This window comes from Hylobates moloch, unplaced genomic scaffold (assembly GCF_009828535.3).
Source record: "Hylobates moloch isolate HMO894 unplaced genomic scaffold, HMol_V3 SCAFFOLD_21, whole genome shotgun sequence".
NCBI lineage: Eukaryota > Metazoa > Chordata > Mammalia > Primates > Hylobatidae > Hylobates > Hylobates moloch.
In genome coordinates, this window is record NW_026652296.1 from 38,700,858 (window position 1) to 38,772,559 (window position 71,702).

The window sequence follows — 71,702 nt, forward strand, 5'->3', positions numbered from 1 at the left end:
ATCAACACTGTCAGGATGACCTCTTTGTGTTTAACCTTAATCCTTTGAGAAATGATTTGTCAATTCCTTATTGTTTTGTCTTTAGTGGAAATAAAGAAAAACCTAATACTTTGTGCTTGTATTGAAATTCAGATAGACCGACAGACACGCACACACGCACACACACACACACACACACACACACACACGTACGTTAATTCACCAACCTGGCGCTTTAAAAATTGATTTTGTCCTTAATTCAAGATAAACTCTAGCTCTTCACTGTGCCCTTATCTTTTTCTCATCTCTCTTGTGCTCCTACTACCTAGATGCTATGTTTAACTCAAGCCAGAACTTGGCATTTGTTGCAAAAAACTAACAGGTAAAAAATTACATATGTCAAAGAACTAATGCCTTAGATGCTTCACTTGGGTTTCTTTTCCCTTTTTTGCTTGGGAGGTGGGACAGGCCTGTTGAAGGTGCAGACATGAAAGATAATTCTCCCGTGAGCCCAGTGATAGGATTATTTGCTGAGTGAGTAATGGCTCCAGGTCTCAGGCATGTGTCACCTTTGCTGACTGTAGCTCTCTACGGAACCCAGGAAAACCATTAAACAGTGAAAAGAAGTTAGCCAATTATTTTATATGACTGAGGAACCTAATATTTTTGGCTGAATTTTTAAAAAATTGTTTTATCAGAATAGTTGAATTGAATAAAAATGCACCCATACATCAATGATTTTCCACTAATTGATATGTAGTTATACTTATCCAATCTGTCTCATGCATTTGTGATGTATTATATGAGCACCAGAATTAATCAGCTGGCATTATCTCTTGAAATGCCTTAAAAATGAAAACTGGAAAGAAAAGTGGAACACTTGGTCAACAGACAACAATTGTGATGATGTAAAGAGACTTAGGCAAAACTGAATCTGCTCCTTCTTGATCTTCTAATTTTTACTCTTTGGGAATGGCATCTTGGAAGAAGCTTATCTTGAGGTATGTGAACAAGACTACTAAATTATAGGAAGCTAATTTCGTTTGTATGGTGGACACATTTGGGATTACATCAAGGAAAGAGCAATTTTTTTGAATGTAGTGATTTATAGCTCTGAGCCGTTGACGTGTGTAGGTGACAGAAAAGAAGACCGTTGTCTTCTCCCAACCCGAGGTGCCACCGAGCAAAAGTTCTGTGGCAGGTTTTAATGACTAGGTTACAGGAATAAAAACAAAAGCATCAAGGACAATGCAATGGCTTCCCTTACTGGCAAAAGACTTCCACAGACTGTCAAAAGTGATCGTTGATGTGTTGTTTTGCTGAGTTGTCCTGCTAAGCCTTTCTGGAATGTTTCTATTAGTATCCCGTTTTCTGTGTTTTTAATAGTCTTTTCAGAGAAAGGATTTAAAATGTTTCTTCTACAGCCCTTGAAACAATCTGGCTTATATATTCAGGTTATTTATTAAAATGTGTCTTTTCAAACAGTCTAGTTGGTACATTCAGGTTCTTTATCCAAAGGTATCATCTCGATTATCTTCTGAGGTTTGAGAGCTATAAATCTCAGATCTTGTAGTAGCTCCGTGGACATCAGGAATTCATCATCACAGTGCTAGGACCAGAGAGTCAGCAAGCAGGGGATTCATGGTCTCTACAAAAGTTAAAAGCAACTATAACTCAAAGTATCATCATGCATTGAAAATTCCAGATCTTATTTGTGATAAAATATGCCTACCTGGGGGGAAGGAATTGCTGATCTAAAACAAATTCTAAACAATTACTGTGATTACTGTTGAGTTTTCATAGCATAATACTTAGGTAAACGTCAAATTAGCACATTTCTATTACCCATCCTTTAGTAAACATTTTATTGACATGAGTTGGTCAATTATACAGTCAGCCATGGGCATAACATACATGGACTTAGCTATGTGCACTGATGTCTAGAGTAAGATCATTAGGGTTCAGAATTTTTGAGCTACTTTGGGTGCAGTTGGAGTCTCTGACTTTTGCATTTGAACAGTGTGGTTTGGAGCCAGGAGAAATGATTGCAAACTGATTATAAAGCTGAAAAACAAGAATTTAAATTACTTCAATTTTGTCATTTATGCATAAATCATTCTCTGAAACTTGCAGAATCCATTCTTCTCTATTTTTTCCAAAATATACATTAATTCTATTTAAAATAATCTATTTCTTGTTTGCTTTTATGCACTTTGTTATTATTACTTGTTGGCATGATTAAATATGCAAAGTTCATTAAAAAGTGTTCCATGATCATGTTTCTTTTCTAACCACTATTATTACTTGATTTATTTCATGATTGGTACTGAAAATAATTGTATCATAAGGGGTGTGGTTAAGAAACAACCAGCTTGAGATGTCAAATCTGCCAAGCATTACCCTACCTGGGACAGATAAAGCCCCCTATTCAGTGGTAGCTATGATGATGATGATGAATATTGTTAGTGTGTGGTGCTGCATAACTACATCCAGGAAAGACTTTTGCTCATAGGCGCCCACAGTAGGTATCAGAAATATGTCGCCATCCTTTTCCATATCAATGCCTCACCTCTGGCTCACCCTCCCCCAGCAGATATGATTCAGCACGCCATGTTTGTCAAGTCCTTTATCACTGGCTAGGAGCTGTGCCAAGAAGCAGCCCTGCAGAGGAAGGCCAACTCATGGCTGCCCAGTGCAGAGATAAGGAAACAGAACTCCATAGAGGAGGTCAGCATCCTGGTCAGGTATCAGCTGAGTGGCCTGGGAGCAGACTTTAGCTTCCTGGTACAGCTTATTTGTGCACACTTGACAAGTGATATCTACAGAAGACGTCATCATCTTAAGTTTACAACTGGAGAAACAAGGGAACAGAAGAATTAAGAATTGTAACCTGAAGGAAAAGAAACCATAGAACAACTAAGAACCAGTCAGTGGCATTAATTTGCGGGCTGAAAATTTCCCTTAAGATATCAATAATAGCTAGTGGTTATGTATTGCAGACTTGGAGTAATTTCCTCTTGGCATGTAAGTCATCTTCTGCCACAAGCATTCCGTAACTCCAAGTGTTTATATTTATTGCTGTTTCTATTCAAACTCGTCTCTGCATCACCTTTCCCACTCAGTGATGTTCTCCTGCCTTTTGATAACCCAGGGTTTATCATTTTTGAATCTTATAACACGCATGAAGCATTGTGATGGGCATGAAGATTGCAAAGAGACAAGCTGGCCCCTGCCCTGGATGAGTCATAGACAGATTCTGCCTCAACCACACAGACAGTTAATAGGATGAAATGTCACAGTGATCTTTGCCTAAACTAGGTCTTGAAAGAAGGGAGGCTAAACAAAGAGGAGAGTGAGACAGGATGAGAAGAGAAGCAATAAGAAGGCATTGCAAGCAGGAACAGGAGGAACAATCACTATTTTGAATGCTAGTTTTATTCACGCTGAAACATGCAACACACAGCAATGTTATTGATCCCATCTCAATCTATATAAGTTATGTTGTTTTTTAAATCATCTGTTCTTTTACCTTTTTAAAATAATGAAACACATGCTCCCTTGAAAATTTCTGAATTTTTAAAATTCAGAGCAGTATAAAGAAAGCAAGAGAAATCGCCCAAAATCATGTAAACTGAAACAACCAGTGTTAGAGGTTGGTAAATACTATCTAAATCATCCATCTTTGCATATAGACAGACAGAAAGATAGATAAATAGACAGGCAGACAAACAGAAAGACAGCTAGATAGAGATACACAGATGACCTCAGAAAATTGCATCACCGTATTTATACTGTTTCAGTTGAATTGACTAAAGTATTTTTACTTTAACAAAAGAAAAAGATGTTGAAGTAAAATATGATAAATCGCTAGAAATCAGATAATATTTTCCTGCTGCAGGAAGTAATCATTTCTAAACAATTCTTTAAAGTTAAAATAAAATGAGTATCAAAACCTTTATGAGGCTAGGTGCGGTGACTTACCTAGCACTTGGCTTCCCAGCACTTTGGGAAGCCAAGGTGGGTGGATCACTTGAGCTCAAGAGTTCAAGACAAGCCTGGGCAACATGGCAAAACCTTGTCTCTACAAAAAATACAAAAAATTAGCCAGGCGTGGTGGTGCTAGCTTGTAGTCCCAGCTACCTGGGAGTCTGAGGTGGTCACTTGATCCCAGGAGGCAAAGGTCACACTGAGTGGAGATCATGACACTGTACCCTAGCCTGTGTGACAGAGCAAGATTCTGTCTCAAAAGGAAAAAAACAAAACAACAAAAAAAAACCTTTATGAAAGTTTTGCGTGGTGCAGTGCACCTGCAGTTTCTACTACTCAGGAGGTTGAGGCAGGAGGATTGCTTGAGGCCAGGAGTTTGAGACTGCAGTGTGCTGTGATCATGTCGGAGAATAGCTCTGCACTCTAGCCTGGGCAACATAGCAAGACCCCATCTCTGAAAAAAGAAAGAGAAAGAAACAAACAAAGAATGAAAAGAAAGGAAAAAAACCTTTATAAGATTGTAGTCATTATTACTGAGGATACATTTCAACTTTTGACAATATCTGACTCTGGCTGTGAAAAATGAGGACATAAGAAAACAAACTGTTTAAACATAAGTTATTTGTCTTCTATACCTATGATGTTTCCATTGTCTAATTATAGTTAATTGTCATTATCTCAGGCTTTTTCTGGGTCACTTACACAGCTTTTAGCCCTGTTAGGTATATTCTTGGTAATTCCTGTTATATGTGTAAGTTATGGATAGAAGTACTTTCTCAATTTACGCTCTTGGCTTAAAAAAAAAACTTATTTCATACAAGTTTTTCAATTTCGTGTTTTTGAGATATTTTTATTTTTCAATTTTCACTTTGAAATAATTTCAGACTTATCAAAAAGTTACAAAAATAGTAAAAAGAACTTTCTTTCATATGTCTTTCACCCAGCTTCCTCAAAAGTTAATATCTTACATAATCACAGTGCAAGTATCAAAACCAGAAAATTAATAGTAACGCAGCCCTGTGAACCAGCCTTTGGATCTACTCCAATCTTACCAATTGCCTCACCAACGTCCTTTTTCCGTCCAGGAGCCAGTCTAGAATCACACATTGCATTAAGTTATTGAGTGACTCCTTCTTCCTTAGTTCATGTTCTTCATTAATGCCTTGATAACACGAAATGAAGCCTTCGCTGTTGGGAACTTTCTTCTGCTTCCTGCATTATGCCTTTTCCAGTCTGGCTTCTTCCTCTCCCTTTTCTGCACATGGTGCAGCCATTGTGGTTGCCCACTTATTTGGGCAATATTCCCCCCTTTTTTACTTACAGAATCCCAACCTTATTCATGCCTTGAGAGGAGATCCTTGATCTCAGATAAGATGTGCCAGACCACTGGGCTGTAGTGATTTGTGACACAGTCCTGGCCAAAGTGACTTAAGGCAAATTCTGAGCTCTGCTGGGAAGATTCTGGGAAGGATTCATTCTCTGCAATGAGAGAACAGGAAGTGAGCAGAGGAGAACAGCCCCGCATTGCCCCTACCCTTCCAGTGACTGTGCCGTGGGAATGAGATGCACTGAGCTACTGCAGTCATTTAGTGATCAGGAGGCCAGTTCTGAGACAACCGCACAGCTGCTGACCCAGAGCACTGAGGTCAATCAGCTCCCCACCTCCAGACTTGTTATATGAGGGAAAAAATCCCTGTTTGTCTAAGAAATTGCTTGCCAGATGTTCTGATAGTTGCAGCTGGAATCATCCTAATGGACAGAGCACACTATGTCTCTTCTTTTTTGCTGAAGTTTATTTGCATAGTTGCTTTTCCACTTTTCAGCATGCTTATGAGTGAGTGGTTCTGTCTGGACTTTCTACCTCTGGCCTACGGTGACTACACTGTCACTGACTTCCTTCCCATTTTATCTGAATCCTAAGCGTCCTCCCCTCTGCAGTATAATTTAGGGGCTGAGGATTGTAGTCAATCTATGTTTCTCCAGAGGTTTACTTCTGCAGCGATTTCATTTTGTTCAATGGGAAGCTATTGGAAAGCTTTAAGGATGGATGTGATATGATCAGATTTACATTTTTAAAGATTCCTGTCCGCCATGGGTTAGGGGCAAGCATAGAAGAAGAATGTTTACTTAGCAGCTCCAATGGTCCCAAGAACTACAAAGAGACAATAGATGGTTTGGACCATTAGGGCATCAGTGGAGGGGATGAGAGGTGTTTGAGGTTTGCGTCAACAACTCTTGCTAGTGGATTTGACACGGACTATGTGGGAAAGTAACAAAGTAAGAATAAAACTTGGGTTTGGGGTCTAAGCCCCTGAATGAGTGGAGATGACATTCAGTAAAAATGAACATTGGGAAAAAAGGAAGATTGGGCAGCGGGTGGGTGGAACGAAAAACAGGAGTTCTCTCAAGCACAAGCGAGGAAGAAGCAGCCAGGAAGGCTCACTATGGGGATTTTCTTCAGTTCCATGGATGAGGTTTCTCTCCACATGGGTTCTTCTTCTCTCTTCTGGTGTTGCATATTGTGGCAGACATGGTGGTTTTCTACACACTGAGCAATGTCCCCATGCCTCTTCCTTGCTATCAGATTCCCAACTTTGTACGAGTCCTAGGGAGACACTGGTCTACCTTAGAAATCGGTGGGATATCCTGAGGGTGAGGCTGGAAGTACTACAACTTGACTTCTTACCTCCTGTCCAAGAGGGTACTATGTAAGAATTTGTTCATTAAATAGTAATCCTCCAAAGACCTTGGGAACTTATCACTTCCCTTTACCCTCAATTCATAGATAAGGAAATTGGAGTTCAAAGAAGTGAAGAAAGTAGCCCAAAGTGACACGACCCAGAAGTAGGACAACGAGATGCAAGTCTGTGTCGTCTCTCACTGCGGGTTGTTCTAGCACACAGCACATGCTGTCTCCAAGACCCCACCAAGCCCATGGGAGTGCTTCGTTCACCAAAAACAGCACCTAATTATCCCCTCTACATAACCATTTGGCACATACCAGTACAGTGGAAAAAATATTCCTGCTGTGAACTTGCCATCCCTGTCTCCCAGCACTATGGGACAATCTGTGTGGCAATGGCGCTGGGCAGTGATGTCCTCCCCTTCCTTAGAAGGGCTTCTAGCAGACTGTCACCCCTACTCCTACCCTCACTCCCTACCCACAAACAGTGAAGAGGAGATAGCAGGGACACGCTACTGAAAGAAAGCATTGGTTTTCAGAAATAGACTCTAAAAAGAAGAAGGTCAATGAAAATGTATGCTATTTTTTAAAGACTTAAAATTTGACGGAAAATGTCCAATCTTATCAATGTGAGAGAAGATATCTGTGACTAAGTGCAAGAAACACTGGCCAGCTCAAAGAAGGCCTGTGAGGTGTGGACCTTCAGAAAGGCCCAAGCACTCTGAAGTGCCTTTGTTTGAATGTGTCTTCTTGTTACAGTAATGAGAAAGGTGTTGCCTTAATGAGCCATATAATGCAAATTTTAATGGTAAAATTAAATTTTGAATAAACACTAAGAAAAATCAAATATTAGAAATCCATTTCTTAAAAGCTTACAATGGTGACTTGTCAATGTGCTAGGTGAGCTTAAGTAAGATCATTTCAGATTATGTATGCAGTGCTGAACTATTTCAATCTAATTATGTTAAAATTGTGTTTTCATTAAGGCTTCTTCCTAATGCAAGAATGCTATTAAAATTATTTTCACTGACATTCGCCTAATAAGCTGGCTTAGAAATTGCATTTACATTTGACCAGGTAGTTGTTTTTAGAATTAGTGATGCCTCAGTGGGAACCACCCCCACCTCCCATCCAGGAAGCGCTGGTGTGAGGATTAAGGGAGACACTGCCACAGACGAAGCACAGTGTTCACAGCCTGACACACCCTGAGCACCTTATGAGGCTGATGCATTATTGCTGCCATTCTCAATCTCCATCTATAATTATGCCCTCTGTGGCAACAAATATGCAAGTAAACAGGGGCAGTTGTCAGGCTCCAAATTTTGTAGTTATTTCTTAGTTACAGCCAGACATTTCTAGCCACTGACCAATGCAGAGACAGAAGATGGGAAGCCACTTCCAGGGTCCCATCTCACCCCGTGGGCTGATTTCCTGGAGTATGTCTTAGTCTAGCCATTGCAATCCTCAATGATTAGTGAGAAGAGAGGGAGGGATAAGGAATGCTTAGATATTAGCAAGACAAAAGTCAGTAACACTAGGATTGCAAGGGGTTTAGGTTCATAGCTATACAGCTACCTAAGAAATAGTTGTGAGAAATGACCCTTAGGACCATGGCAGCAATGGTGCTTCCTCCACCTACTGGATTCACAGGACATATTGAGTACTCAATGACTAATCCAATTACTTACTTCACACATACTTATTAGATGTTTACCATGTGCTAGGAGCCCTTCCAGGTCCTGGAAATATTGCAGTGGGCAAGGAAAAACAAGACCCCTTCATCCTAACCCTCTAGAGGGAAAGCAGATAAAAACGAGAAAATAAACTTCAGAGGGTGATGGTCTTCCCTGTCATAGCAAAAGCATTCAGTAACGTTCTGTGGAACACCCGCTGGGTTCCAGACCCACCTTCCCAGAGAAGTTCACCAGGGAACTTAAGAGGGTGATGACTCTTTTTTTTTTTTTTTTTTTTTTTTTTGAGACGGAGTTTCACTCTGTCGCCCAGGCTGGAGTGCAGTGGCACAATCTCGGCTCACTGCAAGCTCCGCCTCCCGGGTTCACGCCATTCTCCTGCCTCAGCCTCTCCGAGTAGCTGGGACTACAGGTGCCCGCCACCACGCCCGGCTAATTTTTTGTATTTTTAGTAGAGACGGGGTTTCACCGTGGTCTCGATCTCCTGACCTCGTGATCCGCCCGCCTTGGCCTCCCAAAGTGCTGGGATTACAAGCGTGAGCCACCGCGCCCAGCCGATGACTCTTATAAGAAAAGAAAAGAGGATACATAACATAGAGTGAGTAGCAGTGCAGGGGTGCAGCAGGCGAGCTGAGCCTGGGTGGCAGGAAGGTAACACTTGGGCCGGGAACCGGAGCCAGAAGGAGCCAACTGGTTGCCATGTAATCCCACCTCTCCTTGCTCCCAAGCCACTTCCCGTAACCCTCAGGATACAGGCGAAGGACGCAAGGAGGAAAGGCTGGAATTAATCTTTCAACACAGGTTGGCATCATCAGATGAAGCCCAGAAGAAAAGGAGATAGAAGAATGAGCACAGGGTGGGTGAAAGGTGGTCTGGAAAGACCCCAGGGAAGTTCTAAATAAGTGACGAGATGAGGAGACCCTTAGGGAAAATCATTGATGATTATTAGACTTTCCTAATGGCATTCCTTTTAGGCTACCTGAATGTCGTACAACTTCATGACTATGGCTGATTCTAAGGTGACCCCCCAGTTATCCCACCTCCTGGTATTTATGCCCTTACATAATCCTCTCCCCTTGAGTGTGGGTGGGACTCGTGACTTGCTTCTAACTGGTAGATGAGTCACATAAGATTACATACAATTGGAACATCGGTCTTGCTGGTCAACTCTCTGCTTTGCTGGTGTTGGTAAATTAGCAAGGGATATGTTGGGGGCCATGTTGGGAGGCCCATGTGGAAAGGAACTGAGATGGCCTCGCCCAGCTAGAACCCAGCTAGAGACTGAGGCCCTCAATTCAACAGGAGGCAAGGAACTGAATTCTGCTAACAGCCTCATGAGCTCGGAAGTGGATCCTCCCCTGGCTGAGCCTTGCGATGAGATCCCAGCCCCAGACAGCACCTTGAATTCAGCCTGTTGTGGGTCCTGAGGCAGAGGGCCTACTAAGCCGTGCCAGGATTCCTGACCACAGAAACCGTGACATAAAAAAAAAAAAAAAAAAAAAAAAAATGTGTTTCAAGCCTCTGAACTTATGGCAATTTGTTATATAGCAATAGAAAACGAATACGATGGCATTCATAAAGGTGATACAGCTGATAAAGCGTTCAGAGAACCAGCAAAGCATCACTGGGAGGGAAGAGGTCTGGAGCCCAGGGGGTTTCACAGAACATAATGTAATGTTTTTGATATGACAGGAAAGACCTGAGCACAGGAATGCTAAGAATTAAGATTTCCACTCGTGCTTAAGAGATTGTCAGAGAGACTGAGGTGGCCAGGTGGTAAACTCTTGTTTACCACACTAATTCAGTAATGTGAATTAATTCAGGAAATATAGAGTCATGGCCACAGATGGATTTTTTTGCTTATTACAAAGAAAAATTAGGCTGGGTGCAGTGGCTTACACCTGTAATCCCAGCACTTTGGGAGGCTGCGGGGGGTGGATCTACTTGAGGTCAGGAGTTCCAGACCAGCCTGGCCAACATGGTGAAACCCTGTCTACTAAAAATACAAAAATTAGACAGGCATGGTGGAGCACACCTGTAATCCCAGCTACTTGGGAGGCTGAGGCAAAAGAATCACTTAAACCCGGGAGGGGGAGGTTGCAGTGAGCTGAGATTGTGCCACCGTGCTCTAGCCTGGGTGATAGATCAAGACTGCATTTTAAATAAATAAATAAATAAACAACCCTGATTATAATAAAATAATATACAAATGTGATTTTTTAAAACAAAGTCATACAAAAGCTTATAAAATAAAGAGCAAATTCTTCCTCCTCTCCCCTCAGATTGCCAGTTCCACACCTAAGAGACTACCAGCTGTTATAATTTCTTCTCTGTCCTCCAGGAAATTTTCTGCATGTATCTAAGCATATGTGTGCCTTTGTCTACAAAGAGGAATAAACTGTATCTGCCCTTTGCTTTTCTCGTGACACGGTGTCTTGGAGACCCCTCAGTGCCTGTGCATTCCAGTTAGCCATCCTTTTTCATGGCTGCTAAAATTCCTTTGTATGAGTATGCTTTATGTAACTAGTCTCCTGGTGATTGGCATGATGTTTCCAGGTTTTCACTATGACAATAAATGTGACATGTAAATCTTTGTTCACTTCTGCAGTTGTAGGATGAAGAACTAGAAGCAGAATTGTGAGGACAAAGCATGGGCTACCAAACTGTCCACAAAAGCTGTACTGATTTTATTCCCACACCTATACAAGGGCATATTTTTTAGTGAAACTTTGGCCAATACTGCATGTTAACAAATTTTAGAATCTCTGCCAATTTAACAGGTAAAACTAGTACCTAGGGTTTTAATTTGCATACATCTGATGGTTTCAAGCTTCTCACAGGTGGAATCTATTCAAAGGATCCAGAATCCAGGACAGAAGTTAGACATTAAGAATGAAGCCCTTGGCCAGGTGCAGTGGCCCACACCTGCAGTCTCAACACTTTGTGATGGCAAGATTGAAGGGTAACTCAAGACCAGCAGTTTGAGACCAGCCTGGGCAGCATAGCAAGACCCTGTCTCCCTGCCACCAAAAAAAAAAAAAAAAAAAAATTACCCCAGCATGGTGGCATATGCTTGTATTCCCAGCAACTCAGGAGGCTGAGGTGGGAGGATCACTTGATGCCAGGAGTTTGAGGCTGCAGTGAGCTATGATCATACCACTGCACTTCAGCCTGGGCAACAGAGTGATACTCCAACTAAAAAATTAAAAAAAAAATTAAAGCATGAAACCCTTTGCGATAAATGGAAAGAAGAAACAGTGTCATTTCAGAGCATCTTCTCAAGGGTAATGTACCCAGCACCCCACAGGTGGTCATGATCTTGGCAGCCACCTCATGAAAGCTCAGAAACTTTCTTCCTTATCTCAAAATTGCTACAGACTTTGCTTAGAGTAAGATTAGTGCATTATAAAAGAAGCAATGTGAATCAGGCACAATTAAAGCATATATTTGAGTACTTGATGAATGTCAAGAATGATTTGTAATCAAAATGTCCTTCTACAGAGTCTTCAGGAAAGAACTTATGATTCTCAGGTGATCATCCTCCTGAGTGTGGCCATGCTTGAAGGTTAAAAGAGCCTAGACACTTTTCTTCTACTTTTTGTTCTTTCAAGCTGAAACTCCATCCAGTGAAAATTGCTTAACGGGGTCCCTCCATATAAACCAATAAGTGTTATTTTAAAAAAAAAGACTCACAGATTTATATAAAAAAGGAAATGCTTAATTCACACGTATTCGGTTTCTGTTCTGACTGTTTTCAACAGCTTTTGAAGTAGCCTATGAGCTCACAAAGCCCTCAGCTCAGTGCAACACAAACATACAGCGAAAGCAAAGGGGCTACTCAGGTCTCTCCGTCTCGGAGAAAATGTGCCAAAGACTGGATTATTTTTTAAATCTATTTTTGCAGTGAAAGGAAGCCACAGGCATCTGAATACTGGCTCTCTAGCTTGACACCTAATTTCTGCCAGGGTATGAAGAGCTCCCTTCTGAAACTGCACCTCTGGAATTTGGGTTGGTTTAAAACGAGATTGGAGCATTTGGGTGGCTTTTGTTTTTGTTTCCCGGTTCTCCTTCAGGCTGGCATTTCTTTCCTCCAAAGGACACTGTGTACTCACCACAGGGACTCCTGATTATCCCAAAACACAAATCCTGATTCATTTTTTAAAGACTCATGATTGAGGGCTCGTCCTGTATTTTTGTTTTCCCCCAGCTATAGTCTACCTGAGCCAACAAAATGAGTGTATTCATTTTATTTTTAAAAGCCTCCTACAAATCTTCAGTGACTCTTTGAGTATAAAATATTCATACCTTGACTCCAAATTACAGTTGGGAGCATAACCACTCAACAAGTACTTTTAGTTCAGATTCATTTTAGATTCATACAAGCAGAAGAAGGAAACTTGGGAAACACAAAGTCTCCTTTGAAGGAAAGAAATCCTGAATGAAGAAACAGGGGGATATACTGCCGTCTTAAACCAACCCAAATGCCTCTGCCACAGTCGCAGTTATTTAGGGTGGAGGAGCGGGCTCTGGCAACTAGAGAAGGTGGCCGCAGCATGGGGACACCCGAATTGAGGAGCTGTTTGGGCAATAAGCTGATTTAGAGAATTAAGGTAAGTCAATCAAATGTAACTGTGTTCCAGCTACATCAACTTTTATCAAAAGTATTCAGCACTTGTGGAAGCTATTCTGAGAGTTTAGTCACATCTACTGCAGACAGCTAGAAAGGTGATTTTACTATGAATTTGGATGCCAAAAAAACATAATCTCGATATTCAAAACCCATTTTTTGATTTCCGTGAAGTGCTACCTGGCAGGTCTGGTTGCAAATCATTTTGCAAATGCAAATCCCATTCTCAAAAGTTTCAGGAGTTTTTCTTGTTAGCAGTCCTCATAATTGTTGCAATCCTGGTATAGATATTTTTAGAATAAAAAAATAAAGAAGCCTCCTGGACTTTCAGAATGGAGACATTATGCTAATTGGAGATGGGAGGTTTTATTTGACAATGGTTTGAAAGAAATTGACCAGCATTTATGAAGTCTGCTGGGCTATGAGGTCTTTGAAAGATACAAACATAGTAAAAGGCATTTTTTTTTTTCTGCCAATAAGATTAGACTTTGCTAACATTTTAGCTAACCTAACTAAAGCCTTACTGGGAAAAGGCCATACGTGGATGCCTTTCAGGGATCACATAACTGGAAGTCCAGAGGTAGGGAAGCTTTTGAGTTTGTTTGATACTGTGGCCCAGTAAAAAAGTCAAGGCCTCTGGATTCTGTTTTTCTCGTTTTCATTCTGTGTGGTCAGCATCATGCAGGGTTGCAAATGGATCCCAGCAGCTCTCATGATTACAAGTTTCTTCCACCACCTTCAGAAAGGGAGAGCAGAGATGACTTTTCAGAAAAGTACTGCAGCTGTTTTTCTAATACCTGCAGCCTGCATGGCTTACATGGCATAAAGAGTTCACTCTTGAGTTTATACCTGTGGCCAGGGGATAAAGTTAACCTATTAGTTCAAGAGTGTGCCCAAAACACTTGCCAGCACCAGAAACTCCAGGCAAAGCCTTCTTCTTTAGCAGAAATCTTCTTCCTCTTTAGGGCTGAGCTAGAAAATCCAAACTAGGACACCCATCCATTCCAGTGCCCAGAGGAAGAGCAGCAATTTGTAGTCACCAAAATCTTCATCAAGAAATTAGAATTTTAGAGTAAATCCAAGACAACCAAGACAGCATGCTGGAGGCCCTGTTTGAACAGGCTAATATGGAATAGATGACTCCTTCTCAAGGGGCTAGAACCAAATAGACACAACGTCCAAGGCCTTATCCCAGCCGGTCCTAGAGAGTCTTAGTTCTCGTTCCTCATAAAGGGCATTCACCTCACAAGAGCCACATGACCCAAGGCATAATCTCTGTGCAGTGTAACTTCAGCCAGTGGGAGGACAAAGCATCTGAATGCAAATTCAGTTAGCCCAACACCACACCCCTTTGTGCCAATGCTGAAAGTAACCAGCAAGACAATTGTCACTCACTATTCTAGCTCTTCCACTGGCCCACTGATTTCCCACTAACAATAACACTCTCTTATCTTGATTCTCAAGTGCTGTTGTCTGGAACTGAGTTCTAGTATAAATACGCCAATGATGCTCATTCAGCAGAACCAATGAGGTTTGTCCTGGGCAGCCACAGAAAAGGCAGAGACTTCCAGCTTCTCACTCTCTCAAGCCTGGCAGGTAGCAGCACCATGAAGGGCACCAAACTATGAGAAAGTATTTAATTTACCTAGAGATGAAAAGTAAGCTTCCAGGTCCTGAGCATCCTCTCTTCTCCAGCTCCTGGACACCTCCCGTTCCTGCCCTCTTCTCAGTTGCCTTGAATCTGGATTACCGCAAAGTCCATCTATTTTCCTATTTCTAGTGCACCCTCACTCTACATTCTAGAGGTTTCTAGCAGGTTAATCTACCACTTTAATCATGTGACTTCCCAGCTTTGAAAAATTCTGTTACTCCTCATTCCCTGTTAAAAAAGAAACCAGGATTTTGGGCCTGGCTTTCAAGGTCCAGCACAATCTGGCCAGTCCCTGACCTCCCTGACCGTCTCTCACCTTCCCCTTATGATCTGCCCATATTCCCACCCTACTATCCAGTCACTATTTCCGGAACATGTCTACGTCTCTGCTCCGTATTATTTCTCATGCATTCCTCCCAAATGGGATGTTCTTCTGTCTCTCCCATCCAAACCCAGCTTAAATGCCTCTTCACTGAGCCTCCCCTCTCAAAAGCAATTTGCTTGCCTCTCATCTAGCAACCCAAATCACCATGTGTTGGATGAATTTATAGGTGTACATGTGAAGGAGCAGATCATATGCGCCACAGCTCGTCCACAGAAGGTCCCCAATAAATACTCATCATATGAGTGCACAAGAATTTACAATTCTAAGTCATCTCTTATTAAATTACTGCTGAGTTCATCATTTCCTGTAAAGGGAACATTGACATGTATGTCTAATAGGTATATTACTCTCTGTATTCAATTGCTAGGGCTGCCATAACAAAGTACCATACCCTGGGAGGCTTAAACAACAGAAATGTATTTTCTTACCATTCTGGAGGCCACAAGTCTGTGATCAAGGTGTGAGCAGGGTTGCTTTCTCCTGAAGCCTCTCTCCTTGGCTTGCAGATGGACGTCTTACATGTTCTTCTCTCTGTGTGTCTGCATCCTAATATTAAATAGGCCCCATCCATTAAATGACCTCATTTAAACTTAGTTACCTCTTTGAAGATCCTGTCTATCTCCAAAAATAGTCACCTTCTTGGGTACTGGGGGTTAGGACTTTAACATATAAATTTTAGGTGGGCAAAAGCACATAACAGCTTATATATTACACACACAAAGTGTGTATACACATTCACACATAAACACATATTTGTCATGTTTCACACTAAATGTTAACAAGGTTGAATATAACAAAATAAGGAGTAAGAAATCTAGACAATACATGGAAATATGTGTAACACAATGTTCAATTTTAAAAGATGATAAAATATCTCATTTACTGTCATGGTTATTAGGTAAAATACATAGTATAAAGCATATGAATTAAACAGTTTTATTTTAGTGTGGTAAGATTTAGTTTTGTGTATCGATTAAATGGTACTATAGCAGGACTGACATTCCACACCACTGTTCCCATGTGCCAAGAAAAAATGACTTCTTTATTTCCTATAATTGGACACAGCTTTGAAGTTCCTCCCACTTTTTTCCCTGTAATGACTGGGGGAAGCTGCGCAAGCTGACTTGTGGAGAGAAACAGCCTCCTCTGTGTAAGCCTCATCAGTCAGCCTCTTAGCCTATCTATTCTAAAGCCACCTTCCACTACAGCTGTTTATCCTTCCTGTGTCTCTTCAAGATGCCTCCAGGAAATGCTCATGTCCCTTCAGGTGTTAGGGGAGGCCTGGTCCCTATGCGGAGCCCCTGTATTTGTGGCTCTCAGGTAAAGGGCATCTCCCCTCCCCTGGTCGAGACAATATCCTCTGGTGCCACTGCAGAGTGCCGGTTGTGCCTGGTTCTTTGGGGGCAACTATGTGAGCTCTCCTTGCTAAAGTGTCTGTTGAGCATGGGCCTGGATCAGGACTGTTGGGGGGAGAGTCCACACACATGGCTCCCTTTCACCTTGGGGGGACTGCGGATCCAACTCACAGCAGGCACGATGGCCTCATCCCTCAGGGACTGCACTTACCCCCACAACGCCCATAGCAATGCCCGGCTCTCTTCCTCACCATGGAGGAGGTGAAGAAGACTGAACACACAGTGTCAAAACCCCGCATCCCAAACCCATGCCCGTCCTTGCCATTGTGGAGCTGCCGTGTTGGGGGGTCTTGCTGGGGAGGGAAATAGGAGCATGTGTTCAATTGTCTCTTGAGTCTCACAAAATACCTCCTAGATGTTTCCCTACCCTCCCTCTTCCTGAGATCGGCCCTAAGGAAGGCTAGACTGGGCCCCAACTACTCCTCTCCTTCTTCCTCTGGCCCTCCTCTCAAAAATCAGGAAGATACTCCTATCTGCTTCTTGTTGCCTGCAGTGCTTTCACATGGCCTCCTGTAACCTCCCCTTGCCATGGCTCATGGAAAACCTCTAGGGTCTGAGTCATTCAGTCCTCATTCTGGATATGTAAGGGAGGATTTGGGAGTTTAAAACTTTTTTTTCTCTTTCCCCAAAACCTGGTTTTAAGATTATTTCTCTGCTGTTGGGCTCAAGAAGGAGAAAACTAAACCTCAAAGTAGGTCAAAGGCATTTTGTTCTTAGCCTTAGACTCTCAAAGAGTGGCCCTTGGAATGGGAGATTAGCATTGCCTGGGGGCTTGTAAAAAATACTGACTCTCAGCTCTCCCCTCCTCACTCCAGACCTTCTGATTCAGAATGTGTAATAAGACCTCCAGGTGGCTCCTGGGCACTAATGCACTGATCTAGGAAAAACTCCTCAACCTGTCCCTCACGGATTCCCTTTCACTTTCACAGTGGATGGGTTGAAAGAGAATATGACTGATGAGGCGACAAAGGCACTGGTTCAATATTTTCAATAATAAAAATTTGCTCTCCTGTTCATCATCAACAAATGTGTATCTCTGCAAGAACCAAACCCCTGGGAAGAACCAAACCCTTTCCATGCTCAGAAAGGTTTATGGTTTTTGAGATGAGTTCTGAGACCTGTTCAGCATGCACTTCCCTGTGTCCGTGGCCCCCAAGCTGTGGGATAACCAAAGCCTGGCAAAGCTCCTACCCTCCACTGATCTCATGCCACCTTCACAGTCTCTGGACAGCTGGATGTGTTCACTTTATTTTAAAAGGTTAAGCTTCTGAGGCTCAGTAAAATTAACCAATTCACTCAGAGTCACCCAGCTCCCAAGAGACAGAGCTGGGGCAAAGCTGGGTCATTTGAGTCTATGTCCAATGTCTTTCCCAAGCTGTTGAGAAGGAGAATGCCTGGAGTAAGCTTGTTTCTCTATCTTTAGAAATAACCACTAAAAAAAAAAAAAATGCTTGCCTTGAGTTAGAACAATTTCTGTGTACAAATTCTGTGTAACTCAGGATTTTCTGTGGGAGAATATGATTGCCCTCTAAGATATCAATTTAAAATGTTAGAATTTTCCTTCACATAATGATGATGTTGATGACGTAACAACTAGTTAAGGATCCAGTTTTACTGGAGGAAACATTAACCACCCTCAAAAGAAATACACCCTTGGCACCCTTTTCTCCTCCTGGAGTAGGAACCTGGCTGCACAGGTGAGTGCTTGGGAGTTTAAAGCCAAGGCCTGCAGCTGCCTTGGATGACATCTGTTTTATGATCCTCCCTAAGGGAGCTTCTCAGGCACCACACAGCATGTGGTGTAAGTCAGACCACTTCCAAATCAAGTGAAGATCCATCCAGCTACTCTACACCCTGCAATAGCCAACATACAGAGAAACCATATAGAGTATTCTGGGTACTGGTTAATATCTACAGCAGGCCCACTCTGAGTCACCACCATGTGCATTGCAGATCTAATCTCCATGATGCCTGGAGGAAGGAGAAAGCATGATCTTGTTTGAGGAAGATGAGGAAACTGAGGCCTAGGGAGGTTAAGTGCCTGCCCAATGCTACTCAGCTCATAAGTGACAGAATCAGACTCAAATCGAGGTCTTGAGTCTAAAGGTCATGTTCTTTCCCACTACCATCCATCAATTTCTCTCCTCAACCAGTGAATACCATTGGCTTAGACCATCTGTTAGGCTGTATGAGAAGTCTCAGGGAGAAGCAATTACTAACAGAACCCTGAGGAAAAAGAATGCCTGGCAGGGGGCTGATAAGAGACTCTTGGGGATAGGGAAGCAGAGCTCCCCAGACATCAAAGGTAGTGACTAACAGAGAAGGTTCTGCCCACTGTGTTGACACAGTTGCAAGGAAAAGGTGGTGTTGATGAGTAAGACCAAGCTAAAGCAAAGCTGAGCTTTTTCCCAGCCCAGTCCTAGCTCCTTCTCACACAACCCTTTGAGAAACAGTGTTTTCAACGTGCAGGACTGGTGTGCCTTCACCTTTTCTTGTCAAATTTTAAGTAAACCCAACCGTGACCCTTCCAGGTATTTGGGACATGCTGCAATTTTAATAAAGACACACCTTAGAACATTGTAATGTAGAATTTTCTACCAATCTGGTGGCCAAAAGTTTCCTTCCCAGGCCAGTTGCCTTCACATTTTTTCTCACAAGAAAATGTGGTGATCCATGCACTTGCCAACTTAAAAGCAGGAAATTGGATCCCTCTGGGTTTTGGACTCCTAGGAAAGGGGGTGCTCCATAATAAATTGTTTAAGGGAAGGAACCAACCTCATCACCTATCTCTCAACACCTGCACACACCACCTGTCCACCAGCTGGTGCAGCCTGCAAGCCACTCAACCTACCCTCTCTACCTTCCCAAGTCCAAGCAAGATGGAGGCCTCTGCCCAGATGCCTTATGATTGGCTGCGGCTGAGCACTGGCATCCACTCAACATCCCCAGAGAACTCAGACCCCACCACAGACATCAATGGTGGGAGATGAATAGCAATTCCTCTGCGAAGACCCTTGAGAATTCATTATATGGGTTGTTCTGAACACTCCTTTAAACATGCAAATCCCTTCAGTACCTCTATACTCGTGATGGAATAGAATATGAATCAAAGGCTCAGCTCTTTTTATGCTCAGATCATAAAGTCTGAAACATAACAGGTTTATGTGTGGGTTTTTTTTTTTTCAACCAGAGGGCATAGTTAAGGCTTTACTTACTCAGTGCTGGCTGAAAGAAGCTTAGGAAAGGGGAAATAGTATTTCAAATGTTATCTATTTTTAAAATTAAAATGATTAATGACTAGAACATAAAACTCAATTATTGAGTTTTATCACATTGAGACTGTGATTAAAAATACAGAGAGGGTGGAATCTCCAGATAAATTCCAAAGAGTCTTGTGATGGATTTAAGGTCCCATTAGCCTCATGGGGATCAAATCAAAGGCTTTCGGTTAAAAGTAAATCTGAGACTCAGGAGTGAGAGTTCTTACAAGGACAGGAGAAATTCCACCAGTACTTTGTAGCAATGGCCCTGAAAACTGCAGGACTCTTCTGACACGTGGTGGGAATAATCACCGTCCTGGTATTTTGCACAAAAGTGCTTCCGGTCAAATTATAAGCGCTTTCCTCTGTAGTCTATTTGAGCCCCCCAGATATAGTCCCTTTTCTTGCCTCTGGTGTTCAGGGAAGAGCTAGATATCTAGCCTTTCCTTGAAGATTTTCCATGATGATAGTATCTTATCAGGAGTCCCTATTCACTGCAAGTGAATCACCACACCAGGAAACTCAAAGCAGGGAAATCATTTACCTTCTATTTAATAGGGAACACAGTTCACCATTACTCAATACTCTAGCTGACTCTTTCACCACTGAGCATTGGAAATGCATAGTTCTAGAAAGTTTCTGTTCAAACTGGGCATTTCCATATGCCTCCTTCAAGTAATGATAATAATAATAATAAAATTTAATTAAATTTTAAAAAGCCTTGGCCGGGCACGACGGCTCATGCCTATAATCCCAGCACTTTGGGATGCCAAGGCGGGCAGATCACCTGAGGTCAAAAGTTCGAGACCATCCTGGCCAACCTGGTGAGTGAAACTCCATCTCTACTAAAAATACAAAAATTAAGGGCCAGGTGTGATGGCTCATGCCTGTAATCCCAGCACTTTGGGAGGCCAAGGTGGGCAGATCACCTGAGGTTGGGAGTTCGAGATCAGCCTGACCAACATGGAGAAACCCCGTCTCTACTAAAAATAAAAAATAAAAAAAAAATTAGCCTGGCATGGTGGCACATGTCTGTAATCTCAGCTACTCGGGAGGCTGAGGCAGAAGAATCCCTTGAACCCAGGAGGCGGAGGTTGTGGTGAGCCAAGATTGCGCTATCGTACTCCAGCCTGGGCAATAAGAGCAAAACTCTGTCTCAAAAAATAATAATAATAAGTAAATAAATAAATAAATAACCAGGCATTGTGGCACACCTATAATCCCAGCTACTCAAGAGGCAAGAATCAGGAGAATCATTTGAACCTGAGAGGTGGAGGTTGCAGTGAGCCGAGATCCTGCCACTGCACTCCAGCCTAGGCGACAGAGAAAAACTCCACCTCAAAAAAAAAAAGAAGCCTTGGGCTCAGTGAGCATCTTGAGGGAAGAAGAAGGGTTCTCTATTCTGCATTCAGCTGCTGACCCTCCAGGTGACACTGACCTCACTGTTCCTAAATGTTATCCCTAAAAAATGGGGCAGTAATATTTCTGAATGCTGAGATATCTTTCCAGTACCTCATTGAATAGGCCCACAGGTCGTTGGCAGAATATCACGTTTGGTGAATGCAGGTGACTCACCACCCATGACTCTGAAGACTCAAGTTTGAAAAGTTGATTCTATCTTTTTTTTTTTTTTTTTTTAGATGGAGTCTCACTCTGTTGCCCAGGCTAGAGTGCAGTGGTGTGATCTTGGCTCACTGCAAGCTCCGCCTCCTGGGTTCATGCCATTCTCCTGCCTCAGCCTCCCAAGTAGCTGGGACTACAGGTGCCCGCCACCAGAACCAGCTAATTTTTTGTATTTTTAGTAGAGACACGGTTTCACCATGTTAGCCAGGATGGTCTCGATCTCCTGACCTAGTGATCCGCCCACCTCAGCCTTCCAAAGTGCTGGGATTACAGGCGTGAGCCACCACACCGTGCCAAGTTGATTCTATCTTAAATGAGTTGAAGGGGACTCGTGGCCTCTCCACACTTGAGAATGCAGTTTGGGAGTTCAGGAAATGTGATTAATATTATATGTCTACTGGTCTCTCCCTTCAGCCATTCTTAAAGATATTATTCACATTTGAACCTCACAACAATTACAATACATGTATCATTATCCTTGTTTGATGACTAAAGAGCTGAAGCTCTGCATGGATGAGGCCTCTAAGCTCTTGCCATTAGGAAATGGAGACACTAAAACTTAGATAATATCTGAGCCCTGAGTATATCCCACATGCCTACCTCCCACCTGCCACCATGTGCACCTTTGTGCTTCGGGGTAATTTCTAGCAGCAGAACTCTATCCTACCCACAAAGGACTGGAAGTACCTGGAGAATTAAGACACCTGAGCAGCCATTGTCAGTCAGTGACTGACAGGAGTTGGTGCATAAATACCTCAGCTCCCCTACCCCTGCGAGGGACAACTCTGAGGCACATGTTCTACTCTGGCTCCCAGAGGTCCCAGCAGAGTTAAGCATCAGTGCCCCACAGTAGTAACCTGCCTGATGGCAGGCCCCTGCCTGGCTGCCTTCCCTTTCCTCTCTCACCTCATCACTCCCCTACCAGCATTTCCTGGCCAAATATCCTGCTTGCACTCAAATCTTTGCATCAGAGTGGATTTCTTGGAGATCCAAAACTAAGACACAGAACTTTTGAGCCCAGGTTTTATGTTTTCATTTTACCTGACACTTTCCTGTCTGTGTGGGTTTGGAGTTTTCTGGAGAAACCATCAGAGGCCTGATCTACCAGAGAGGTAGATCTCTCCTTCCAAAACTGAGCTGTCTCCACTGTGTGTGGAAACTGGAGGGGATGTTCCCACACCCATCCTCTCTATCGGGGTTGGTGCTACAGCCTCCCGAGTGGTTGTCTCAGCTGGGCTCCAAAAAGGCAGCCTTTCAATTGGAGTTTAGCATGTGGTGTGTTTATAGTCAGTGGGGCCAATTGGCAGGGATTGGGGAGATGGAAAGAAGGCAGGAGTGAGCAGAGGGAGAATCTGGTCCCCAAAGCAGCCTTGGCCAACTGTATGGTGAGCCCCAGAGCTGGCATAGTTCTCAGAGTTATCTGAGTTTGGCTGAGATGGCCAGGCCCTTGTAGACTGTCATCCAACAAGACTGGATTTGGGCCACCCTAGAAAAGACCATGACCTCAAGGGAAGTGCTCTCTGCAGTTGAGTTGACCCCTGAAAGGGCTGACAGCTGAAGGCAGCTTGTGGTCTGTACTCCCAGCAGCAGACCAACAAGCCCAGTGACACCTCAGTGTCCACTGAGTAGTGATCCTGGTTTCAATCTCTACTTCTCTCCACCTTACTGAGAGAGGAGCTGTTGCAAACCCACCCTGGGCTTTTCTCTCCTGCTCAGAACACTCTGTGACTCTCCATTCCCAAGGGAAGAGGCCAAACTCCCTAGCCTCAAAGCTCCTCAGACCAATTCTCTCTTGTCTCCGAGCTGTTCTCGCTGCCCTTCCCAGGAAGCTCCTGCCGTAACACCCGCTGCCCAGTTGCTCCCCTGTCTTTGTGCTGGCATTGCCTCCCCACTCCAACTCCAGGAGCCCTGTGTCACTTTCGGCCTGGCAAACTTTCTTTTCCTCCAGTGTTTGGCTTAAATATCAGCCCCTCAGGCAAGAAGCACCCCTTCCTTCCAGCCAAGGAAGAGTAAGTTGCTATTATCTCAGGGGTGCACAGTCCTGCTGCTGCAATGATGAATTTTGTTGTGTTCATACCTATTTCTGGTTTACTCCCAGCTGTGTGAACTCCTGGAGGACATTCATGCTGCCCCATGAGCTGTAATGTGAGCTTACGGGACATACTAGGGATTTGGTGTTTGTCAAATGAATATTGGCTGAGCTTCTCTGGGAAACAAACAAACGTGCCTTTAAATAAGAGCTAAGGCCAACATTAGGTCACACCCGTGTCACAACTGTGGCTGCAAATAAAAAGGAGAGGGCCATCTGCTGTGGGGCTTTCAGCAAGCTTCTGCACCTGCAAGCTCTTCATCATAGACTGCTCTTGGGTGCCCAGAGCCACCTGGTATACTCTCATAGACAGCTTCACGTGTCTGGAATGTGTGAGACCCCTGCCCCCAAGGAGGGCCCTTAAACCAATGATGGATGCAGCGCTGACCTTCGTTCACACACCTGAGTCCCCTTCAGGACAAGTCTGCAGCTCCTCTCTGCTGGGCATAGCCTGAAATGGCCCACACTGGGCTTCCCTGCCTTCCCCACTCCCTTATAGACCTCTCTGGGAAGCACACTGACTTGGTAATTCTCATGCACAGGAGTCCTCTCCTCAGGCTCTGCTTCTGGGGAACTCACCTGAGACACTGATAGTAATAGACTTACTAATGAACTATGGAATATACACACTGCACTGCAGTTAAAAGGAAGAGGTCATTCTATACGTGTGAACCTGGGAAGATCTCAAGTCATACTTTTGTGTGTAAAAGTAAGTTGAAATCTGATAAGTGAGCTAAAGTACTATTTAAGGAAAAGAAAATACTGAGTAATGCTATTGGAAAGTTAAGAAGTGCATTCTCCTTCTCAACACCCACCCCTGTGCACTCCAGTGCTGGGCTCTGCACCCCCTTTCCAGTGACCAACCTGTCTTCTGTGTTTCCCAGCAATGAGCAAACCAGCTGCTGATCATGGGGACCTCTGCTCCCACTCATCAACTAAGAAAGTCCCTTGGAAAAGGGAGCAATATTTTTTATGAACTATGTAACTATGTTCGTGAGCTTAAAGAGTATGACTTTCTCGGTTACCCACAAATGAATCCAAGTGGCATTTTTTTAGCTAATGGGTGAAACTTGACAATGGTTCCACCCCCAGAGCAGGCCTCCTGGGCTGGTCTGAAGCAGCTGGTATGGAAGAGGGTGTCAAACTGGCTCTGGCAACTGAGGGTCCTCCTAGAAAGATGGATGGAGGAGGCTTCTGCCAGATTCAGGTCACCTGGAGAACATCACTTGGAAGAAAGATGGCTTTACAGATGGGAGAGGAGGGGAAGTGCAGAGACTACTAAAGGAACAGAAAAGGAAATCAGAAAGTGGAATGGTGAACAGCATGTTACCAGGGAGGGTAACAGGGAGGTTGCAAAAACATTTGGAAGCTGAGGCTTCTAGGACCAAGCGACCTCAGGAAGAGGGCAGAGAAAAAATGGAGGCAGTGTTAGCATGTAGTAAAGACTTCAGAAAAAAATGGAAATATGGAAAAGTTGGGAGTTATTAACAGCAGTAAAAATGAAATGCTGACTTTAGCCTTCAAATGAAGGGAAAGCCATGGAATTGAAGACAAGGTCTGGTGCTTGGCTAGGGACAGTCACAAGTGGGTAGAACATGTTTTCTAATTCTGGAGCAGTCTTTGGCCCAGAGCTCAGCACAGCTACTATATCATGTATAGAGATGAGAAACAATCTTTTCAAATGTGTGGTGTCATTTTGAGCAAATGTGTTTATTTTTTTAAAAGGGTTGTTTTAAGTAAGAGTTGAGAGGACAAATTATAAAACATAGTATAATGCATCTCTGTGTAAAATGTTGAGAACTTTCTCAGCTGTCATGCTGAGAAGCTGCAGAGGATACAGGAGAGAAAAAAAAATTGATTAAATGTTCTCACTATGCCAGACTCTGGGCTAAGCCATCACCATGAGTCTCACTCATGTCATCCTTACCTAGTCTGAAGAGGTGGCTTCTGCTATTATCCCCCTTTTGCAGATGAGAAAACTGAAGCTTCCTTGCAAGGAGAGCTAATGGGCCCTCAGCTCCCACTGTATACGGTCGCTTAGGCTTTCTAGATGAGAACCCACAGTAAGGAATGCATTTTCCATCCAAATGCAGATACACACACATTTATAACAGAAACAGAGGTTTTCCAAGACTCTGTTTACTATGTGAGATGCGTTGAGAACTTCTATTCCGTTATTTTCTTTTCCAGTACTTGTAATGAAGTAAATTGCTGTCACACATATTAATGGGTCACGAATGGAAGTTTGAAAAGCTTCCGTCTAGGATTTGTTTTTATCTAATTCTATCTCTTCAAAACCAGTGCTCACAGGTAAACTGGGTTTTTAAATACAAGTAACAGAGAATCTGTGCTTTATTCTCCCATCCACCCATCCGTCCACTCACACATCTACCCATCCATCCATTCAATAAACATTGATTATCACACAGACTTATAGTCCAGATTCCTCATTACAGGAACTGATGCTATCTCATCAACTCTCTGCTCTCAAAATGGAAAAACTCAAATCATCAAACCAGGCAAAAAAGTCAGTAAATAGCAAATATATGTCCTAAAAACATCCACTGAGAAATTATAGATGCTTCCAAAGCTAACATCTTTGTGCATCCCCCTATCTCTCCACCCCCAGAAAAATAAACTCTTCCTTCAGACAACCAATCACAAAAACAACGAAACATGCAAAGCATGATAAGTGAAAACAATCACCATAACGTTCCAAGATATTGGTATTGGAGGCATCACCAGGCATAAAAAATGAAAACTGAAACCACGCATGCCCAAAGTATGCTTGCATTTCTTGCTTCTGAATTTGTTGTGAGTCCTGCTAACCATGACCACAGGCTGTTTAAAATTACACCATTTGCCTTATTTAATTTTCTTCTGCAGTCATAAATATTAATTAAGTGAAGCCACATAGAGCCTGCATTTCAATCCTTTCACTTCCTGAGGACCATAAGCAATTAAGGGCCACAGCAGTTTAAGTACTAGCTGGTTCTTTAGGTCTGCCCCGTGACAACCACTTTTTTTTTTTTTTAAATTAAGTCAGATTTATTAAGTCTTGGTGGTTTCTTTTTCCTACCTAACTTCTCCTGGCCTGTGGGTGTTCCGAATTTAATTTCTCCTTTTATAAATAGGAACTGTTTTCCTGCAGGGGAGGGGGACTGGTCATCTTCTCTAAAAGACGATGCAGAAAAGCATATGTTTTGATTAATAAGAACCAGAAATATTTATGTGCAGCATGTCAGCTAACTGGTGGCCAAGACCGCACTTATCAGTGTTTGTTTAGAATTATTTTATGACAAAATCAAAAGAGATTATTGTACAACGTAAGGAAGATATAAGGTAAAATGCGGAAGTCCTGTCACAATCCTCCTAAGTCCCACGCTCTAGATGTATCATTATTAATAGTTTGATGTGTAAACTTCAACCCTTTTCCATGCAGTGACAGAATCAGGGTTTATTTTTATAAAACTTAAATCAAGTTACTCATATCCTGCAACCATTTAGGTCTTCATTATAAAATCATCATACTTTTTATATTATTTCATAGAGATATCACTGCTTATAATAACTAGAAGATACTATGTAATAAAGTTGAGTTATTGTTTATTTAACTATATTTCACTAGCAATAAGATCTTGGGTATATTGTAGATAAACTGCACACACACACACACGTTAAATACATACACACATAGGCATACACACATGTACAAATGCACACTATTCCAATAACCTGGAAACTTTACCTCTGAGTATTTTCTTTTCTCCCAGGTTTCTGACAACTTCTCCATCTCACTAAAGGAATGCCTTTTGGGAAAAAAAGAAAATTATAAAATGAAAACAGGTCAAGATTTGGGTCAGAGGGCCTAGGCTGTGATCGGAAGGGTTGGGTGAGCCATCAATGTCTCTCACCCCAGTTTTCCTAAAACCAAAGTGAACTCCCTTATGTAAAAGGCTTGCATGAATCATCAAGTCTGAAGAAAATATTAGCCTCTACCCTGACTTCTCTCTAGTCTTTGAGAGCTCAGTCATTTGGAGAAGGGTAGGTAGAGGAAACTCTTGAGTAATGTACATGAAGAAAGAATGCTGTATTTCTAAGTGTAATATGTTAAGAGGGAGAAAAGGATGAAAGAAAACAGGTGAGTAGAGATAAAAGTCTCTTTTCACTTTCTACTTAACTATGAGAATGGGGGTAGTGAGGGTCAGATCAGAGCTCCCACCCCAAGGGACCCTGACCCATGTTTCTCAACATTAGCATCTACTTAGCAGTTTATTTTGAAGAATTAGAAGAATGAATTTGCCAGATTTCACACTTAAAGGGCACATCTAAACTCCTAAACTTTTGAAAGGTATAGACTTATTCATGTAGACTCCTCCGGAGAATATTATGTGTCACTTACATCATAATTTTTCATATAACATAGTATAATTCATTCTCAGGCAGCATTACATATTCCAACCTTCTAGACTAACAGAGACAACCTATGGGGTGATTCAGTAGCCAGGTGTGAAAGGGACAACTGAAAAATAAGTTTGTGTGTTATATCCGGTTCCATCCAGGAATCTCAAAGCAGCTTAGTATAATTTTTCACCAGTTTTATTATCCCCAATCCACACTGCCTTAAAAGCACACGTTGATTAATTATTGGTCTAAATTTTTTAGTGTTTCTACATTAATTATTTATGTGCCTTTATAAATATGGTAGGAATTTTTTTAATTTGCCCGCAGAAAGAAATATTTTCCCTCCCTTTTAGCAGTTCATATGTGAAAGAAAGGAGCCTTTCCAGAATGAATGCTTCATTTCAATTCCCCCAAAGGGAAAAATTATCTTATCACTAATTAGGAATGTATACTGCAAGTTAAATAAGCCCAATTTGAAAAATTATTCTCATCTTTGAGACACAAATTTTAATTTATGAGCATTTTCTGTTATATATGTTGGGAAAAAATTGAGTGGTACACTAAGAACAGTTGTATTCCTTAACAAAGGGGTTAATTGTGAAGTCTATGGGTTCAGTTTTAATTTTTCCTAATAATGTTATTTTCTCATGCATGGGTAGGCAATGCCAACTCAATGTCAGTCCAAATTTTGTGGAGGAAAATTCCCATTTCCAGTTGCCATCACAAGAGACTCAGGTCTTTTCCAGGAGGACCATGAAAATCTCATTTGAAACTCAATAAGCAGGAATTTCTTCCTCACTTTCCCTTCTTTTTGATCTTTCTATTTTGTTTCTTAAATGCATATTGGGATCAAGGAAGAGGTTCAGGGGATGTTTGGGAGAGGTCAGTCCTATCCTTTTTTTCTTTTGAATGGGAAGCCCTGCATAGCCTTCAGGGCCAGCCCAGCCCCAGAGATGGGCAACTGGGCACAATCAGTCTGCGTTCTCTGGGGCCTCTTCCTTAAGGAGAAAATTTATAAAAGTCTTGGTGAGTGTTTGCTGATGCAGTGAGGTTGCAGCTGACACTACTCAGTCTGGCTTTTATATATATATACTTTTAAAATGAAGTTTCCACACTGAGAACTGATAATTGCCACAGGTCCCCTTTCCTACCCAGTCAACCAGGGAGGTCCCTGTCTCCGGAAAACACAGCATAGGAGGGGGAGTGTGGGGTGAGCTAACAATGCACCACAGGGGGCATGGGGGTGGGCAGCTGTGCTTTGTGGGAGGACCACTACATCGCTTGGGCTGCACAGAGAAGTTCTGACTTCTGTGGGCTGGGGACCATGAACTGTGGCTGCGAGAAGAGTCTGTGTGGCTCAGAGCAGCTGAGAGGCGAAGGACGTAGATGCACTAGGGAACATGCAGGAGCTGAAAAGGAACGTGTACTTCTCATTTTATCAAGTCATATATCACCACCTAGCTAGGGATAGACTACAGGATCCATGAGAGAAACAGGTCTTTAAAGCTGTGCTATTCCACCTGTTGTCAGTGGACAAGACTGACAGCATCAGCGTCCCTTGGAAGCTTGTTAGGAATGCAAAACTCAAGCCCCTCCCTGCGGAATCAGAATCTGCATTTTAACAAGATCACCAAGGGATTCCTATGCACATAAGGGTGTGAGGGGCCGTCCCAGTCCTAGTTCATTCGCCCAGTCCCAGTGGGTCACTGTTGCAGTCATATGGTACCCCTACCTGAAGCTCTCCTTTTTGCAGAGAACTCCACAATCCTTCCTCTGCAGTTACTCTTGGGAGTAAAATTAACAAAGAGCTAAATAATGCAGACACGTGTATTGCAAAGCATTAGGAGCTATGTTTGACACAGGATGAGGCTCCCAAGCAGCACCCATCACGTGCAGCAGCACCTCTGGCCGCCTTCATCCTTCTTCCTCCTGGAAGCCAGAAACCCCTAGTTATCCCTTTGATAGGAAACTGATATTGTAGAGGAATTGCCAATGGCAACAGGACAGAATTGGGCTACCACAGGGCTGCTTGTCTGCCTGACAACTGAGCCCTTGGTTTTTCTATTGATTCTGGGTCAAAACAGGCTCTTCGCCTTGGGTTTTAGTCCATCTCTGCCAGCAGCTAGACTATTTTAGAATGGTGAAATGTATAATCTTCCCTTTGGAATAGGATTTTAGCACTTGGAAATTCCAGGGTCATGATTGGAAGAAGCCTCAAAAGTAAAGAGGCTGGGACCTGTGGCAGAAAAAGGGAGAAAGGAGAAAGTAAAAGAGGAAAACAGACTTAGTTTCTAGAAGCCCATGGCTTTGCCTATTTGTCCACCATCTGGAATATAGTAAGTGCTCATTAAATATTGGCTGAATGAATCCCAAACATATAAACTCCCCATCCTTGTCATTGCTTAATATTAGAGCAAGTTATATATAGCTCTTTTTGTTGATTCAGAGCATGTGTACCATTTGAGATGGAAACGAGAAGCAAACAACTGCTTCCTAAGCATCAGCCAGGAAACCCAGGACTTAGTAGCTTCTTTCTGATCTCCATGTCTCTCATATGCTTCATTGTTTCATGCTTGTTGAAAGTGCATTTGTTTATCCAACTAAGTAATCAGCAGCTCATAGGCCTAATGGTATCACTTCTAAATTACCTCCCTGTATAACACAGAGGGTTCCTAAGAAAGAATGCCTGGGGTTGGATTCTCCAGATAGGCTGTGACTGATGCCCCATGACTCTTGTCCTTCATAAAGCTTAGTGCTTGCCTGTTTGGCAGGAATAACTGAGATTTCTCCCAAGAATAACATCCAAATGTATGAAATAGCTCCCAGGGCCACAAATGCAGATGCATCTAATTTAAGCATCCCTCAAAGAAAAGTTTATTCTCACTCACCATGGTATGTTGTTATTGCTACTAAAAGTTGTCATTTTTTATTTTTATCTCTTCCAATTATTTTAATTACCTGCTATAATAGTCCCACATACCAGAAATGTGCTAAAAACACAAGAATGGTGAACAGGATGTCAAGTATATACCAGAAATATTTGTCAAACCCTGGCTCAGAATGGGCAGAGCACTGACTTTCTTCACAGACCTACACAGATGGGGGTGGAATCCGCAACTGCTCAATCCATCCACTGAGAAATCCGATAAAAGATGGACAGTCCACAACTGAAACCCAACCTTCGGCACAACGATCAAATTCTACATGCATAAAGCAAGAGATCTGTGTGCCAGATCCATCTTAAAGGCACCCCACCCAGAGGACAGAGTCTGTCTCCTTCCCCTAAACAATATGCAGAAACCACCCTGGTAAGTCAATACCTGTGGTTGACATGAATATTTCTTCTCTTCGTCTCTCAACTCAGGGAAGATCACAGTTCATCCCCTGATACCGGTAAGACAAAATAATAATGGCTTGTTTTTCAGAACTCAAACCTGTCGTCAGTTTGTATGGTGGCTTCTCTGATCTCCTCTCAAGGATGAGAACTGAATGAATATTTGCACAAGTTATTTTGCCAAAGTTTCCTTAACATCAGATCCAATATCCTTATTACATATTGCTCCATAAAATAGTAAAAGAGAACGTAATAATAAAGTAATGATATTAAATGATACAACCCATACTGCAAAAAATATAGATTGAAGATATAATTCTACAACCAAACATAATCAATGTTACTAACATCGTATTTATTTAATTCACTTTATTTTCTCATTTTAAAAATGTATGTTCCATCTTTTCTTGTGGATCTTGCGGTGGAGAGATAGATTGCATGCAGGTGCAGAGTATTACACTTAAAATGTTGCACCTTGCCTCCCTTTTTATCAGCATTTTCCTGAGCTTTTGCCGAAGGCTGCAACATGCTGATTTGTTTTTTTTCTTTTACATAAATACCCTCTGATCAGGTGTTCTTAGCTAATGACCTTTCCAATTGCCCTCTCCATAAACAACTGGTCTTTTGACCATCCAAGAACTATGAAAGCCAACGTAAGTGTTTGAAGGTGTTCTCAGTGCTAAGCAGACAAATTTTGATGGTCTGATTTTTTGTTTTGAGATGGAGTTTTGCTCTTGTTGCCCAGGCTGGAGTGCAATGGCGTGATCTCAGCTTACTGCAACCTCTGCCTCCCGGGTTCCAGCGATTCTCCTGCCTTAACCCCCGAAGTAGCTGGGATTACAGGCATGGGCCACCACTTCCTGTTAATTTTGTATTTTTAATAAAGACAGGTTTCCACCATATTGGTCAGGCTGGTCTTGAACTCCTGACCTAAGGAGATCCGCCCGCCCCAGCCTCCAGAAGTGCTGGGATTACAGGCGTGAGCCACCGTGCCAGGCTGATTTTTTAGTACATTTCAGAAATAACAACCCATCCAAAGAAAGTGAAATGTTGATTATATTCTTTGACACATGATATGCCTTTTCTTCATTGAGACTTGAGATTCATCCAGAGAATGAATAAGGGGTGTTTGGACATCTGCTTTTTTACCAATTAAAAAGCTTATAAGAAAGTAAAAATGCATATTTTCCCAAGACTGTGTTGTCACTTTTCCATCCCCTCTGCCTTCATCTTGCCTACGTATCTGCCTTATGTTGCCCTAAACACGTTGGGGAAGTTTGAGCAAGGCCTTGCCTGGGTGTTTACTCTCTGAAAGGTTTTAAGAATTGGAGTATTAATGGGACTTTTATTGTTTTTCTCCTTAGGTGTTTCATGGGTTCTCACTTAGGAAAATTGAGTTCTGTTCAGTGATGCCCCTTCTGCACTGATTAGTTTCATGTGACAAAGAGAGCTCTAGGGAGGACTTTTGCTAGGGGAACGCAGGATTGTTCCAGCAAGATGAAGGCCTAAAAGACCTGGATGGCCTGGGTGTTTTCTTCCCAGGGAGAGCAGAGGAGGCCTGGATTTGAACTCGAGTCTTATAACTTTGCCATTGAGGCAACATCCAAAATAAAAATAGCGTGCTAACCCCAAGCACAGTCCTCAGTTATAAAGCAGCTTTATTATAGAAGCCGGTGGTGACCTAACAAAATGGAAAGGGAAGGGCTTTGTAGGTCTCGGCCCTACATGAGCGTAGACTAAAGAGGGATCGGGAGAAACATCTGCAGCCCAAGTTCCCCGCGAACTTTTTCCTGGAGAGAAACTCTGGGAGCAATCTTCAGCATTCAAGCCTGAGCCAGAACTCTGGATAACCCTTTAGAAATCGGAGCTCCGGGAAGGAGGAGCTCCAAAGACGGCTGAGCTGGAAGGGAAGCGAACCCCAGGCTGTCTGAACGTCCCTGCTTCCTTCGCAGCCCGTTGGTGTCCCGCTCCCCGCTACCTAAAGCTAACCGTAGACCCCACTCGCATTCCCATGGGGCGGGCGTGCCAGGAGGGCGCGGGAGCGGCTGCTCGAGACTCTAGGCGGCGTCACCCAGCCCTACCCTACCGGAGCTCCCAGAACCTCGTCAGGGTACAGGAGGGCGGTTTGGGTTCGCGCAGAACTTAGGGGTTGGGGCTCCAAAAAGGCCGAGTTCCCCCGAAGGCGTTTTCGGAGCGACTGGGAGAAAGGGGGAGAAGGTGCTCGGGTGCCAGAGCTGCGGGGTTGGGACCGCGGGGGTAAATGAGGACTCGGGTCGGTCCCGCGGGCCTGGCGGCCGACAGGGGTCGCCCTGTTACTGTGGAAGCCCCCGCCGAGCGCTCTCTGGTGTCCCTGACCCCATCCACCAATAGTGCTGGGGTGGAGGTGGGGGCTTGCAAAGTCAGCTCCTTGGAAGGGTAGCGCACCCTACTGCGGCCCTCCAGCTCGCTCCTTCTGTTCCTGGAATAATTTCTGGGACCAAATTTTCAACCAGGAGCAAAATAGAAAGGGGAGTGGGCACCCACATAAGCTCACAAACACTCTCATACAGCACACGCACAGACTAGGTCAACCATAACATTCTTTTGAGTTTTGGGGGTGGGGTGGGTGTGTACGTGCGTGTGTGTCTGCCCTGGCCTGCGGAGAAAGCTTTGAAAAATTGCTCATTCTTTGAGCTCCAATGCGTACTCCTCTTTCCCTGCCCTCGGTGGAGTGATGAAGTTGCTCCCATCCACGCGCTAGGTGGGACCCCGTGGGAAATGCTGGGGATCTATCCCCTCTGACTCCTCTGCGCACACCTCCACGTTCACTACGTAGCCGTACACACCATCAAGCCCCTTCCCTGGCTCACTGGGCTGGCCTGCCCCTCGTGGGAGCCTTCAGCACTCTGGGGACCGATGGGCATGGCTTCCGCGGAGATGCAGACCTTGAATTTGTGGGAGAATCCCGCCCTGGCGCTCACTCAGCGGGCTTATTAATGCCCTCTTTATGAATAGTCCAAACTATCTGCATTTCAGCAGCAAAAGGTGCTGCCGGCAGCTTCCTCCTGTGTCCCAAACCGTGCGGACCTGAGTCCTGGGGTTGGGGAGGTGGTTCCCCTGTGCCTACTGCTCCCTCCTTGCTTGCTTTCCAGCCTTACCCTTACTCAAGCTTCAATGCGAAGCTCCGTGTCTGCCATCTCGCCTGTCTTCTGCCACCATCCCCCCCAATTTTGGACAGGTGGGCTGGATGCTTTCTCTGTGTCTGAGGGGGTGGGTACAGGGCTGGATCCCGAAGGCCCAGCCATGTTTTCAGAACCAAGAAAGAGCCTACACATCCAAACACCTGCAATATCCATCCCCCCACTCCAAATCTGGGCTCACAGGCTAACCCAGAACAGAAGACAATTTTTGAACCCAAGAGCTGCAGGGGAAATAAAAGAATACAATTGCTGGAGTTTCTAATTTCTATAAAGCAGTCCCTCTGGAAGACAGAGAGGACAGAGACGCTCTTGAAGTCAACTCCATATGCCCCATCATTGATTCCTGGATTCTTCTCTCCTCACCCCTCCCTCCCCACCTCCTGCCCTGTTTGTTTTAGTTACGAAATGCTGTGGGCACCTCGGTTGTGACTGAAAAGTAACCTTGAAACACGCCGGCCTGAATATCAGAGACAAATCTCAGACTCCCAATCGTCGGCCGCTGCTAGAGGGGCTGCTTGCGCCAGGCGCCTGCCGCCCCACTGCGGGTCGCTGGCGGCAGGGCTCTGAGGAGGCGAAGAGCCGAGGCGGCCAGACCGTGCGCCCCGCGAGTCTCCCGAGGCCGTTCCGGGTCTGAACTGTAACAGGGAGGGGCCTCTCAGGAGCAGCGGCGGGCAAGTTAAAGGTGTGTACATAGTTTTTCTAAATAGGACAGCGCTTTGCAAATTGGCTGTCATGGGCTTGCTATTTTGACAGAGAAAGAGCACTGAGAGCGAAGAAACCCGGCATAAATAAATCCGGCTTTCATAGGGATCTACCGGGCACGGAGGCCGGACGCGCCCTCCGACAGGCGCACCGGGCGCCCGGCGCGATGGGACGGGGCGGGGGCTGGAGGCTGGAGCCACCCCCGAGGGTGGTCTCCTCCCAGGTCCCTCCTTCCTCAGGGGACTCGCCGTGGACCCAGGAGGAAAGGGGACTCGACCAGGGATCTCGCTTGCCCGATCGCCCGCCCGGCCCGCTCCCCTTGTCCGCCCAGGAGTGCGGGGCGCCGCGGCAGCGGGGCGGGCGGCAGACGCTGAGGGGCAGGTGCGGAGCGCCGGCTGCGGCTCCCTCTCACCTAGGTGTGAGCTGATTATTCAAATGGGCTGCCCCGGGTCTGGGGATTGGAGGCCCGCGCCAGCGCGCCGCGCTATATCACCAGCCGCCCACGTCACTGCGGCACTTGTCCGCTCCGCGGTCCACACCTCCTCCTCCTCCTCCTCCTCCTTCTCCTCCTCCTCCACCACCTCCTCCTCCTCCTTCTTCCTCCTCCTCCTCCTCCCCACCCCCCAACCAGCCCCCGCGCCGCGCGCTTCCCGCCGCCTCGGGGCAGCTCGGCACTGCCAACCTCAGCCGCCACCCGGCAGCCCGTGAGCGCGGCGGCGGCGGGCGCTCCCTACCGCGGGGCGCTGGCCTGGGCCTCCTCCGCTCCTCGCCCCCCCCCACCTCCCGCCCACTTCCAACTACCGCCTCCGGCCTGCCCAGGGAGAGAGAGAGAGTGGAGCCCAGGGAGAGGGAGCGCGAGAGAGGGAGGGAGGAGGGGACGGTGCCTTGGCTGACTTTTTTTAAAAGAGGGTGGGGGTGGGGGGTGATTGCTGGTCGTTTGTTGTGGCTGTTAAATTTTAAACTGCCATGCACTCGGCTTCCAGTATGCTGGGAGCGGTGAAGATGGAAGGGCACGAGCCGTCCGACTGGAGCAGCTACTATGCAGAGCCCGAGGTAAGCGCTCGTCTTTTCCAGGGGGAAGTGGAGCGGCGGCGCTCGCTCCTTCCCCAGCCTCAGGACCGCTTCCCTCGCTGGCACCCCCTACCCCGCCCCACAACCCCAGCCTTTCTCGGCAGCCGCCTTTTCCGCCCTCCTTGGAATCAAATGGGTCTCTTTTTTATACGACACACTGTTAGCCTTGAGATAATATTAACTTTGTGATCAAATATTGACTTGCGGCGCCTCCAAATCCTCTTCGTGGCCGAGCCACGCACTATCCTAACAGAGTTATGTTTGGCAGCGCGCGGCTGGGGAGGGGTGGGAGGTCGGCCGGCGAGGGGGTGGGGAGCTGAGGAGGAGAAGATGGGTAGGAGTTGGGGGCTGAAGTGGAGGCAGAGTCAAAGACTAGTGGACAAAGAGAAAGAAAGTTTGTGCCTGCAAAGCTCAGCTGCGTGTGGTTCAGGTCTCGGTTCCTTCCCTATTGCCCGGTTCAGTGCCTCCGGCCGCCCCCGCACTCCGCACAGGCACTGCCTTTCAGTTTCCCTGGGACGAGGGAGGGGGGTCCCTGGAGGGAGACGGGACAGAGGGGGCCCGGGACAGTCTTCGCTGGAGGCAGCCCGAGGCGCCCCGTGCGGTGTCCCGCAGGTTGCTTGCTGCGACCGGAGGTGGCGTCCAGGGACTTCGGGCCTCGGCGCCAGCTCGGTATGCTGGTAGGATAGTTTGGGGGAGACTCTGGGGTAGGGGAATGCATTTGGGGTGCTGGCTTGGGAGTACTCCATGGGACCCCTGTTCTAGAATCTGGGCGAGGTGGAGAAGGACTAGAAACGGGCCACATGCCCAAGCAGCAATCCGCTCGCCACCTTCCCAGGGGCGATCATCGATCATGACTGTCCCTGGATGAAACAGACTCAGACTCCCGAGACTGGGCCACAGGGGAGGAACGGGCTCCCCGGAGGCCTCCCCGGAGGCGGAGGCCTGGGCGGTGGGTGGGAGGTCTAGGCACCCTCCAGCCGCGGTGCTAACGCTGTCGCCTCCCTCCCGGGGCTCTGTCCGCAGGGCTACTCCTCCGTGAGCAACATGAACGCCGGCCTGGGGATGAACGGCATGAACACGTACATGAGCATGTCGGCGGCCGCCATGGGCAGCGGCTCGGGCAACATGAACGCGGGCTCCATGAACATGTCGTCGTACGTGGGCGCTGGCATGAGCCCGTCCCTGGCGGGCATGTCCCCCGGCGCGGGCGCCATGGCGGGCATGGGCGGCTCGGCCGGGGCGGCCGGCGTGGCGGGCATGGGGCCGCACTTGAGTCCCAGCCTGAGCCCGCTCGGGGGGCAGGCGGCCGGGGCCATGGGCGGCCTGGCCCCCTACGCCAACATGAACTCCATGAGCCCCATGTATGGGCAGGCGGGCCTGAGCCGCGCGCGCGACCCCAAGACCTACCGGCGCAGCTACACGCACGCAAAGCCGCCCTACTCGTACATCTCGCTCATCACCATGGCCATCCAGCAGAGCCCCAACAAGATGCTGACGCTGAGCGAGATCTACCAGTGGATCATGGACCTCTTCCCCTTCTACCGGCAGAACCAGCAGCGCTGGCAGAACTCCATCCGCCACTCGCTCTCCTTCAACGACTGCTTCCTGAAGGTGCCCCGCTCGCCCGACAAGCCCGGCAAGGGCTCCTTCTGGACCCTGCACCCTGACTCCGGCAACATGTTCGAGAACGGCTGCTACCTGCGCCGCCAGAAGCGCTTCAAGTGCGAGAAGCAGCTGGCGCTGAAGGAGGCCGCAAGCGCCGCGGGCGGCGGCAAGAAGGCGGCCGCCGGGGCCCAGGCCTCGCAGGCTCAACTTGGGGAGGCCGCCGGGCCGGCCTCCGAGACTCCGGCGGGCACCGAGTCGCCTCACTCGAGCGCCTCCCCGTGCCAGGAGCACAAGCGAGGGGGCCTGGGAGAGCTGAAGGGGACGCCGGCTGCGGCGCTCAGCCCCCCAGAGCCGGCGCCCTCTCCCGGGCAGCAGCAGCAGGCCGCGGCCCACCTGCTGGGCCCGCCCCACCACCCGGGCCTGCCGCCTGAGGCCCACCTGAAGCCGGAGCACCACTACGCCTTCAACCACCCGTTCTCCATCAACAACCTCATGTCCTCGGAGCAGCAGCACCACCACAGCCACCACCACCACCAGCCCCACAAAATGGACCTCAAGGCCTACGAACAGGTGATGCACTACCCCGGCTACGGTTCCCCCATGCCTGGCAGCTTGGCCATGGGCCCGGTCACGAACAAAACGGGCCTGGACGCCTCGCCCCTGGCCGCAGATACCTCCTACTACCAGGGGGTGTACTCCCGGCCCATTATGAACTCCTCTTAAGAAGACGACGGCTTCAGGCCCGGCTAACTCTGGCAGCCCGGATCGAGGATAAGTGAGAGAGCAAGTGGGGGTCGAGACTTTGGGGAGACGGTGTTGCAGAGACGCAAGGGAGAAGAAATCCATAACACCCCCACCCCAACACCCCCAAGACAGCAGTCTCCCTTCACCCGCTGCAGCCCTTCCGTCCCAAACAGAGGGCCACACAAATACCCCACGTTCTATATAAGGAGGAAAACGGGAAAGAATATAAAGTCAAAAAAAAAAAAAAAAAAAAAAGCCTCCGGTTTCCACTACTGTGTAGACTCCTGCTTCTTCAAGCACCTGCAGATTCTGATTTTTTTGTTGTTGTTCTCCTCCATTGCTGTTGCTGCAGGGAAGTCTTACTTTAAAAAAAAAAAAAACTTTTGTGAGTGACTCGGTGTAAAACCATGTAGTTTTAACAGAACCAGAGGGTTGTACTATTGTTTAAAAACAGGAAAAAAATAATAATGTAAGGGTCTGTTGTAAATGACCAAGAAAAAGAAAAAAAAAAGCATTCCCAATCTTGACACGGTGAAATCCAGGTCTCGGGTCTGATTAATTTATGGTTTCTGCGTGCTTTATTTATGGCTTATAAATGTGTATTCTGGCTGCAAGGGCCAGAGTTCCACAAATCTATATTAAAGTGTTATACCCGGTTTTATCCCTTGAATCTTTTCTTCCAGATTTTTCTTTTCTTTACTTGGCTTAAAAAATATACAGGCTTGGAAATTATTTCAAGAAGGAGGGAGGGATACCCTGACTGGTGGCAGGTTGTATTTTATTTTGGCCCAGGGAGTGTTGCTGTTTTCTCAACATTTTATTATTCAAATTTTCAGACATACCAAAATTGAATGAATTTTACAGTAGGCACACAGGGACCTGCTCCCGAGATTTTGCAATTAACATTTCATTATATTTGCTTTATCACATACTTGTCCATCTGTCTTCACCTCCATTGGTCAATCCATCTTATTTATTTAAATCCACTTCAAATTTGCAGATACCAGTACACATCCCCCTAAACACTAAAGCAAGCACATTATTAAATGGAACTCATGTGGTTTATGGTTACTTTTTGAATTGGGGGGTTAACTTTACACACAATGAAATACACAGATCCCAGGCAGACCATTCCAGCAGGTTTATTTTTAAAGCCAGTAGAAGATCACTCTCCACATATCACAGTTTTCCACCTTGGCTCTTTGAATGTGCCCTGTTGTTGTGGTCTCTTGGGCCGCACAGCTTGCTTCTCTTGGGGGAAGCCTGGATTTCACATGTTTTTGCTGTACTTCTGTTCTTGGGCCTCCCTTCAGGTCAATGTGCCTGGATCAAACTTGCAAATTTGTGTTGCAGCACTTTGCCTGTTCACCACTGTGAACAGTGGTGGAATTGGGACTCTGCCTGGATCTTCCAGCCTCCTCTGTATACAGGCGCCACCCTTTCCCACTCTTCTCCCTGGAGCAGGTATTGTGCACAACCATGGCAGAACTTGCTAACCCAGAAAGACCTTGCTAACCCAGAAATGGCGAGACACTTGGTGTAGGGAAACATTTAGAAGATCTTCTCCTGGAATTGGTTTGAAAGGATAAATTAGGGTAATAATCCAAGTCTGTTTTTTAAAAAATAGGGTATATTTGGGAGTGAGGAGGAGGTAAGGGGTGTCTGGCCAATCGACCATGATAGCAGTGGAGATGCCACTGTCGGCAAATTTGCTCCCCATCTCCCTCCAAAACTCAAGGCCCTTGCAAATCTTCTTGTAAGTTAGGTAAGGTTGGCAATCCAGGTTTGCAGGGCCCAGGGGGTATGCAGGTATTTTGCGAGCTTTCAAGGACTCTAAAACTATAACGAAAAAACCCAGAGTGAATTCTTATACACCATGCTCCCTCTGCCCCCAGACGACTCTCTGGCCTAAAAGGACGGCCAACGGCAGTGAAAACCAAGGCCGAGAGCGCAAAGGGGAGTCTGGTGTTGGTTTTGCCCAGGACATCTGCTGGTTGGGCAAGGGCAGGATCAGTGTCGTCGCGGGTCCGGCAGACTTGGGAGCCACTCCCGCGCGCAGTTAGCTTGCGGTGGATAAAAACACTCTGGAGGCTAGGACTTTTTGCCTCAGGTTTCTAAGCTCAGGCTCCTTTTTTCAAGATTAGACCTTTGGGCTTCTTGACCATCCTAACCTGGAGTGTTCCAGCTACGCCCCAGACCTGGAGACTGCCTTTGCGTGCTACCTTGCTGGGGTTTCTGCCACCCCATCCCCCACCCCGCCGCCATCCCCAACAAGCCTGGCCTTCCCACCCGCTTGAGGGGGTTTGTCATCGCCTCCGCCTCCCCCCTACCACTGCCCCCCTCCCGCCTCCAAATCCCTTTCTTAACATGCCACATTGTCCCGAAGAACACAAGGAAGAGAAATTGGGGAGGGGGGGATCCGGAGGCCACAGCCAGCAATCAGGCCGTCGCTCCTCCTAGCAAGGACACACACGTCGTGAGCCCGGCCTGAAATGTGTTTCATTATCACATAAAAGGCTCCCGTGGCGAAGGAGCCGAGAGGCAGGGCCGGGGGCCGAGTGGGGGACAATGGAGGCTGAAAGCGCTGCCCTAACCTGCTATGTTTCGTATGGCACGCCCATTGTGCGAGGGTCGTTTTAAACTACTTAGCGCACCCCCCTTCACTGAGCCCGGCCGATAAGATATAGTTCTGTCCGAATACATAAAAAGGATGTCGGGGAGCAGGCGCTTTCGGAGGCTTTTCTGTGCTTCTTGTGTCTTTCACGCCCCCCTCCCGCTTAAATCCCTCCCCTAGCCCGGGTTCCGAGCTTACGAGCTCACAAATAGCCTCTGCGCGCTTTCCCCAACTCTACGCATTGCGGGGTGCAGAGGCTCTCCCCCCTCCTTTTTTTCCTTTTTTCCCCACGCCTTCCGCGCGCCGGTTTAAGCAACCATGATCTGTGAATAAACAAAGTCTGTAAACAACCGAAAAAAACATTCTAGATCCGAATTCCAGGAGGGTAAACTTTCCATGCCACGTCACACTTCAGCAAATTTGCACAGATATTATATTGCCTCCCCCCTCCTTTATTATTCTTTTTTTTTTTTTTTTTGCCAGGATCCCATTGTACTTAACTGAATTTTATAACGCTGATCGATATCTTGGTAAAATATTCATTTTTAAACTAGCGGGCAGTGAAATCTTTGCTTTGTGTGCTAAAGTCAACAGTCGCTTGGTTTGAGCTCAAATAAATGCGGGGATGCCTCGGCTCGGAGCAGTCGGCCTCCTCCCTCCGCGCGCTGGACGCTCCGCCGCCCGCCCGCCCGCCGGCCTGCCGGCCGCCGCAGGTAGGGAGCGCGCCCACCCGGGGGCCGCGCCCGGCTCCCCTCCTCAGCGTCCGCACCCCACTCCTGTCCGCGCACCGCCCCTCCCCCAGCCAGTCCTTCTCCCTTCCAGGGCTCAGACGCCCGGGCGGACTTGGCTGGTGGTAAGCTCAGCCAACGGAGACTCAAGGGGTTGGGTTTTTTTTGCAGGGGGTTCGGAAAGTGCATGACTTGGAAGGATGAGGGGTCGTAGAGTTGCAAACTCAGACCGCTTAGGCTCTGAGCTCAGTTAGAGGAGTTTGATAGGTCCCCGAGGAAGCCACACAGGCTCCTCGAGCGGCTCGGGTCTGGGGACTCGATCTGAGAGCAGCGTGTTTCCGGAGAACAGTGGAGGGTGGGGTGCGGGGAACCCCCTTGGCCTCAGAATCTAGTGTGGGAGTCAGCAGAAAACGATGTGCGTGGTACATGGGAGTTTGAAGAGGCTGAGGCCAGAGCGTCGTGACGCCCTCCCCTTGGCGCGCAGGGGTTCGAGTCCAGTCTCAACTCTGTCTCGGACACAGGCAGGCCGAGGAGACGGTGGGGGTCGGCATCAAGCAGCAGCAGGGGAGGGGCCGCCCCTTTCTAAGAGGCGAATGAACCTTAGCTCTGGCTGCAGGAAGCGGCTGGTGGCCTTTGCGCACAGCCGTGCTTGGTGGCAGGCAGGTTGGGGAGCCTCTGGGGTTACGAGCTGGGTCCAGGAGAGACAGTCAGAAAGCAGACGCAGGGCCATTTATCATCCCATTCTCCCTGCAACCCAGTCGCCGATTTCCCCCGTTCCACGGGCAGGAGCACGCTCGCGCGTGCCGGGCTTGCCCTCAGGGATTCCGGAGGACGCGAGTTTGTAGGACCCAACAGAACCAGCCACGTCTTTCCGCCGCCTGCGGAAAGGCGTGGACCTCGGAAAAACGGTAGTTCTGCTGCTGCCCCTTGAAACCTCAGGACTCTCGGTTTTCGAGAGCAGGGTATGATAAAGTTGTATTTCCCCAGGTGTCTACCAGCGGCCCCCATCCCCGCCCCCACGCCAGATCCACATTCTCCCTGGGGTCTTAACTTTAAATGCCTGGGTAGCAGGCACTGTGAGAGGCCCCTGCCTGGCTCGGTTACTTTGGGTCTTTGGTCTGACGCGACAGGGAACTGGCACATGGAAATTGCCCACCACCCCCGACCGGAAAGCTTTTCCCATCTGCACCGCAGTGACCAGACTTCGAACCCAAGTGGGCAGAAATCTGTTTCGTTGTTCAGCAGGGTCAGTGTTATGTAGTCACCTTCCTGTGTGGGGACCCTTGGTGGCCCCTCCTCTCCTTCCCTGGTGCCTTGGGCTGTGCGCCCGTGTCCACCTCACCCGAAGCCTGCTGCGGAGCGCGCCCGCCGCCCTCCGAGCCCCAGCTCGCCTCGTGTGGCTGGTTATCTTCGCTGAACATGATGGGACGCCTGCAGGACACACGGCAAGGCTAATCGTTTTTAAATAATTAATGCGTCCCGTTCCGCTGGTAATGCGCGGCGTCGAATCCGTCAATTACTTGTCATTAGACGGGTGTCGCCCCACGGCCTTCCCTCGGGCCTTTGATGGCCCGGGGTCCCCTCGCCCAGGCCACTCCACGACCTAATTCAAAGGTGCCGTGCCTTTGAGAGCCGGGTACGGAGTAGCCGTGACCCTTAATTCAGTGCTAGTTTTGAAAGAAAGACCCTCGCTGAAGAGATGTAATCTTCCAAATGGCCAATTTAAACGCCCGATCTTTATCGCCCGCCTTCTCCCCAGCTTCATAAAGAGAAGCCGCTCCTCAATGCTTTGGAGGCCTTTTAATGTGGGAGTGGGGCGGGAAGAAGCAAGAGATAAGGCTCAATAGGGCATAGGAGGAGGCGTTAGCCCGAGGAGGTACCTGAAGTTACCTGGGGGCAACGCGTTTTCTTCGGGGCAGTGCATGCTTCTACACATCCGGGGGACCGGAGGTGGCCCTGGCTTGGAGGGAGGGGTGGCCGAGACGAGATCTGGAATGTGCAGACACCAGTTATGTTTCAAAAAAGCAGCAAGGCCTTTTCTGACTATGCACTTTCACCCTGCAAGAGAGGGCAGGAAAGGAAATATTTTCCTACCAAACACGATGAACCTGGAGTTGCAAGCAGCTCGTTCTGGCTAATGTCGCAAAGTCGTGGGCATAAAGTCCTGCCATACAGAATAGACCACCTCCACCCCCACGCACACCCTAGTGCCATTAGCTCCAGTTTGTTGTCCCTGCTGTAGCAAAAGAACAAGGTTTCAGACCTGAAATCCTCCTGGGTGGGGGACAGCATGGACACCAGCCCTGGAGGCAGCACCATGGCAACCAGGCCAGCCAGAGGTTGTCGAGTAAAATGTAAAACTGTAAAACATACAAACAGAAAAAAATAATCAATCCCCAAAGTTTGCAACTTGACTTAATTACACTTCTTGCTCTTTCCTTCCCCGGTCAAATGTTCTTTTTACAGTAAATAAAGACTCAAGGGTCTAGGGATCTTATCTTTATCTGTCCCCTTCTGAGCAAAAACAATGCACTGTATCTTCAACCTTCCTTAAATGCGAAGCCACTCTAGGCTTTATAGCTAACTTTAGATCAGAAATTTACTGTAGCCTCTATCCCCAGGACTGGCTTTCCTCTGAGAAGAGGTAAAAGGAGATGGGGGATGGAGAGACAAGATAGTGATACTCTATTTTAACAATGGATGGAAAAAGGATGAAGGCCTGTGACCCACACCCTACCCCCACCAGGGTCCTGGGCTGTTCTTTAGGTCTTCAGCTCCACACACGTGGCCTTTCTAGAGCAAACCACCCTGATTGGGATTTTCTGAAAAATTCTTTTTTAATGAGAGGCACCGGATGTGGGCAGGATGTTACAGGCACCTCCAGAGACAAGCAAACAAAAATAGCGTAGAATGGATGAATGTCCTCAGCGGAGCTCAGCAGGGTCCCCAGCTCCTGGCAGGCCTCTTCTCCCTTTAACAAAGTTCCCAGGGAGTTCCCTACCCTGCAGCACTCCAGGGGGTGCCGCGGAAGCCTAAATCCTGGGCCATCTTCCCCATTCTGTTCACAGCCTTCCTGCCCACTCTCTTATCCCTTTTCTCCTTTCTTCTCTAAAACAATCATGTGTGTCCCCAGTTGCCCCCTCCCGCTATTGTATTTGTTGATGACCTAACACGCTCCCACCAAAAGCCACACACAGAAAACCAACAACGTGGGATGGGAGGAGAGACCAATTATGACTGAGGCTAACAAGCAGGGAACACCCAAGTTGAGGCCGGCTGTCTCCTGGGAGACTGATGGAGGCTTATTTTACAAGCTGTAATTCCGTCGCAGTCCCTCTTGCTAGACTGGAGGTGATGCCTATTCTCCCCTCCCCCTCAGTCCCTGCACCCTTGGGGCCTAGTCCAGATCGTTTGTATCCTCTGCAGAAGAAGCTGCCACCTTGTGCTAAAGTACCACTCATGAAAAGGTAGAGAGGACAGGGAGTTTTCACAAGCATACCTTCACAACAGTGTGCTTATTTTTTACATTAGTTGCTGTTTGTCTGAGCTCTGAGCTCACTGCCAACATTCACATGGACTGGTCAGATGTCATTGTCACCACTCCCCCCGCCCCCCGCAGGTTCACATTAAAAAGCATTGACTTACTTGTCCTCAATCTCTCTCTAAAGAAAGGGTGATATTTCACTGTTAGATAACACAACTGATAGCTGGGAGTGCTAAAAGAAGCAACAAATTAAGTTACATTCATTCATGCAAAGCTAGAGGTCTCACTTCCCACCAGGGCAAGTGCCTGGGGTTTAACCCTCTCTTGTTAATCAGAGGCAGCAATATTCCCAGCAGTGTCAGGAGACGATGATGGCAATACTATACTTTCTTGACTTAAACATCATTAAATTTATTGAGAGAGAGTATTTCAGCCTCACAAACGTATGCGTAAGGGAAAAATACTGGCGTGTAATGCAGCATTATAACTTTGTAATGAGAATTGTTTGCTGTTTTTTAGTTCTACTTGCTTATGTGGTTCAATCTCTGCTTCTTTAAATGGTTGGGTCCTGGTTTATTTTTTAATAAGTAAATCAGCTTTCCCATTGTTTCATTTATTTGAAAATAATAAGACACTGGTCCAAAAATAAGCAGGGATGTTTTTGAACTAGGGTTGGTAATGATCTGAGCAAATGCATGTGAATTTTGACTTGGTATTTAATGAAAAATATAATCTCAATTTATTATTCCTTCTATTTTTATAAAGCAGAAGTAATTATATATTGAATTTTGTTGGGAAATTGTTGCTTACTGAAAGGAAAGCATATATATAATTCCTAACTTGAATTCATGAATGTTAAAAGTGCTTTATTTGAAAACATAAAACAATCTTTGGAAGTATTTGGAAGAGAGGGCTTGGAAGGCACTAAGGCCTGAGGTAGATAGCTGGATAATCAAAAAGGACCGGTGATGATTAGATGACGTTTTCTGTGAAGGAACAGGGTGAGGTTCTAGGGCAGGAGCTGGGTTATAGAGAGCTTCATACGGAAGTCACAAGCATCTTTAGCAGAAACGTCAGGATGTCAACATATAAAATATACAGCTCTGCTCAAGCTTTTTGATTGCTTTACCTCCACAAACCCATTTTAAGTTTCAAATAAAGGAGATCAATTTCACTATATATTTTTCATTTGTTCTGTGATTCTGAGCTACCTTAATCGGGGCAGTTAACACACAGAAAGAAGTTGTAACTTCAGCAAATCTATCCCCTGCTAGCTGAGAAAATCCTCTCTCTAGAAAAGAGAGACTTTTTCTTCAGAAAAGTTAGTAAATTTCTTGGCAGAAATTTTGTTTTACCATTTTAGTGTTTTCAATGGCCTTCATGCCCCCATCCACGTCCTGCCCTCTCTTATTTTGAATGGAAACTCTAGTCAGTCCAATCACCATTGAGTGCGGTTCTCCTAGGTGCCAGGAACCATGCAAGGTGTCTTCCTGAATAGGATCTCTTTTTAAGCTTCCCCACGTCCTGCTGGTGGAAATCCTAATTTACAGGTAATGGTCTTGGGGCTGAGAGAAGTTAGGTAACTTGCTCCAATTTCACAGCGCAGCTTTGAGCTGGAGTCTTTCAACTCATATTCCCTCAACTTATTCTGGCTTCCCAGGACTCTGGGGCACAGAAAATTCCTATTTCAATGAAGTAGGAGGCCAGCCTTCACCAGAACTCCAGAATCTGGAAAATGAGCAGGGACATCTGAAGTGTTAGGGGGAGGCTGGAAAGAAACTGGAAGATCTCAGAAGAGCCAGGCTTTGGTACTCCCTGGAAGGATGGCACAAATCCCGTGGACTGTCCTAGAAGAGACGAGGATGGGTGATGTCTGGGATCAGGCTAGATTCTCATGCTGTCTTCTGGGGTAACACAGTCAGAATTCTTATGTGGCCATGGTCCCTTGAAGTTGGGCAGAAGTTCATTCAGGCCTGGATCACGCTTTTCTGCCCACTGATGCTTCCAGGGCCAGCTAGCCAGTGCTGGAAAGGGAGAGGCAGCAAGCAGGCTCTTACATTGTGATTAGAAGGAGAAAATGCCAGAGAAGAGAGAAAATGTCAGGGGCAGAGACTAAGGGCTGACATATAAGTTTAAAACAATCCACATAGCCAAATCATTTCTGAGCTACAGCCTGTCTGCCTTATTCCCTACCGAAGGAGTCTGGGAGCAAGGTCTAGGAATGTCCTAAGAGGCTCTTGCCTCTGACCTCCCCCTGACCTGCACCTGGTGGCCTGACAACCCAGGTGACAGCATAGCTGGAATGCATACACCTCCCACAGTTGGTCCCCAGCACACCCTGGCCCCAGCCCCCATGGCAAGCCTCCCCCTCCCACCCCTCACATATATACCAGTGCAGATTTCCATAAATACCTGCCTCTGGAGTTTGCCCCTGAATAGGATGCCCGCCTAGGCGCATCAGCCTGCAGCCCTCAGGGAGGGAGGATGCTGCCCAGCACCCAGTAGGCCTGTCGACTAGAAAAGCGCCACTCCAGCAGAGTGCATCTGAGTGTGCATGTGAACAGTGGCTAAGCTTGTGCCAGGCTCTGGGGACACAGAGTGGAAATGAGCACCAGCCCTCCTCAAATCAGGGCTCAGGCTTGGCTTGGAGATCTCCTTTACTTTTCAATATCCGGGAAGCTCAGTTCCCCGTCCTGTCCATTTTCAGTGGTGTGAGATTCCCTGCAGACTTAGCATCTTCCATTTCGGCATTTCAGAGACAGGCAGACAATTGGATTCTAAGGCCAGCTCCTCACGTGTTGGCATGTGGATGGCCAACACTTGGAAGTGAACAGAGTTCTAGATAAAATTGTATTCTCACTCCAAACTGGATAACTGAGTGTTAGACTAAGGTGGGGGCACAAGAATGACACAATTACTCACAATCAGATTGTGTGCTGAGCCTTGTAAAGACGGCCAGAGCAGAGGAGAATGTCAATTTTGGGGGCTGTTTATGGGGGCGAGACAGCGGGGGAAGCAGTAGCCAATCTATATTTTGTCCTCTTTCCATTTTAATTACCACCTCCCCCAATCAGCAGAGTTTACCAATTAAAGGCCAATCTCTCTTGATTTCTTTGCTTCAAAGGACATTTCGATTCACCCAGGCAGACAATTAAATCCCCCTCGTGCCTCTCCCTTCCCAGAGCTCAGGAACAAATGCATCCCTATCTCTTCCCAGCATCGAGCAGTGGGAAGGAGTTGATCTCAGGTGCTCACCTGCAGTTATCAGAATGCCAGACTCATTTAGGGAGCTCAACTCTGGAAGCTGAGGCGATCCTTTCATTGATTGTGGCAAGCGCGGTTTAAGATTTCGCCCTTGCTCAGTAAACAACTAAAAGTAACTGCATGATTTCTCCCTTGCATTCCACAATCTCTCTCCTCCTTCCCTCCCTCCCTCCCTCCTCTCTCTCACACACCACATGACACACACACACACACACACACACCCTTTCCCTTTCTCAGGGCCAGGCCTCTGGGCTCCTGGTCATCATGAAAGAACAGGCTGATCACTGTCCCTGTATAACACCGTTAGCTAAGTGCCTCCCCACTCCCAGCTGCTGGATGTTTTGCAGGGGTTGGGGTGGGTTCTGTGACTTCTTCCCAGGACTCATGACTCTCCCAAGGTGCATACCCTCCCAAGTTCCCAAGCCCCCAACCATGCCACATCTGGAAGTCCCCACCTGTCTAGAATGCTTTCCAGAGACTTTCCCAACCATTCCTCCCTTGCCTCCCTTCCCCCACCCCAGCCCCTCTCCCTGTTTCTTGCTGCAGCTCACACCCAGTTCAATGAAGTTGAGGGTGGAGGACAGATTCTGTCTGAGGTGCAGCAGCTCTGCTTCTGGCTGAGGTAGCCATGTCTCAATACAGATCTGTTTTGGGGGTGAAAGCAAATAAAAATGGCAAACTCGCTCAGTGATGATCAAACTTCTAAGGTCCTTAACAAGATCTCCATTTACTCCTCAATTACTAATAGAAAAAGGGAAAGATGTACTCTATTGTCCACCATTTGCAGTCTCTGAATAGACTGTGTGTTACAATTAGCCCCCCTCATTAGCTCCGTCTCTAAGAATGGATTTGCTGTGCAGCAATTGTGAGGAGCGTGTGTACTCTGCCATCTATTTGTGTAAAACAAAGTAGGCATAATTGCCAGCCTTCCAAAACAATAGAAAACCTTAGCACAAATCCTAACAATTATGATTTAAAATTTAATAGTTCTTTTTTTAAAAGCCAAGTGATGAAGAATAGTTTTCTTGCAGACATTGGACAGTCAGCCTGCCACGAGTGTGTTTTTTAAAAAAATTAAGCGACTTTCTCTTTCAAAGTCTGTTGTCTTTCAAATGGAATTTTTTCTTGTTTGCCTAAATGCCTTTCACATGATAAAAGATATTTTTCAAATTAGATCACCTCAATTTAAAATACAGTTACCTATTATCAGCCAGCCTGGAGCATAAAGCATTTTAAGAAGTCTCACAGATCTATTTTATTTTTTAGGATTTAGAAGTTTCATGGATCTTTTTCATTTTTAAGGATTTTTAAAATAAAACAAACATTGTAATTTGTAAATTCTTAAGATTTGTGATAGAAATATTGCTCACAGTCTTGAATATTCCACGTTAGTCAATAGCAAGCAGATAAATATATATATATTTCTAAATGAAGGGTTGCTCTGGAAATTAGACAGCCATTTTATTACATAAGGTATTCTTGGACAAACCAAAAAAAGTGTGTCCTCACCTTTTCCAGCACAGTTTTCTAAATGGAGTATAAAATGTATTTGGAGTTTTGATAAATTTATTAGGTGCCAAGTATTTCTTTGCACAATGTCTGTCTAGTTTGTGTCCTGAGGGCCAAACAATGTGTGATATTCTTGCATTACAGTTTTGTGGTGGCTGCTCACAGGCAGGTCACATCATCCTACTTTCATTGTCATTGGCAGTGCTATTTTGTTGAATATCTGTTTTGATATGACTAACGCTTATTTCCCAATTTCACCTTGCATTTTCTTCTACATTTTATGTTTGATAAAATAGCTCAATGGTGGTAATTAAACCTCTCCTTAAAAAGGTACGTCTATATATTTCTCAATGCTTGTCTTTCTAGCAATGAAATCCACATTAAAAACATTTCTGGGAGAAGATAATTTCTTTGTTATTTTTGGATTGTTTAAAACTATTAATACAATATGGAAAAATAATGCCAGGTAAAAATAGAATTGCTTCTATATCAAATAGGAATTTGTTTCCTTTACTGCCTTCCTTTTTGCAATGTCTGTGCAGGTCTTCCCACACCTTGGCTAGTTCAGTAGATATATTCAGTTTAGATATATTTTAGTTGGTCACCTCTGAAGCTCAGACAAATTACCGGGCTAAGTTTTGAAAAATAATTTAGGAGAAACTTGCAGATATTTTGAGGACGCAGGGTGTAACCTCCCATGGCACCGACACAAGCGACATACTGTTTGGTGCAAGTGGCGAAAAACACGACCTAACGGTGTTTACATGTGTATTCAGCCATGAAATTGAATATTATCAAAGTTGAAAAAATGCAAATCAAATTAAAACCAGAGAAAATTGTCTTTGGAATTACAGCGGCCTGGAGCCCCCAAGTGTTTGCTTGAATTGAATCATTTAGAAAAGAAAAAACATCTAAACTGCCCCTTCACTATTCTCTTCCGCCCCCACCCCAGGCACGAACCTTGTTCTTTAATTCTACCAGGAAATGTATCAAAGTTGAGGCACAAATAACTCGACCTAGGACAAATCACGTTGGAATATATATATATATGTGTGTATAAAAATTAAATGCCTCCCTCTAGGTGTTCACAGAGTCGCACCTGCTTCCGAAATAAAGCAGCACTCCCTTTCGTCATTCCTGGGTGAGCCCCTAGCCGCCGGCTGGGGGGCTGGATCGGGCTCCCCGAGAGTGGCCCGGGGACCTTCGGAGCAGCCTTCCTCGGGCTCAGGCTGCGAGAGCCGGAGCGGGTGCTCGGGCTCCGGGAAGGCGGCGGGTGCTCGGGTACCCGGGGTCAGGCAGCCGGGGCGGATCGGGCGCGCCGGGGTCGGCAGAGCAGCCGACCGAGCCCCCAGTCCCCGCGGGTCCGTGGGGCTGTCCCGGTTTGGCGAGCTCCGGCTGCCAAGATGCGCCAAACGCGGAACCCGGGTTGGCCCTCCTGGGGGTTCTTCTCGCCCCCTCCCAACCCTCACTTCGCTGACATAGGACTTCCAAAGGTCTTAGTGGAGGAGGCCACAAAAGGAAAATGCCTGCTAAATGTCACTGGGGGTCGGGGGAGAGATCGAAAAGAGCACGAGGCAGGGGGATGGTCATTCTTGCTTTTCCCCCACAAATTCTAGAAAGCGCAGGGAACCGATCCTAGGTAGCCAGTCCCCACCGGACCCGGCCTATCCCACCCCAGTCGCCATGGGCTCTGTCAGCTGTATTCCTCTCCCACCCTCCCCAACGCTCTCCCGCCTGCGGGAACACTGGCGAGTCCGGGGTTTCTCCTGCAGGTGCCAAGGTCGGCCCCGTCCGGGTGAGCCCGCTGGGCACCGCGCAGAGAAGGGCCGGCGAACAGGCCGACAGCCTTGGGTCAAGACTGGGAGCGCGACCCCGCTGCGGTGGGAGCCGGACCCAGGCAGCCACGCCCACCAGTCTTAGTCGGGGACACCAGAGGGGGCTAGAATGGGGGGCGGGACGCTGGTGACACCAGCGGTGGCTAGGATGTGCTGGCACGGCCCTGGAGACACTTTCATCTCATTTAGTGACCTCACGATTTTCTTTTCGCTCCCCCAGCCTGCACTTTCTCCTCTTCGAACACTCGTCCACCCTGCTCCAGCCCGAGCTGCACCTTCTCCGACCCGGTATCTCAAAAGGAGCTCGAACTCCTTTTCCTCAGGGGAGGAGAAAGAGTGGGCGGCCTCCGCGTCATTCTGTTTCCCTTCCTCCTCCTCAGTCCTGATAGAATCCAAGGGCTGCTCTTGTTCCAGAAACACAGTAACTGCATTCCAGCTGACTCCGATGGGGGCGGGCGGCGGAGTAGTGGAAGCCCATTTTTATTTGAAACCTGTCCCTATATTTTCCTTCCCAGGAACCCCTGGAAAAAGACCAGCTTAAACATGGCTGAGAAAACAGACCCAGGCTTCCCAGGGCGGTTAACCTGCCGGCCTCTGGGCAGAGACTGTAAGTTGGGGTCGTGTTTGGGAGACTCGGGACCCTATTTCCAAGGAGAAATGTGGGGGACATGTTTATGTTTGTTGTTTTCAAAATCAAGCAAAGGAAACAACAGCCAATTAAAATGAAATATTGTTATTCCCCTCGCACTTCGTCAGTGATTTGCCCCCAGGGATTCACAATTTTCCCAAGCCTGTTAACGGGTGACAATGAGTGAGTGTCTCCTGTAATTTAATTTTCCTGTCACACTAAATAGAGCTACATTGTAAACGTTAGATCTACTCTTACTGATAGGATCGCCTTGTTTTGCCATTTGCACCATAAAGACCCCCAAAAGGGACACTGTATTGTGACCTCTACTCTTGAATTATTCAAGAACTTAATGACATTTTCCATTTTAAAAAGGGAACTAATTGCCATTGATGCAAAGCATGTGACCTTCTCCGGGTACCCGGTATGAGAATGTAACCATCTGTATGTGCATAGAAGGCTGAAGAAGGCGGGTACAAACAGGAAAAACACATACAATCCTAACAAGCTCAAAATGGACACTGGAATCAAGCGTAGGGTTTAATTTCACCCCAAACCATGACACATAGCTCCACAAAATTCCCTTCATCAGACCTAAAGTCCGCATAAAACCTTACATCAATTCAGGCTCGTTTTGGGGGACATGACATGACTTTTTAGCTAGGACTGGAACATTAAAAATTTTGAAAGCCAGTATGCCTTTATAAATGTAAAATTACTTTGATGTCAAGCAAAATATCTAATAATTTGCTTCCCTTCTTTTGTGGCTCTTTAAAATTATTTATTTACTCAAAAAGGACAAGAAAACCCCATAAATTGGGATGGAACCGCATCTCAATATTTGCTGTTTGAATCAGTCTTGAGTTTCTAGGAAATCCGTTATTGAAATTCTTCACTAACTAGAATTATCTCGCTTCAAATTACTTGGAAATGGATGCTTATCTTTTTTTTTTTTTTTCCAAAGAAAAGACAAAACAAAAACAATAACCACAAAAAACTCCCAGTGTGTTTCCTACTCTTCTTTTACTTTTTCTTGGAGAAAAGCAAAGGGAGAGAAATGGACTTCACCAGTGTTCTTTGGCTTCATCAATTCACAGGTCAGTGTGCAGAGATTCTGGGATGCTGTTCTTAGTTTATCTGAGTCAGTCCACTTTTAAAGTGCGAGAGGCATTAGGAGGTTGGGAGCAAAGCACTTTCTTGTGCTGGGCTGCAGATGCTTCTTTTGAACTTTGAGTGATGCTTGGGACAAGGAATGGTCATTTCTGCAGGGAACAGACAGCTCCTTTTAGAAGGACGCTCTCATAAACTACCCCCTCCCCCCAGGCTTCATTGAGAACTAAGTATCCTTTCTGTGTTTGGCTGTGAATCCACATCTCTGTCGTGTAGAATTTCTGGAAAAGGAAAATAAAATACATTTGAACACCTAACTCGACTTTTATAAACCCCACGTTATGTCAACATGTTTGACACAACTGGTGCTGGTGCAGCCAGAAGTTGTACAAAACAGAATGCCTGACACTCCCTCTGTTGAAGTGTATCAAATGCTATTTTAAAGGGAATTGCCATAATACTGTTATTACCCCAGTTATGTAATAGAGCAACTGTTTTCGTATTTCTCTAAAACAAACCTGTTTCCCTCCCTGGTATCACGTGCTTTTGAGGTCTGTAACATGGTAGGAGACATGCAGTCAGGATATATAGTTCTCATTATTAAATAATGAAGACATATTTGAGAAATATATTTGAGATATTTTCAAGTCAAGAAAAACAGAGATATGTATGAGAGGAGTGGCCAGCCACCTTCTTGCATGTCCCCTGTGATAAAAGTAATGCTTTATTAGTCAAATGTTAATTTAGTTTTAGAGATTTTTCACTTAGTTTTCTGCATTTAAAACATTTTATAACAATTTGAGATAGACTGTAAGACAGAATAAATGATAAGCGTCTCTCATAGCATTCTCTAGTGTTATAATCCAGGAATTTTTTCACAGTGACAGTATATTTTCAAAATGAAATTTTAATTCACTGTTCAAGTTGCCATCATGGATAAATGACAGTCATGTTTCTTTTGATTTTAAAAAACAACTATCTTGATCAGGGACCACTTGAAGGACACGTTAAGTACTGTGGAGATCGCGGTGTCCTTAGGGCAGAGCAAAGTAGTCCTCTTCTGGCCCCATTCCGAGATCTCATCCTCTGCTGAATGGATATCTGTGTTGGTAATCCAGAACACCATGGGGAGGGATTTTATCATCACTGAGTTCCAGTGAATGCTTCTAGAACAGTTGCAAGAGATTCTGATTGAGTACTATGTTTCACCCAATTCCTGTTCCCCCTCTTTACCTCCAATATAAAAACAACTTTGGAAAGCATTCCTATTTGGCCTTTGTAAAAGGGTAAATGAAATACCTATGTCATTTTAGTTCACCTGTAAAATGGGTTTCTCGTTTCTTGATCAAGCCTGGTGTGAAGGGACACATTGGACTTTAAATTGTTTTATACCTTTCATCTATTTTTTTTAAAGATCTGAACTGTTGACGTACAGTTTTTAAAATGCTAGAGCTGGCAAAAGTTGACAACTTTCCATCTGATTGTATTTATTGAAACATGTGCATCTACATATATTTACTGGACTTCTTACTGTCCATTTTTCTTCCCCTAGGAAATGGCATCAAGATAGTTCAACTAAGACATGGTCATTAAAAATATTATAATAATACCTTTTTGAAGCACTCAATTTCTCCTGTTTACTAAATATTTATTTCATCAACATAGGCTGCGTTCCACTGTGTCAGGATTCTGCATGTGCGTGGAGCACTGTTCCAGCCTGAGAAGATGGTTCTGAGGCCACTTAACAAGACATTTTCCAGCATGAGCAGGTTTCTCTGTGGAAATATGACACCCTGTTCTGGTGTGTTGTCTTTCCTCAGGGAACTTAAGGGGTACAAAGTTCCTGAAAATGTTCTTTATGCTGGTTGAAGCTCTTATGTCACTGTACTGATTCCCTACGATGCAGATTTGAATCACAGAGTAATTAAAATATGGATCAAATAAGGCTGGGGTTCACCAAGGCTGAAAGCTGTAGCCATTCAAGGCATCATTTCTGTCGTGAAAATATAGGACCTTTTCAAAACATGCCTTCAGGATGGTGTTCCCTTTTCAAACAAAAATCTAATGACTGTATAACTCTGCTTGACCACATCTTACACTTTCTCTAGATTTGCTTATTTACAGCTACTGGAACAAAAAGATGAGATGAATAAAGCACACTGATTGTCCTAAGAGTCTTCTGTGACTAAAAGCACATGAGCTTCTCCCCAGGCTGAGCTTTGACCCTCTCAAGTATTTCCCCAAAGGCCATGACACTGCATCAGATTGCTCCTGGACGCTTTCCTCAGAGTTTTCAACAAATATAAACTGAGGAATGGAACACAGCACCAGATTTGCTAAGCAAGAGGCAAGGGTCCCAGTCCAAAGGGGTGCTGTGTGTGAATACAGAGCCCAGGAGAAGGGAAGGAGGTGCATGAACATCGGGAATTGCAAAATCTTGCTGAACCAATAGACCAACAGCCATTAACATTTGTCAATGCAAAGATCCTAAAATATACAAGTGTGGAGTTGTCCTGCCATAAGAACTGAAGCTGTTTCAATCACACTGCCATGGTAGATATTTAAGCTCCCCTGAGATTTCTGAATCTAACAACGAAGTAGCTAATTTTTGGGAATCTCTTTCTATGACCAGAAAATACTCACAAACTCAGAGTGATTGTTTGGGGTGAAAGATGGTCCCATGCCTTGTGGGCCTCTCTTTGCTATCTATACAACGTTGGAAATGAACCCCTCCCTTACAGGAAGGTGAACAGCAACCAAAGTGAGCCCATCCTGGGAGGGCAGTGTGGGTGTACTTTCCTCAAAGAGCCCTGAACACAACAGGGCACACAAACAGCCACAGCACCCTCAACAATGCCCCGCCATCTGCCCACCAGGGCACACAGATTCACACAGATTCAGTGACACATTCCAAAAAAAAGGGAATTAGGGAGGACCCATGGCATGGCCAATGTGGAGAGAAATTTACTACTCTTAGCAGTGCCATTGCTAGTTATTGGAGCAAAGAAGGGCATACAAGGAATGGAACACAACCTGTTTAAAGTAATAAATGTCAACCCTAAAGTGCATGGAAACATCCCTCCTTCCCTTTTGAGGACTGTGTGCTTCACAAGCTGGGCATTTGCTGCATGGGGTTTTCTAATATAATGTGAATTTTCAATGTGCTTTGTCTCTGTAGAGTGGCTTTAAAAAGCCCTTGAAGTCCTCAGCTTTAAGTCCATGCTAATAGGGGAAGTCTTTTTTTTTTGGAGGTGGGGAGCTTTGGTTGGGAGAAACATTGACCCAGACTGCACTCTGGGTAAACTAGGGCAAAAGACCTGATATCATCTGCAGGGTACTTATTAACCACTGTTCATTTGCAGGATCAATATTTCCAGCAAAGGAGTCAACACTCAAGATACACTGCTACGTCTCACTTTTTCCTTGACACAACAGTTTATTTTATAAATGCATCTGCTGGAGAAGAAAAGGCAGTACCAAGGATTGTGTCTTTTATCTCCAGGATATGCAAAGCGCATTTATTTTCAGCTTTTATCTCTGGAATTGTATGTTGATCCCATACATATAGATTGATTTTGTTCAGGTAGATAATGAAAAGTCAAGTGGAAAATTACACAATGGCATTCACGATCCTAGTCTTATATCGGTATATAAATTGGTTTATTATTTCATTCTATTAAAGAGGCTTTTTTTTTGGTACCAGGAAAACTTCAAAATGCATTGTGTTGTCAGCCTCACTGAATTTTCTTTTGGAGGAGGAGGTGGGGAGGGGAAGCCAAAGCCCCGATTTCTCCTGCTCCTTTTGCTAATTGTATTGGCTAAATGAGCTTTCACAGAGGGGGGTCCTGGCTGCTTTTTGCTCTCCCCCAGCCCACTTGTAGGTTGCACACAGGGCTTCTATAACTCTTTCTGGGTCAGGACAAAGATATCCACCGTGCACACCCTGTGACATAGGTGGATATTTATTTCATCCCGGGCAATTCTAAATTTTGTCATGATGACTGAAAGAGGCAATCCCCTCCTGAGCATTAAGAGGCCAGGGGTGAGAGGGTGGCAGCATAGAAAAGCCACCACCCAGAGACAGCTTGGAGCCACAATCCTAGAGGAAATATTAATAAACATCTTTTGGACATTTGGTAGCCCGTGGAGCTTGCTCCAGCTTAAAGCAATTAATTCAGGACACTGACATAAACTCTCCAGATCTTTGACAGCTTGGAGCCGAAATAAAAATGCTAGTTCTCCGGGGAAGAGAAGAGGATGGCTAGCCCTTTTCTGGACTGTTTGCTTATAGGCCCAGAGAGCAACCTTCCTTGCAGAATGAAATGCAAGGGCACAAACAATGTACCAGGGAGAGAATAGAAGATGGGAATGAACAGTTTGAACTATTTGCTCAGCAGAAGGGCACCACAATGCTGGGGTAGTGGTTTTCCCATGCGTCCACTGTCCCTTCTTTGGGATCTTTTGTTGTCCCCTGTCTCTTTTGGCCAGATAAGAGCACAGCTGCAGCATTGCAGCTAACAAGTAAGGCCGTACTTGTCCCCCTAAATCTCGGGGTGCCTTTACTATAACAAGTTATGCTCGGCTCTCTTTTCTTTCACAAGAAGATGGTGAGGGAGAGAATGGAAGAACAGAGGGGACGGACGTATAGGACACTGACACTGACTATGTCTGATTTTTCCTCTCTTTCTTTCTTTCTTTCTTTCTTTCTTTCTTTCTTTCTTTCTCCTTTCTTTCTTTCTTTCTTTCTTTCTTTCTTTCTTTCTTTCTTTCTTTCTTTCTTTCTTTTTCTTTCCTTCCTTCCTTCCTTCCTTTCCTTCCTTTCTTTCTCTTTCTTTCTCTCTCTCTCTTTCTTTCTTTCTCTTTCTTTCTTTCTTTCTTTCTTTCTTTCTTTCTTTCTTTCTTTCTTTCTTTCCTTCTTTCTTTCCTTTCTTTCTGAGGACTTTCTTTCTTTCTTGCAAGCTGTGATCAGATGCAATCTTTGTGGGGCATTTAAATGGAAGGGTTCAGTGATGTGTATTGCTTGTCAAGCCAAAATGTTGCCTTTTGAGGAAAAGGGGGAGAGGTGTTCATCGAGTGCAGGGAAAGGGGGTTTGGGGGCAGAGATTTTGATTTAAGATAACCAGACTTCTTCTGGCTGCTGAAAAGAGGCAAAAGTTTTAAATCGTCAATTTTAAAATTGTGTTCAGTTATGATTTGCCACTTCTGAATATTATTTTGAATTTCCCCTTTCATGCTTATTTTGTTCAGAATCCTAGTGAATAGAGGTTGCTGGACTCAGGGTAAAAGCAGGATGAACTGGAGATGGGACATACAAGGTACTTTTGTAATTGCCATAGATTATACCTATAATCAGAGTAAATGTCATCAACAAGTAATCAAAATATTTTTTACATTTGCTCTTCTAAAATCAGAGCCTATTTTAAATATAAGAGAAAGTAGATGCGATAATAATATAAACTACAATTACATTAAATTGATATTAAAGTCAAAATCTAACACAGATTTGCACTGTTGGGTGTGTGTTCCCATTCAGTGGGTTTTTCCACTGATGTTGATTTTGGGAGCCAGGCTTCAATGTTTAATTCTATTGTAATGTGGTTATTTAGCCTGAATGGTTTTATAAAGTGAAAAGGCAAAAAATTTAATTCCAAAGAAAACTAATGTTTCACTATGATTGTGTTAAACATTTCAGAAGCCCACCTGTGGGAAATACAAAGTTTTAATGCTGTGTTTTTTTGTTTTTGTATTTTGTCTCACCGACAAAACTGGCAGAAAAAAACGCTTTCGTATATTTTTCCTGCTGGGTGGTAAGAAGGAAAGGCCATGAAGCTAAAGGTCTCCCATTGAGACGCTGTTCTGCAAAGAGCCGGCCTCACGTGCCGCCGCCAGAGAAGATAGCACCTGTTCATCTCGGCTCACTGTGGGGCTGAGCTCAGCGCTGGCAGGCGAGGGGCCGCACGCATCCCCCACAGCCACCGAGAGTGCATCCCTGCAGGGAAATCATATCCGACATGCCTGTGCCCACACCAGACTTAAGACAGCCTCTAAAATGTCCACGAAGCCATTGTCCAGTAGAGCTGTTAGTTTTAACACCAGTGAGTATTACCTTTGGTTAAAAGGATGCATGTGTATAGGTGTATGTGTGTGTGTGTGTGTGTGTGTGTGTTTGTGTTTTTGGACTTGTGTGGAGAATGAAGAAAGGGTTCCATTTAGGCATTTGCAAATATTCGATGGCATCATGAAAAGACAAAAAAATCCTATAAAATATATCATATTTTGCTATGATTTTGTGTGTACATGTAATAAAATTATTAAGTATAAATTGTTCTGTATTTCTTTGCAAGCATAAATTCTAAAATTTTGTATTTAGTACAGAATAATTCATATCACATAATAAGGGAAAAATACTTTATTTTTTCCTGATTAGGTGCTTAGACTAAATGTATCTGTTTTTTGGGGGAACTGAGGCCAAGATGGAAATTGTAGTCTGCCTGGGTGAATGTAATTCTTTTCTCTAATTCTTGACATAGAGAAAAACTTGCCCAGGGAAATTTTTCCATTATGGCATTTTAGCATTAATCTGAAAACCATGGAGAATCACTGTGGATAACTCAGGGAAATAAGTGGAACTCTTCTTCCATTAAAAGAATTTCCTGACCTTGAGGCTATGCATTTCCACAACATGGGAAATGGATTTTTATTTCCAATTTCTGCAAAGACTACACATGCAACTGGTATCCATATAAAGCCCCACGTGTTGGGAGGCCACTGAGGGAGGAGCAGAGCTGCAGCAAGGGCAAATGCACAAATAATAAATCAAGTTTAAAGACCGTGGTCAAATGCAAGGAGCAAATGATACTGATCTTATATGTGAGGGGCTTGGACATCACACCAGCTGCCACGGAGTTTGATTAATGAGGCATTAAGGAGATGGAGTGACACTTACAGCTAGTTACTTACGGTGCTAATTTCAAAACACTTTGCAATAGACAAAGAGACTCGGCTCATAATGCAAAGTAATTTGTGGTGTGTTCCTGGTGAATGCATTTAGTGAAGCAAATATAGTTATGCGGAATTTAAATTAAGGTTGACACTAATGTAAACAGAGCCCAAGAACCACTGTCCAATAATTTGATGAGGACACAGGTTTTAATCAAGCCTCTTCCACTAAAATAGCAATTTAAATCCCTATCGTTTAAACTGGATAAAACGCTTAAGCTGTAAAGGCTGGGGGGAAAAATAGAAATTTACCTGAAAAGAAAAATGAAACAGAGTATCTCTGGGGGAAACCTTGACTATGTTTTGACCCAACTGGGATATACATGTCGATTTAAATGCAGGTTGATTTCAAGGCCAGATTCCAGGTATTTGAAGGCATTTGCTATGTATCTTTTCTGTTGTTGTAAAGTTATGGTTGGACACATTCTGGTTGTATTGATCTCAGAGTAAAAATGCTCCTAGTAATAAGAAAGTGGGGATTCTGATTCTGAGGCCCCAGAATCATTTATGTATTAAAGGAAGAAATCTACCTGCTTCCCCCTGCAACCAATTTCTATTTGAACTAAAAAAATTCAAAACTAGGGGAATATGAGGAAGGAGTGTGGGTCTGGTTAGAGACCCTGGCCAGCCATCGGAGAGGTCAGCTTTTCTAGAGGGTACCACGTCCGCGCATGGCTTTGTTCGGGTTTGCCTGTTTATTTCCCTTACTCAGATTCAATGGGGAGGGGGTCAGCCCAGTCATTAACATTAATTAAAATGCCAGCAGCCTAGGTTCCAGGGCCTGGGAGGCCTTGTATATGGGAAACAAAACCAAAGAAAATAGCAATTTATTCTGCCCTGCTCTCGGAGGGAAAATAAGGGGTAGTTTGGCAGCACTTCCTGGGGCTCTGGACTTTACAGCAAAAGAGCAGGAAGGTAAGTGAAATCAACCCTGAATTCGAGTTATGACCCTGCCCTCTCCAACCACATTCATGATGTCTAGGGAAAGGAATTTGGCCAATGAGGTGTTTTTAATATCTATTCCGAAGAAAGGACCAAGAACAATTTGGGGAGGAAAAAAAGCTGTAAATATAAAGTGCTCTGAAAATGCTCCAAGCAGTAATATTAATGGTCACCCAACTTAAGGACTTAGAGTCAGGAATGGAAGGGAAATGGGAAGCTGGAGACTTTGAACTTTGGGGGATGAAGTGGGGTCCACCACGAACTGAGCACCGATTATGAACTAGGCACCATGGGCACAATTAGGAAGAGGGTCTCAAACAGAAGCAAATGGAGCCCATGGAGGTTAAATTACGTTCCTAAGGCTACACAGGCTTTGCGGGCAGGGCCAGACTGCTCGGATTGGCTCGGTCCCTCTTAGGAAAGACGCCTTGTTCTCTCAGTCCCCGTTACCATGTCGCCCTGAAGTGGGTATCTCATGCTGCTTTGGGAAGCCTCCACTCCACATCTGGCAGGTAAACATCTGAAACTCCCATCCTGCAAACATGCAAAAGAGGGGAAGGGGCATTTGCTACTCCAGCCCTTCAGAAGTTAGAGGAAATGAGTGGAAAGTCATCGACTTTCATCACAGCTGCAAAGACAGCAATCCCAAAAACAGTGATTCTGCATGTCTCTTTGTTTCTATAAAAAGACAGATCCTCAACATCTGAACATCGGGCCTTATAGGCAGAGGGGAGAGAAGCCCGGCCAGGGCTGCCTTAGGAGACACAGCTGGCAGGCAGGCTCCTGCTCCCTTCTGCTGGACAAGAAGGAGCAAAGAGGATGGAGGCTAGTAGGGATGGGAGGGCCGGTGCGAGAACAGAGTGTGCAGGCCAAACTTGGAATGTCAGGGCATCTTCCAGAATGATGAGTATATGTGCTTTTAAGAAGAAAGAAAAGATTAGTTGGGTGATGACTTTGGGGACCCCCCAGACTTAGGTTCCTCTAGTCTCACCTGGCATCCCTGCTGTGGCCATGGGGAATGGTACTCTCGGCCAAGAAGCACTTGGCATTGACATAGAATTTTGATTTCTGCTCTTGGGAGGCACCATGTGCCTGGCCTGTGTGTGTGCAGGCCAGAGTGACAAAGTCAATGCTCAGGGCAAGCCCCAAGCCCTGGGGGTGGGGTACGTGCTTCCCTCACCTGTGCTCCCCTGGGGATGCTTCTGGCCAGCATTCCATTTGGCTCCTCACAGGGTCCTGGCCGGCTGGAGCCCCTGCTGCTTGTGGCCGTGACCAGCCTAATGATGCTTCCCAGAGTTGACTATTCCTTCTTGCCAGCCTCAACTTCCCCAAGGCCTCACTCCTGCTTTCCGAGGTCACCTGCCTGAGGCTGCACACGCACACACACACACCCTTCCGGTTTCCAGCAGAGAGAAATGTCTTGTGAGCATCTGTCTCCCCGAGGCTGTAGTGCTGTCCAGGCAGCCAATATTGGAGGAGCAGCATAGGAGAGGTGTTTGGCTATTTCCTTCATTTTACTGTTCAAATCAGGGTTCTGGAGACCTCATGACTCAGATCACTTGTCACACACTCTCAAAAGCATCTTATTCTTTTTTTGTGCTGAAACACTGATTCAGCATTTACTTGAGGTGTGGGTGCATTTTCATCCTCATGGCCCCAGACATGGGTGAAAGGCTTGGAAACGTCTATTGGCCTCAGTTTCTCTCCTCCATCGGGGGATAAACAAAACAAACAATTTCACAGACCATTGTGAAAAAGTTTGTTTTGGAGAGCGTTTTGGAAGTGAATGATGCTGGAAATGCATTTTGGCCTAATTTCCTGTTATAGAAACGTGGGGCAGAATAGATGTGACCAGAGCAGGCAGTGCCAGGCTCTTGACTTTGACCAGGAGTCCTCACATTCTTTCACCTGCTCTGTGAAAGAAATCTGAACCTGTTTCGCTTGCCCAGCCTCTTGATTTGGAATCTCAGTGCAAACCCCAACATCAACAAAGTTGCTATGGATTTTTATGATTATCTTAAGAATTTGTCTCAAGTGAGGCTAGAGTACTCTCAGGAGAAGGGGTGGGGATCCTGATCTGCTCCCCGGCTGCTCTCTATGGAGCACACGTCACCCTCTTTTCTCCTTTCCGGTCTCTGCATTGCAAATGCCCCCATCTGTGGTGCAAAGCCTACTTTCTTACAAGAACCAATATCTTTTTCCATGTAACTCTGGGCCCAAGGACTTACACTGACTTCCTCTTAAATAGGGAAGAGATGGCTGAGTTCTTATCACCCTTAAAGCACTCCTTCTTCATAGGAAATATTGACCCCTTCCACACCAGACCACAATACCCTCCTGGACAGAGCCTGAGGTCTCAAGACAGTGGCCTGGCCACTACAAGGGCCCTGGGATGTCCAGGAAGTCTCTTTCCAGGCCCCAGCTCTTCTGCTCAGTTATTCCAATGAAGACCTAATTCTGTATGCCCATGTGGGCCGTCTCTGGTCAAATGCCAGCATTTGTGGTTGAAACTCCTCTTAGAGAGGCAGCTGGCAGCGGTAAGCCCCTTGTCCTGCTGGATTGGTAACAAGTTGGCAGGGACTGGGTGGGGGTGGGGGAATTCTCCATTGAAATCTTAGACCGAAATGATGAGATTTAGATCTTTTGTTCAATGTGGGTCTTCAAACAAGCATTTCTGGGGCTAGCTCCAAGATTGGGTTGTTTCTCCCAGATCTTTATTTCTAGGTTTCGCCTCCTCCCTCCCTTTGCCTTTTTTCTCACCTCCAAGGTTAGAGGGGTTTTCTGGTGTGCCTCCTGCCTCTTTGTCAGGCCTCAGGCTCCCAGCCTATTAGTCTCTGCTGGTGTTGATCACAATTTTTACTTTCTCCTACAAAATTCTCTGTATGTGCAGGGGTATTGGCAGCTCTCCCAACCCCAGAGTATTTATATAACCAATTCGTTATGCAGGGTCTGATTTTTTTTTTCTTTCCTGATAAATAGAAAACTTTTTGTTTTGCTTCAAAATGCCATTTGTCCCATGCCTCTGCTTTATAGACTACCTCCAAGCAATGGGTCTACTTGTTATTTGTGAGCAGTGTTATAAAAAATATTTAGAGATGAGGGGTGGATTCTGATGGCTTATGGAAATTTCTGGGGTTATATAACAGACCATGCTAGTTATCCACAAGGTAAAGAAATACCAGGTGGGTTGTCCATTGGCCTAAATCCGCAGGATATTTTTCATATTTTTATGAAACTCCCAATTCACATTCTTTTGTTACTTAAGAGTTAGTTGGTCAAGGTATTGGTGATATCTCCACTCTCTCTTTTTAAAATTATTTACCAAATCCTTTCAGTTCTTCCTTCAATTTTGCAAAAACGAAAGCAATGTTCAGAATGTGGTCTGTCAATGAAATGGAAATAATAGGTATGGAATATCTAAAAAAAAAAATACACCTAGTTTTCCATTCTCTCTGCCAGCATCTACTGCAGGCCCTTTATGATAAGGAAAATGTCCACATTAGTTACTGTCAGCAACCTCCAGCATCAGCTTCCAGCACCTCCTGTGTTGTTAGAAATAGTTTGTGTCTACAAGGATCTGCTAACATCCTCCTAGAGGGGTAGTTTGTGCAAGCTGCTCCCCCCACAACAATCATTCATACTTTTTTTTTTTTCCAGAGATAGCATTTCTCTCTGTCACCCAGGCTGAAGTACAGTGGTGTGATCACAGCTCACTGCAGCCTCCAATTCTGAGATTCAAGTCATTCTCCAGCTTGGGCCTCCTGAATAGCTGGGACTACAGGCACTTGCTGCCACGCCTGGCTGAATATCTGTTTTTTGTTGTTGTTGTTGTTCATTTGTTTGAGATATTCCATACCTATTATTTCCATTTCTTTGACAGACCACATTCTGAACATTGCTTTCATTTTTGAAAAATTGACTATAGTTCATCATGGAAATTATATAATTTTTATATATAAGACTGGTATTTTATATGTCTTGATCTACTGAATGTAGAGCCTTGAATTTTCTGCTGGTCAAAATGGATTAGATGGTTTGTAAGAAAGTAAGAACTTAAAGTTTCTTGACAACATAGTAAAAGTATTGGGAGTTTACAGTGGATTAAGCATCTTCTTGATGCTTATTTGTTGAAGAAACAAGGTAATATGTCCTGTAGAGTTTCCCACCATGTGGATCTCACTGGTGCCATCCACATGGTGCCATTTAATAGGTTCCTCTGTTCCCTGTATGTTCTGTCAGGAAGTTAGACCTGAGGCTTGCTGTGGTCCATATTTGATTTTTGTCAAAAAATGTTGCATATTTTCTACTGCATCACGTAAGTATGTACAAGTTTCTCATGGTCTCTTTTTTTTGTGATGTTCAGATGGATGTGTGGGTTCAGAGACCATCTACTCAATCAGTGGCATGATCTCTGCTCGCTGCAATCTCTGCCTCCTGGGTTCAAGCTATTCTCCTGCCTCAGCCACCCAAGTGGCTGGGATTACAGGCACACACCAGCACATCCAGCTAATTTTTGTATTTTTAATAGAGATGGGGTTTCACCATGTTGGCCAGGGTGGTCTCAATCTCCTGACCTGGTGATCCACCCACCTCAGCCTCCCAAATTATACTTTTAAATGACTGTATCTGTTGGAGAAGAATTCAAAAGATTATTTAAGGAAGAAAGGATTTCATATCTGGAATGAACTTGCAATTAAACCGATGGGCGGACAAAGCGGGTTGAGTAGTGATGAATCAGGATTGGCATGGGCTGGTATTGTGGGAACTGTGTGATGTGATGTACTATTCTCTTTAATTTTTCCAAAATAAACAAATGAGAAAATAGAGGCTCACCTTCATGAAGATATTTGCCCCAAAGCTCTCAGGAGTTTAATGTTAGAGATAGACTGGAGTCTGGAGTGGCCATTTTCCGATCCACTGGGGCCACATGCTCTTCTTCTAGACTCTCCTCAATCTGCCTCCTCTTGGTGACTGCTGACCTAGTTGAAGAAGTCCTCTGTACAGGATGCTTCTATTGCCTTGATACTATCCAGAGTCCTTTCTCAAATCTCTACCATTTTGTTTGCCAAAAGGCACTGAAAAAGGTTGACCTCTGAATGACAAACCCAGTGGCCATCTCTCTAGTGACATTATCGGTGACTGTGGCAGTAGTGGATATGGTTGATCAGCCCCTCCTTGAAGCTCTCTTGCCCCCACACTTCCGTGATGCTGCGGTTGCTGGTTTTCTTCTGACACTGCAGTCACATCCTTAATGAACTGCCCAGCCTCCTTCCATCCATGCATGGGGAGCAGCTCTGGGCCCAGGTTAAGCCCCATGCTCTTCTTTCTCTTGACTTCTCCATCTTGAGCAGACAAACTTCCTCTGCTCTCTCTGCAGTCCTCAGCTCTGTGTAGGAGGCACTCCGCATTTCCTGCCTTCCTCCCCTCTTCAGCTGCTCACCAGACCTCCCTACCTGGAGGCCCCATCATCCCCTCACAGTATCTCTAAAGAATGAATCCTTCCCTCACCCACCCCTTTCTATCTCCTAAGGTTCCGTATGTACTGTCAGCTCTCCTTTTGTAATATTTACTCTGTGACGTCGGTCTCCTTAACCATCTTTACCTAAAACGTTCATGTTCAGCACCTTGACTGGCCTGCATAAGAGGTTTCCCCAGCAAGAAGTTCTAAACTTCAGCCTGGGAAACATGGAGAGACACTGTCTTAAAAAAAAAGTAGCCAAGCATGGTGGCAAGTGTCTGTAGTCCCAGCTCCTCGGGAGGCTGAGGCTGCAGTAAGCTGTGATCCTGTCCCTGCACTCCAGCCTAGGTGGCACATCAGGATCTTGTCAAAAAAGAAAAAAAAGACAGAAAGAAAAAGAAATTCTAAACTTACTTCTCCACCATCCTCCATTTGATCTCAAACTACTGTTTTAGTCTCATTCCTCACCACACAAATCCCATGCTGACCTCCTCGCTGACAACACCTTCCCTGAAGGTTTTGCATCTTCCCACTTCCGTCCTCCTGGCTGGCTAGCAGAGCCCTGCTTAGGTTACAAGACCTAGATCACTGGAAGTCATAGATTGGGATTCTACTGTCACTCTAGCTTATTTGTCTTAGCTTGGCATGCACTGAAAAGATGTCTGTGAACCAGCCAATCCTCTAAGGTATGTGGCCTCAAACCAAGCATTCAACATCTCTTGTCTTATTTTATTTTATTTTAACTATTTATTTATTCATTTTTTGAGATAGGGTCTCTCTTTATTGCCCAGGCTGGAGTGCAGTGGCGCAACCTCAGCTCACTGCAACCTCTGTCTCTGGGGCTCAAGTGATTCTCCCACCTTAGCCTCCTGCGTAGCCAGGACAAGAGCCCCAGGCCACCTTGCTGGGCTAATTTTTGTATTTTTTGTAGAGACAGGGTTTCATCATGTTGCCCAGGCTTCTTGTCCATTTTTTAAATGAAAATAAACCCAAATCAATGCCCACTATGCTGGATAAAGCTCGCACTGTGCCTGGACCACTGGGTCTTATGTCATTTTTAGGGATTCACTTCACCTCATAACACAAAAAAGAGAAAAAAAAACTAATTTCAAGTACTGTACTATGCTGTGTGACCTTGAGCATCTCCTTAACATCTCTGGATCTATTTCACAAAGTATAAAATCAGGACATCAACATCCTCTTGCAGCTTGTTGGAATGACCAATTTAGTTAAAAAGATGGTGCCCTTAGCATCTTTCCTGGCACATAGTATGTTTTCAATAAATATTAGCTGCTACTGTCACAATAGCTACTTGCAAAATCTATGTATTTGGGCACATGAGTCAACTCAATTATCTATTTTAAATTAATTTTATCTTTATTAAAATGTTATGGTTGAGGATATGGAATGATTTACTGGGAACAAGATGGAAATATATACATTTTATTTATTCTGTGTGTGTGTGTGTTTCTGTGTGTGTGTGTGTGTGTTTTTTATTAACAATGCATGGGGGTTATTGGTGGAAAATAAATTGTGAATTTTATTAGCTTTGCCTCCCCCTCTGACTGTCCATCTCTCTGTGTCCCTCAATACAAGTCAATTTGTTCCATAATGGAGATGCCAAGATGGATCAGACACATTTCCTCACCTTCTGGAGTTTATATTATGGAGGGAAGGTTTAGATATATAAACAGATACTGTCAATTTTGAAAAGGACAGTGCTGTGCTAGAAGGGTGATCAGGTACCTGAGACAACTAAAGGGAAGCATTTAGGTGAAGCCGGAGGGTCCAGGAAGCTTGCCTTTGAATTCTGAAGATGTAGCCCCTGCCAGGTGATGGGTGGCACTGAGCATGGCCCAGGTATGTGAGTGACAGCACAATCCAGGGATCCCAAGCAATTCAATAGCTCCAGCATCAGCCCTAATAGCAAACATGTACTCACCACTCGCTGTGTGCCAGTCAGTATGCTGAATCCTTTACATGTTAGTTTTCTACTTATTCTTCACAAATGCCTCAGAGGAATTAGCATTTCCACTTTACAGAAGAGGGAGCTGAAGTGTGAGTTGCCTGCATGGCTTGCCTAAGGCAACATGACAGAGCCCAGCTTTTAAGCATCTCCTGGACTGAGTGTCAGGCTGAAGGAAGAGCCAGGGAGACAGGCTGTCCTCAGGAATTTGACTTCAGAGTGGGTGAGGGGTAAGGGTAGGCACAGTGGGGAAGGAAGGTGAAGGGTGTGAGGCTGGGAGTATTGAGTGCAAATGCTTCCGTGTGGAGCATGGATGAAGGGCACTAGCATGGAGCGGGGAAATCAAGCAGCAGCCTTCTCAAGTGGTCCTGATAGTCTCCTGCCCTTCTTGGTCTTGAGTGCTCCTCCAGAGAGGGTCTGCAAGAAGCCATCAGAGGTGCCTGATATGGTTTGGCTGTGTCCCCACCCAAATCTTATCTTGAATTCCCACATGTTGTGGGAGACACCCGGTGGGAGGTAATTGTATCATGGGGGCAAGTCTTTCCCATGCTGTTCTCATGACAATGAATTGGTCTCATGAGATCTGACAGTTTTAAAAAGAGGAAATCTCCCACACAAGCTCTCTCTCTTCTCGTGTCTGCTGCCATGTGAGACATGCCTTTCACCTTCTGCCATGATTTTGAGGTGTCCCCAGCCCCATGGAAATGTAAGTCCATTAAACCTTTTTTCTTCCCAATTTCAGGTATGTCTTATCAGCGGCATGAAAACTGACTAATACAGTAAATTGGTACCAGTAGAGTGGGGTGTTGCTGAAAAGTTACCCAAAAATATGGAAGCAACTTTAGAACTGGGTAACAGGCAGAGATTGAAACAGTTTGGAGGGCTCAGAAGAAGATAGAAAAATGTGGGAAAGTTTGGAACTTCCAAGAGACTTGTTGAATGGCTTTGACAAAACAGCTGAGAGTGATATGAACAATAAGGTCCAGGTTGAGATGGTCTCACATGGAGATAAGGAACTTGTTGGGAACTGGAGCAAAGGTGACTCTTGTTATGTTTTAGCAAAGAGACTGGTGGCATTTTGCCCCTACCCTAGAGATTTGTGGAACTTTGAACTTGAAAGAGATAATTTAGGATATCTGGTGGAAGAAATTTCTAAGCAGCAAAGCATTCCAGAGGCAACTTGGGTGCTGTTAAAAGCATTCAGTTTTATAAGAGAAGCAGAACATTAAAGTTCAGAAAATTTGCAGCCTGACAATGTGATAGAAAAGAAAATCCCGTTTTCTGAGGAGAAATTCAAGTCACCTGCAGAAATTTGTATAAGTAATGAGAAACCGAACGTAAATCCCCAAGACAACGGGGAAAATGTCTCCAGGACATGTCAGAGATCTTCACAGCAGCCCCTCCCATCACAAGCCCAGAGGCCTAGGAGGAAAAAGTAGTTTTGTGGGCCAGGCCCAGGGTCCTCGTGCTGTGTGCAGCCTAGGAACTTGGTGCCCTGCAACCCAGCTGCCCCAGCCATGGCTGAAAGGGGCCAACATAGAGCTCAGGCTGTGGCTTCAGAGGGTGTAAGCCTCAAGCCTTGGCAGCTTCCACCTGGTGTTGAGCCTGTGGGTGCACACAGAAATCAAGAATTGAGGTTTGGGAACCTTCACCCAGGTTTCAGAAGATGTATGGAAATGCCTGGATGTCCAGGGATAAGTTTGCTGCAAGAGTGGGGCCCTCATGGAGAACCTCTGCTAGGGCAGAATGGAAATGTGGGGTTGTAGCCCCCACACAGAGTCTCTACTGGGGCACTGCCTAGTGGAGCTGTGAGAAGAGGACGACTGTCCTTCAGACCCCAGAATGGTAGATCCACCCACAGCTTGCACTGTGCACCCAGAAAAGCTGCAGACACTCAATGCCAGCCTATGAAAGCAGCCAGGAGGAAGGCTGTAACCTGAAAAACCACAGGGGTGGAGCTGCCCAAGACCATGAGAACCTACCTCTTTCATCAGTGTGACCTGAATGTGAGACACAAAGTCAAAGGAGATCATTTTGGAGCTTTAAGATTTGACTCCCTGCTGAATTTCAGACTTGCATGGGGCCTGTAGCTCCTTTGTTTTGGTCAATTTATCTCTTTTGTAATGAGAGTCTGCAAGAAGAAATCAAGATTTAATGGACTTATAGTTCCACGTGGCTGGGAACGCCTCATGGCATCCCCAGTGTATTTACCCAATGCCTGTATCCCCACTGTATCTAGGAAGTAACTAATCTGCTTTTGATTTTACAGGTTCATAGGTGGAAGGGACTTGCCTTGTCTCAGATGAGACTTCGGACTGTGGGTTTCTATGTTAATGCTGAAATGAGTTAAGACTTTCGGGGACTGCTGGGAAGGTATGATTAGTTTTGAAATGTAAGGATGTAAGATTTGGGAGGGGCCGGGGCGGAATGATATGGTTTGGCTGTGTCCCCACCCAAACTTAATCTCGAATTCCCACGTGTTGTGGAAGGGACTCAGTGGGAGGCAATTGAATCATGGGGCAAGTCCTTCCTGTGCTGTTCTCGTGATAGTGAATAAGTCTCATAACAACTGATGGTTTTAATAAGAGGAATTCCCCTGCACTAAGTCTCTTTCTTTTCTTGTCTGCTGCCATGTGAGATGTGCCTTTCACCTGCCATGATTGTGAGGTGTCCCTAGACACATGGAACTGTAAGTCCATTAAACCTTTATTTCTTCCCAGTCTCAGGTATGTCTTT

At 45.5% G+C, this 71,702-nt stretch overlaps 1 protein-coding gene and 1 long non-coding RNA gene across 3 annotated transcripts; both read left to right on the forward strand.

Annotated features, from left to right (window-relative positions):
- Positions 1-12,778: 12,778 nt before the first annotated feature.
- LOC116460941 (uncharacterized) lies at positions 12,779-32,760 on the forward strand. Its single transcript, XR_004245957.1, has 3 exons — positions 12,779-12,950; positions 30,883-31,102; positions 32,493-32,760. It is a non-coding gene; the product is annotated as an uncharacterized LOC116460941 (long non-coding RNA).
- A 2,013-nt stretch (positions 32,761-34,773) lies between these two features.
- FOXA2 (forkhead box A2) lies at positions 34,774-39,276 on the forward strand. Of its 2 annotated transcripts, XM_032142381.2 has the most exons (3): positions 34,774-34,989; positions 35,993-36,062; positions 37,104-39,276. In XM_032142381.2, exons 2-3 carry the CDS (start codon positions 35,994-35,996, stop codon positions 38,406-38,408), a joined length of 1,374 nt encoding a protein of 457 aa, XP_031998272.1. In that variant the 5' UTR covers positions 34,774-34,989; position 35,993; the 3' UTR covers positions 38,409-39,276. The 2 variants fall into 2 exon arrangements, with proteins under 2 accessions (XP_031998272.1, XP_031998271.1); XM_032142380.2 differs by lacking the exon at positions 34,774-34,989 and having other exon boundaries at positions 35,683-36,062.
- The last annotated feature ends 32,426 nt before the right edge of the window (positions 39,277-71,702 follow it).

Excerpts from the sequence above, each read along its gene's own strand:
- FOXA2 (XM_032142380.2), top strand. The coding sequence starts at position 35,976 with ATGCACTCGGCTTCCAGTATGCTGGGAGCGGTGAAGATGGAAGGGCAC. Across the intron at positions 36,063-37,103 it reads GCTACTATGCAGAGCCCGAG|GGCTACTCCTCCGTGAGCAA; the intron begins GTAAGCGCTCGT and ends CTCTGTCCGCAG.